Source organism: Lucilia sericata, unplaced genomic scaffold (genome assembly GCF_015586225.1).
Source record: "Lucilia sericata isolate MDLA Ls3-8-SP2 unplaced genomic scaffold, ASM1558622v1 Contig000685F_arrow, whole genome shotgun sequence".
Lineage (NCBI taxonomy): Eukaryota > Metazoa > Arthropoda > Insecta > Diptera > Calliphoridae > Lucilia > Lucilia sericata.
The window spans coordinates 43,924-116,012 of record NW_023994688.1 but is presented as its reverse complement, the minus strand read 5'-3'; the positions used below and the strand labels follow the sequence as shown (position 1 = coordinate 116,012).

The following is a 72,089-nucleotide window of genomic DNA, read 5'->3' as shown; positions in this document are numbered from 1 at the left end:
TTGTAGAACCTAAATTCCTATGATGACCATCATCAAAAAAGATAAAGTATCAATCAATCCTTTGGTAGTACATCGAAATAGTGGTTATAGAACCTAAATTGTATACATATGTACATATGTATATGAGTCCTATGACGATCTAGTCATGTCCGTCCATCAGTTTAATCATGATAGTGAAAGTGATTGGTCCATTATATGACCGTTGTCAGAAAAAGCATTACTGACAATATGTAAGTAGACACGGTTGTTAGACATTTTACTGCCAACGTTGTAAGATCTGACAACCGTGTATACTTAGCTTAGGATTCGAATTTAACACACATTCTGTTAACTTAAAATAATAAAAAAGGATAATAGGAAAAGAAACATTAAATCGTTTACTGTTCATCTTGTTAGTACAAAAAATAGTTCATGAACGATTTTTAAATTTAGCAACTCGATTCTTGTGCAAAAATACATAATTTGTAAATTTGCTAAATCTCATAAATTCCATTAAAATTGTTATTTTAATAAACTACACATTTTTGTTTAAAAACTCCTCAAAGTCTTTTTCTAGATGTGGCAACGTTCCCTCTGAATATTTACAAATAAAATAAAGTTCAAATATCTCCATTCTTGTCAAACAAATAAAATTGAAACAACCTTCTATTTTTTAAATCATGGTTTTTATAGTTTTTTTGTAACGCATCTATCGCATAAAACGAGGTCTGAGTGTATTTGAAGCAGTTTTAAATTCTGTGAAAATTTAAAAATTTCACAATATAAAATATATAAAAATATCGAAAAACAAGTATGAAATTATAGTCGGGCGAGGCCGACCATATAATACCCTACACCTTTGACAAAAATATAATGTGATTTATTTGCCATAATAAAGCATTTAAACTGAATTGTACCTTGCCTCAGATATACATACTTAAGCCGTTTATTGTTGAATAAAATTGTGGACATTTAATTGAAATTTTGATGGGGGCTTTTCATAGGGGCTAGGGTCATATGAGGACCTATTGTTATGGAATTCGTGAGGGTCATCAAATCTTATATAGAACTTGGTTTTTGGAGCTTTTTGTCGAGATATGAGTATATTAAACATAATTATGAACTTAAAAGCCCTATTCGGCGGGTTCAGTTGTATGGGGGCTAGGTGAAATAATGGACCGATATAAACCATTTTCAACAGGCTTCGTTTACGGTACCATAAAAGATCATGTGCCAAATTTCATTGAATTATCTCCAAAATTGCGACCTGTAGTTTGATTACAAGGTTTACATGGACGGACATATGTAGCTAAATCGACTCAGAAAATGATTCTGAGCCGATTGGTATACTTTAAGGTGGGTATAGGGCCAATATTATTGTGCGTTACAAACATCAGCACAAACCCAATATACCCTCCCACAGTGGGGCAGAATGGAAATTTTTTGGAAATAAATGTGGCATTTCTAAACGGCTGATCCGATCGGGATAAAATTTGGCGTGAGCGTATCCAAGGAGTATTCGAGTTTAAGTTTTGAAGATGAACCCTGCAGATGCCCCAGGGACGGCGCTGTGGCGGCTCAAAGTAGGGTACCTACGACATGTAAAATTTTTAAACTCGTGCCATTTTTTTGTTTTTCACCCAAATACAAAGATTTTTATGAAAGCGCTCGACGAGATCTTGAAAAAACATGCTTGGACATACTACTTATCTCTTATAATATCCGAGTTATAGGCATTTAAAAATTTAGTGATACAAAATTTACCATACCTTGGTCCGCCTTTTTTTGAATACCGGGGGTAATTTTGGACCAAATGGACTCAATTTTTCCTTGTTAGTTAGACAACAAAATTTCCAATAATATACAAAAAATTACAGATCAATATCATTTACAGATCCAAAAATATACGTTTTTTAATTTAAAAATTCAAAAAAAATTAGATTTTTGCCGTTTTTTTTGCAAAAAATGTGTCTTAACTCTTTTATTAATAAAATAAAATTTTCTTTAAGAACATATAACAATTTTATAGTTTTCTAAAAGGTATCTTTACGCAGAACGCTTTGGCGTAAAAAACTTGTCCTATTTTTTGAAAATGTTGCCACTGCGTCCTTCCGAATATGACCTATTTTTTATCAAAACTTCAACTTTGGGCGACATGTTCTAAAATCCCAAAGCTGGGATCAGAAAACTGAAAGCAGTTTTGGAAACCTCAATATGTTTTCTATTTACTCCAAAAGTATTTTCCCAGCCCTGAAAGAAATGTGGACCCTATGGGCAAAAATGTAAAAAATCCCATTTTTGGGATTTTCATTCCTATTTTTGGGAATTGCGGGATGCCCTTTGACCTTTTCATTTTTTTTTTTTTCATTTTCTTATTTGAAATGACAAATTTAACAAGCGTTGAAAATTTCATTGAGTTTTGTTCATAAATAAAGATTTTGTCATATATTACATATTTGTTTAATTTCTAAAACTATGATTTATATCAAAATTTTAATAGGGTCGCAGATAGCTACAACAATTTTGTCAATATTTATCCCTTAATATCATTTTTTAGTTAGATATGGAAATTCTCGACCCTTTACAAAAAATTTCAAGCCAATATCTCAATTACATTCAAAAATATGTTCATTTAAACCTGTGTCCTTTAATTTCATCTTTTTCATATTCTAGTATTAAGTATGACAGAACATACATTTGGTGTTGAATAAAATATTTGGACAATTTTTAAAAATTATTTAGTTAATTATTTTATTAAAGACTATAAAATTGTATATACAATAAAAAAATTATAATTTTATTATGAGCCACGCACAACAACACCTAAATCACCCCACACAAACCAACTTTCCCGCCCACCGAAACATAAAACACAATTTAATACAATATCATCAGTTAGTATAATAGCTATTTTTATTTGAACTGTTTATCTTAAACATAATACAATTAATTCTTACAACCTACTTATATAGTTAATTCCTAACACTACTTATTTTCTATAAAATAATCTGTCATATCGGTAAATCTTCCTTGTTTTGAGATGATAGAGTTTCATAACAAATCCATCTTTTTCACATAGTTGAAAGAACAGGATCAAAAGATAGAAGTAAAATATTAAAAATATCTTCATTCTGTGATTGCCTGGAGCATTTTGTTGAGCTGAATAGTTGAACATGCTTAAAATCTCGCTTAAAACCTCGCTTCCTGGGCTATTCGATTCAATTATTATTTGAACATGACACAATACTTTGTGTACTGTTGGTGTTAGTTCCCTCCATGGGTACAGAGATACAAGTAATTTAGAAATTTCAGATATATATTCCCCAAATCGATTTCCATTAATTTTATGTTTACTATTCAGTGCCATTAAAATAGTGTTAACTCTTCGAAGCAACTCCTTGTCGATTCCAGTTATTTTTGAAGTAATTTCAAAATCACGAAAAAACCTTCTCGCCGTATTACCATTTGTACTACCGCAACTTGGAAGTGGTTTGTCGATGTTAAATCCCATCTGAACTTTAAATTCTTCTTGGATTCTGCTTTTTTCCGCAGCTCTCAGTTCTTTCAATTCTTCATTATTTTTTGTTGATTTAGTAAGATTCTCTGGCACACTTCTATATTTGAGGTCGTATGCTATGTGTAAAAAGTAATCCAAAAATCGTATTCTGGCATGAAGTGGTGAAATTCCGAAAGACAGGACTTCTTCATTAATACTTCTGCTTTTGTTTATATTTGAGAATTGCGACTTTTTCTCATTACATATTGAGCATCTCCAGAAGGAAGAAGTTTCTGTTATGGCATTGCTGACCTTTCCATCAATCATTGTTAAGCTTAGCTGATATGATACGTTAATAGAGAATTCCTTTATTTTTATGCAAATGGGCTCCAGTGCATTTATTTCATCTTTTAAATATTCCACTAAATCTTTTGTTGTTTTCTTTGACTCCTTTATATGTTCAAATCCAATGGGTCTACAAAAATTTTTTGAACCCGGAGTTGTATTGATATATATATCTTCAAATGAATTTCCGATGCTTGACGATGATGGATTAAGTGAATATGAACGAATTCGTAATGGCACTAATGATGACATAAATACACTTTTGTAGTCTGCTAATGTCCGACTTCCACAAGCTTGTTTGTATTCTGGAAGTGCTGATAAACCATCACATCCCCACTTACATATTAAGACAACATCACAGTTATGAATTTTCCTTAGTCGGTCTTCTGAAAAGTCTGACACAATTCTTGATGCTGTGTTTTCGAGCAAAGATGATATATCAATACAAGCTTCCACATCATTAACTTTAATGTAATCTTCATTTTAGATTTATTAAATATGCTACTTAAAATAGTCTTTAATAAAATAATTAACTAAATAATTTTTAAAAATTGTCCAAATATTTTATTCAACACCAAATGTATGTTCTGTCATACTTAATATTAAAATATGAAAAAGATGAAATTAAAGGACACAGGTTTAAATGAACATATTTTTGAATGTAAATGAGATATTGGCTTGAAATTTTTTGTAAAGTGTCGAGAATTTCCATATCTAACTAAAAAATGATATTAAGGGATAAATATGGACTAAATTGTTGTAGCTATCTGCGACCCTATTAAAATTTTGATATAAATCATAGTTTTAGAAATTAAACAAATATGTAATATAAGACAAAATCTTTATTTATGAATAAAACTCAATGAATTTGAAATTTGTCATTTCAAATAAGAAAATGCAAAAAAAAAAATGAAAAGGTCAAAGGGCATCCCGCAATTCCCAATAGTAGGAATGAAAATCCCAAAAATGGGATTTTTTACATTTTTGCCCATAGCGTCCACATTTCTTTCAGGGCTGGGAAAATACTTTTGGAGTAAATAGAAAACATATTGAGGTTTCCAAAACTGCTTTCAGTTTTCTGATCCCAGCTTTGGGATTTTAGAACATGTCGCCCAAAGTTGAAGTTTTGATAAAAAATAGGTCATATTCGGAAGGACGCAGTGGCAACATTTTCAAAAAATAGGACAAGTTTTTTACGCCAAAGCGTTCTGCGTAAAGATACCTTTTAGAAAAATATAAAATTGTTATATGTTCTTAAAGAAAATTTTATTTTATTAATAAAAGAGTTAAGACACATTTTTTGCAAAAAAAACGGCAAAAATCTAAAATTTTTTGAATTTTTAAATTAAAAAACGTATATTTTTGAATCTGTAAACGATATTGATCTGTAATTTTTTGTATATTATTGGAAATTTTGTTGTCTAACTAACAAGAAAAAATTGAGTCCATTTGGTCCAAAATTAGGCCCGGTATTCAAAAAAAGGCGGACCAAGGAATGGTAAATTTTGTATCACTAAATTTTTAAATGTCTATAACTCGGATATTATAAGAGATAAGTAGTATGTCCAAGCATGAGTCCATTTGGTCCAAAATTACGCCCGGTATTCAAAAAAAGGCGGACCAAGGAATGGTAAATTTTGTATCACTAAATTTTTAAATGCCTATAACTCGGATATTATAAGAGATAAGTAGTATGTCCAAGCATGTTTTTTCAAGATCTCGTCGAGCGCTTTCACAAAATATAAAAATCTTTGTATTTGGGTGAAAAACAAAAAAATGGCACGAGTTTAAAAATTTTACATGTCGTAGGTACCCTACTTTGAGCCGCCACAGCGCCGTCCCTGGGGCATCTGCAGGGTTCATCTTCAAAACTTAAACTCGAATACTCCTTGGCTACGCTCACGCCAAATTTTATCCCGATCGGATCAGCCGTTTAGAAATGCCAGATTTATTTCCAAAAAATGTCCATTCTGCCCCACTGTGCCTCCCCACTGAAGTGGTGTAGGGTATAAATAGATGTAATGTACGTCACAAAAAATATTTTTATATGTTGCATAAAAGGCTTCAAATAATCGACTTTTGCACTTTTAAAACTTTTTAAACAGGTAGAACGATTTGAAAAAGTCATTAAAAAAGTGCATTGCTATAAAAAATCTTTAACTTTTTAACATAAAAATTATATTATAATAAAAGGGTACAGAACCTTCAAAGTTTTATACCTTTTTGATTTTTTTGTATTTTTTGCGTTTCTTGAAATTATTCAAAATAAAATACGGAGTTGTTTTATTTTCTACACAAGGAACATATATTGATAATATGACGGAAATTCAAAGACATGAGGTCAAAAATTGTCAGTTTTTCTGTGTTCTTTCCTGGAATTCAGGTATTATTAAAATAAAATATGAATGATTTCAAAAATGTCTTTGTTTCTATTATATAGTCCAGGAAAATATTAATTAGATATTAAAAGTTGCCATAAATATCGTGTATGCTAAGTAGGGATGCCAATCCCGATCCCGAAAATCCCGGGATTTTTCGGGATTAGAAAATCCTGAATCCCGGGATTTGCAAAATAAATCCCGGGATTTTTTCGGGATTAGGATATCCCGAATCCCGGGATTTTTCAAAATGAATCCCGGGATTAGTTACTAAAATTTTTTTTAAATTCTTTTTTGAGCCATATTTCATTCAATTCGCTTGAAAATTACGATCTTAGTTTATTTTTGACTTATGCAGAACAAAATTCCGCACAGCTAATCTTGTACATTTTGAACCATTTATTTTTATTGGTTCATTGGTTCAAACCATTTATTGGTATGGTGTCATATATAGTACATATAAATGTATTTTTTCATTTCGTCGTAGACCCAAAAAGTATACACATTCTTTGTCTATAGTAGACGCAAATTTGGACCAAAATTAACACAAGAAATCCTAAAAGCACCTCCTCTGAAAACCAATTTGATGCCAATATTAATATCAATACATTACAATCATCTATTTAACGAAATCCATTTTTAAAATATGTAGAATCGATTTGAATCTACAAAAATAATACAAAAATTGTGTAATCTATATATATAAAAATGAAAGTGTGTTTGTATGTATGTATGTATGTATGTATGTATGTATGTATGTATGTATGTATGTATGTATGTATGTATGTATGTATGTATGTATGTATGTATGTATGTATGTATGTATGTATGTATGTATGTATGTATGTATGTATGTATGTATGTATGTATGTATGTATGTATGTATGTATGTATGTATGTATGTATGTATGTATGTATGTATGTATGTATGTATGTATGTATGTATGTATGTATGTATGTATGTATGTATGTATGTATGTATGTATGTATGTATGTATGTATGTATGTATGTATGTATGTATGTATGTATGTATGTATGTATGTATGTATGTATGTATGTATGTATGTATGTATGTATGTATGTATGTATGTATGTATGTATGTATGTATGTATGTATGTATGTATGTATGTATGTATGTATGTATGTATGTATGTATGTATGTATGTATGTATGTATGTATGTATGTATGTATGTATGTATGTATGTATGTATGTATGTATGTATGTATGTATGTATGTATGTATGTATGTATGTATGTATGTATGTATGTATGTATGTATGTATGTATGTATGTATGTATGTATGTATGTTTGTTTGTGCTTTATAGACTGCTAAACGGCAAGACCGATTTTCCTGAAATTTTCACAGTTTCTTCCTGTATGTCTGGAAGGAACTATAGGCTACTTTTTATGTTGAAATTTCATGTGGGCGACGTACCACGCCCATATTAAGAAAATATTAAATTAGTATATCTGATATAATATAATAGTTAGTCTTCAAATTTTGTCGGAGCAACTTTAGTATCAATATAATTATTTAAGACAAAAAGTGGGCGGATTAGCATTAGGGGGCGTGGCACCTACCATATAAATTAAATACAAAAATTCGTTTATCTTGGAAACTATTATAGTTAGAATATTAAAAATTTGCACGAGTAACTTTAACATCCATGTAAACATTTTGGGAAATAAATTGGCGGACTACCCATGAGGGGAGCAGCACCTCCCATATTAATAAAATACAAAAATTCGTTTATCTGGGAAACTAATAGAACTAAATTCTTCAAATTTTGCACTAAGAACTTAAATATTCATCTGAACATTTTGGAGAAAAAAGAGCGGACTTTCGTCACGGGGGGCTTAGAGCCCCCATATAAATTAAATAGGAAAATATTATATCTGAGAAACTATTAGAGCTAGAATCTTCAAATTCTACATGAAGATCTTTGACATTAATGTGAACATTTAGAGAATAACGGGCGGACTTTCAATGGGGTCTTGGCACCCCCTATATGAATTAAATACAAAATTTCGTATATCTGGGAAAATATTAGATTTTTTTTTAATTTGTCATCAATTACATTAAAATCTTAATTAACGTTCCGAAAAAATGCATCTCTGGAAAACATTACAGTTAGAATCTTCAACATTATTAAGAAGATTTTTTATTTATATTGCTTTTAGGGTAGCAAAGCACACTGGGTATAGCTAGTATTATATAAAAAAAAAATATAAAAGTCATCATATTTTTTTAATTGATTCTCTTAAAGGGAAAGTATTTTGTTGTCTGCGTAGTATTTTGCAAGAAAATAATAAACCATTCCTCAAATCGTTCGAATTCCATCACATACCGGAATATTTATTTTATTTCGGCACAGTCAAATATAAAATTTATTATACCCTACACCACTTTAGTGGGGAGCGTATATTGGGTTTGTGCTAATGTTTGTAACTTACAAAAATATTCGTCCTATACCCATCTTAAAGTATACCAATCGGCTTAGAATCGTTTTCTGAGTCCGTCCGTCCGTCTGGCTGTCCATGTAAACCTTGTGCGCAAGGTACAGGTCGCAATTTTCAAGATAATTGGATGAAATTTGGCACACATATGGTTAAAATCGGTCCATTATTTCACCTCTCCCCCATACAACAGAACACCCGAAAAGGGCTACTGAGCTCATAATTATGTTAAATATACCTGTACATCGATAAAAAGCGGCACAACTAAGTTTTATACAAGCCTTGATGACCTTGCCAAATTTTATAAAGATCGGGCCTCATTTGACCCTAGCTCCCATACAAAGCCCCTATATAAAGTCCCCTTCAGAAAATTACTTGAATGTCCAAAATTAAGTTATTAACACAAATATCGCGATGAAATTCGGCACAAATAAATATTATATAAATATACAAATATTCACAAAATTTTATGGGGCTTGGTCCATAATTGCCTCTAGCTCCCATATAAAGCCTCTTTCAGAAAATTGGTTTTTCATCCATAAATTGTTTAAATGTATCGGAACAAGGTAATATTGAAGATAAATGCTTAATTATGAAAAATAAATCACATTTAATATTCATAGCTGGTGTAGGGTATCATATAGTCGGTCACGCCGACTATACTTTCTTACTTGTTTTTTAAATGATATCTAGAAGATTTTGCATTACAAGCTTTCTACAAATCTGAGTGATAACGGTAAAGGTAAAATAAATTGTTCTGAATGTAGATAACACACAGTGGGGCAGAATGGAAATTTTTTGGAAATAAATCTGGCATTTCTAAACGGCTGATCCGATCGGGATAAAATTTGGCGTGAGCGTAGCCAAGGAGTATTCGAGTTTAAGTTTTGAAGATGAACCCTGCAGATGCCCCAGGGACGGCGCTGTGGCGGCTCAAAGTAGGGTACCTACGACATGTAAAATTTTTAAACTCGTGCCATTTTTTTGTTTTTCACCCAAATACAAAGATTTTTATATTTTGTGAAAGCGCTCGACGAGATCTTGAAAAAACATGCTTGGACATACTACTTATCTCTTATAATATCGAAGTTATAGGCATTTAAAAATTTAGTGATACAAAATTTACCATACCTTGGTCCGCCTTTTTTTGAATACCGGGCGTAATTTTGGACCAAATGGACTCAATTTTTTCTTGTTAGTTAGACAACAAAATTTCCAATAATATACAAAAAATTTCAGATCAATATCGTTTACAGATCCAAAAATATACGTTTTTTAATTTAAAAATTCAAAAATTTTTAGATTTTTGCCGTTTTTTTGCAAAAAATGTGTCTTAACTCTTTTATTAATAAAATAAATTTTTTATTAAGAACATATAACAATTTTATATTTTTCTAAAAGACATGAAGACTTAAGATTTTCATGTATAAAATAATTAAATTTATGTAATCCCGTAAAATCCCAAAATCCCGGGATCCCGAAAAACACTGTAGTTTGTAACGCGTTTGCCAGTAACTTTGTTCAGAAACTTTCCACTTTTGACGCGTCGGCAGCTGATTAGGATTGTATTTTGTTTTGTGTAGAATAAGAATAAACTAAAATGAAATAAATTTCACCAACAACAAACTTAAAATTTTGATTTTTATACCCTTCACCTTCGTGAGAAGGGTATATATAAGTTTGTCATTCCGTTTGTAATTTCTATAATATAATTTTCCGACCCCATAAAGTATATATATTCTGGACCCTTATACGTAGCGAGTTGATTAAGCTATGTCCGTCTGTGTGTTTGTTGAAATCAATTTTTAGAGGACTCCAGATGTCGGCGAGATCCGAATCTTCAATAACTCTGTTAGACATGCTTTCGAGAAGATCGCTATTTAAAATCAGCAAAATCGGTCCTCTGAAAATTTCATAAAAAAGAAATTTTTTTTCATGCTTTGATATAAGCAACAACAACAACACTGCTTATTCATTGAGTATTTCCCCAGTAAACAATTTTTTCAGACATGTCTGATGTCAGAAATTTTCTGAAATAATTCTTATATTTTATCAGAATTTTTAACGAATTTCTAAATTTCCTTTAGACATTTTACAGAATAATCGGCAAACTGTTTGTTAGACTTTTCTGCACATTTTCTGAAGTATTAAACGATTAACATCAGAATTGTCTGCACATTGTCGAAAGGGAATTTCAGTGTTACGACAATTATGAGACTAATCTGCACTTTGGCGGAGGACAATTTTTTTTATTTCTATTTTTCTTTTTAGACATAAATGAGAATAGTCTGTACATTTTCTGAAGTAAAATATAAAATGGCTTAAGAATTATATCCGATAAATCTGCACATAATCTGAAGAGATTTGTTTTTGTAACTTCGTCAGACAATTAAGCGAATAATATAAATTTCCTTTAGATATTTAACAGAATAGTCTGCAGATTTTCTGATATTTTTACTCGGTCATTTTGTTCCCATTTTCAGTACTTTTGTAAGAAAACTTTGCGATAACTCTGCACATTATCTGAAGGAATTTTTTTTAATAAATATCATGCACAAACCTGTTTCTATTTTGAAATTCGTCAACTGTACTTTAAAAGGGAATTTAATTTTTATTTTCTTAGTTGGTCTTTGGAAAGCAAGTAAACAACATCTGCATATGAGATGATTATTGTTTAAATTTCTTTAAACTTTGTTAATACACAAAAAATAGAAAAAAAAATGACATCAGTTTTTTATGGTTTAATTTTATAATTTTAAATAGATGTACATAATGAACTCTATTTTCGTATATAATATGTAAGTAGTATGGTTTAATTTTATTAATTTAAAAAATATTCTATAAGTTTCTATTATTTATTTATGTACCCTTAAGAAGTCCTGAATAATGGAAGCTTATAAATTATTATTAAAATTAAACCATAATAAATTATATATATATGAATAGTTTTCATCAGACATTGATCAGAATAGTCAGGCCATTTTCTTATACTTGATCAGACTTTTGTACGAACTGTCGGACATTTTATCAGACATTTATCCGACATCTATCAGACTTTCTTATATTTGATCAGACTTTCATACGAAATGTCAAAAGAATGTTAGATATGGTATCAGACATTTGTCCGACTTCAATCAGATTTGTCGAAAATTCCTTCAGAATTTACACCAGATTTCGTACCTAATTCTGACCGGAAATTCTGCACACATTTCCGAATTCCGAGCAACCTTTCATACGATTTTCGCAACGAATTCTGACGGAATTCGGATACGAAATTGGCAACTTGTGCAGACTGTCGGTACGAATTCGGCAAAAATTGTTTAGTGGGTCGTTTCATATGTTTGGATGGCTGTGTGTTTCATTGCCTTGTGTATATTGTTTTTGTTTCTTGGTGTATTCAGTTTCGTATGTTTGGATGCCTGTTGGTTTCATTGCGTTGTGTATTTTGTTTTTTTTTTGAGAATTTCGTTTCGTATGTTTGGATGCCTGTGTGTTTCATTGCCTTCTGTATATTGTTTTTGTTTCTTGGTGCATTCAGTTTCGTATGTTTGGATGTCTGTTGGTTTCATTGCATTGCGTATTTTGTTTTTGTTTTTTATGTACTTCGTTTCCTATGTTTGGATGCTGTTGGTTTTACTGCCTTGTGTATTTTGTTTTTGTGTGGTTATTTCGTTTAGCACTGTTGTTGTTCATTTTGTATTGCTATAATAATGATATAGTCGGGAAAATGAAATAAATATAAATTTTATGAAATTGATATTAAATACCAACGTTTAATTTTACTAATATATTAGTAACCACTTGCAGTAAAATACACATATTTATCAATATAATACTAAAAATATTTTACCATCTTCACATTTTAATATTATTGCTAATAAAAATTGCAACATTACTTTGAAATTTCTAGCAGCCCACATTCACAGTATTCGTTTTCTGCGTTTGTACAACAATCGAAATATATTTTTTTGCTATAGTAGCGCACACACGCCATCGTTGTGCTGCTAATTTTTTCCTAGCAGCAGTATGTTGTTTTGGTTCTGCTACTGCCAGTAGCAAAATGAGCAACTGCCAGTTGCAATTTATTTATTTTTAAACACTTATTGGTAATACTTTTAGAAGGTATTTTCTATGCAATATATACAGTGTAAAAACTTGTTAGTAAATAGTATTATATAATACATACATACCAACATACATACATACATACATACATACATACATACATACATACATACATACATACATACATACATACATACATACATACATACATACATACATACATACATACATACATACATACATACATACATACATACATACATACATACATACATACATACATACATACATACATACATACATACATACATACATACATACATACATACATACATACATACATACATACATACATACATACATACATACATACATACATACATACATACATACATACATACATACATACATACATACATACATCAAATCATGTTACAAAAACACTAAAACGGTTATTTCCCTAAAAACAATTTGTTTATCAAAAATAGACAGCAAACACGATAACGGAAAATGTTTCATCATTCTAGAATAACGAATACAAGCGTGAAAAAATTCTGTTAATTTCTGGTTATTATAAAAACAAACAAAGTAAAAAAGCACAGCAAATCACTAAGAAAACCTAAAACATCTATTGAATATTGTAAAAAGTACGATAAATTGCAGCTGACAGTTGCTCATTTTGCTACTGGCAGTAGTAGAACCAACACAATTTATTGCACAATTTTTCTACGGCAATAGTAGTTCGACTGTTGTGTGCGTGCGCTGCTAAAAGAGAAAAATATATTTTGATTGTTTTGAAATATTTTGCGCCTGCTAACAAAAATTGCAAACAGAACAAATATTTCTAGTAGTAAACTGATGGAAAAATTTTAAAGTTTTATATTTATTACATAGTCGTACAAAAGAAATCTTGTGCTATTGCTGCATATTTAAACGCTGTTAAATACACTATGGTGAAGGGTATATAAGATTCGGCACAGCCGAATATAGCACTCTTACTTGTTAAATCAGCAACAATCTTAAAAAACATTAAAAGAAAGATCAAAATGACGCGTGGTGTATAACTTGCAGCTTGAAAAGCGTGGAAAGTGTTGTTTCCAAGTAACGTGCGAGTACTTTTAGTCAAATATTATTTGTAATTTTTTTAACAATTTTAGACATGTTATAAAGAAGTCAATTTATTAACATACTATTTGAACGCGGCCCGCGTTGTCGACCCTAAACTTGGCCTATATTTCTCTCTTATTGTAAATCGTTATAACTCTATAGTTTAAAAGTTTTCGCTTCAGTGATAATTGATACCCCAAGACAAACAATGTCAACTTGCATTAAGCTATCTAAAATTCCCCAGTTTGCTAATTATTTTGACTAATTTTCCTGGGCTATATAATATTACTCTCACATCTGATAAGTTAACAAAGTTTTTGTGGAGCCCCACTCGAATTTTTATAATCAACAATGTATAATCTTAAATGAAGATAATCTTAATTTAACAATTAAAAAAAATAATCGATTTATGACATAAAATGTTTATGTCATCTAAACGATACACAGACAGGCATTTTGGTTGAAACCCCGACCAAAATTATTAGAAGTGTTTTTTGAGTAAATGATTGGACATTTTTTGATTGCTTTAGTGTTAATAGGGCTCAAGGATGAATAGTTATTTTGCCTAGCCCTCATACAGATTCCACTCGAAATTGCACTTATTTGCACATAATTATGGTAATTATGCAGCAATCATAATCAGGATTGGTGAAAATCTGACCACAGTTGACCCTAGTCCCCATATGAAGTCCCCTTTAAAAATTCACTTTAATGCCCATAAATGGCCTAAAAACATTGATTTCTTGATAAAATTCGGCATGAACGTGCGTGTATTTGCGCAAACTTTTTTCTTGTTCCTGAAAATACAGATTTCACATTTTATTGCAGTGTAGAACAATATCTGAACATTATAAATGAAAATGGTTTGAGAAAAAATTCATGTTCGATTCATACAATTTATTACAAAATTTATTCCAGTTATGTATAATTTTTTTCTGTGTATAACAATTTTTGAATACACAGAAAAAATTAATACATAACTGGAATCAATTTTGTAATAAATTGTATGAATCGAACATGACTTTTTTTCCCAAACCATTTTCATTCAATATATTAAAAGTCCATAAAATTTATTAATTTGTACATGACGCATTTTTTTATTTGAATTTTTACTTTTTTCTGCAATATTCATGAAAAAATTAATAACAAAATCTTTTATATACTAATCTGTTTCCATATTTAGTAATCCTTTATTAGCGAATTTTGTAAAATAAAAAAATATAAATGGAAATGCGGAAAAACAATATCTTAAACAAGAAAACATCAGCAAACATAGTTAAATATTTATTTTTCATAAAATCCCGCCAATTACGCGCAGATTTCATGGAATTTAATCTAATAATCATAAAGAAATACAAAATTTTCCTAAGAAAATTTTAACCATTTTTTTAACAAATAGAAAATAAAAATATATTTGAAATATTTTAGGTGAAGGCTTCTAGATTATTTTTGAAAAAATAAAAGTTAAAAAATTCATACAATTCTTAAATATTATTAACTTTTATCAATGAAATCAGTTCATAATATTTATGCTGATACTCTTTTCTGTGTACTTGCTACTTTCCGTTATCTTATTTCTTTTTGATTAAGAAAGGGGTAATTTTTTTAATTTTCTGAAAATAGAGATTCCATATTTTATTGCGGTGTTTAAACATGTTTGTATTGTTGCTACTTTTCTTTGCAATAATCTTATAACCGATCCTCATAAAATTCGGTAGACAGATTTTTGCTCGTAAGAAACTTATTTATATTGAATTTCAGCGCTAGACTCGTATATTTAAGCCAGTAATGGGCGTTAAAGTATTGTTTTGGAAGTTACCATATACATATGAAGGGTAGAGTCAATTAGGGACCGATCCTTATAAAATTTGGTAGAGAGAATTTGTATCATATACAACTTATTTATGTCGATTTTCATCGCTATACTCGCATTTTTAAAACAGTTATGACTGTTAAAGCTATTTTTGGGGGGCCATTTGTATGGGGGCTATGCGAAAACGTGGACCGATTTTGCACATTTTCAATGCCAAAACGTTATTTGTTATATCAACTCTCTAGCTCTTTCCGTTTGGACTCTATCGTGTTTTCAACAGACAGACTACAGATAGACGCACGGACAGACATGGCTAGATCGTCTTAGAATTTAATGCTTTTGTGGGTCTATGATCAATATTTTGGAACGAAATAATAAAATCAATATACCCCCCATCTTTTTTAATGGTGGATATAAAAAAGTGAAAAAATTAAACCAAAATCGAAAAATGTTTAAATTGAACGATTAAAATAAAATTTTGGGTTTGAATAGCCTATAGTCTCCTAATTTTATTCCAATAAATAGGTTTTTGATATTTCATGTAGTTTTGTAGGAAATGGCTTCATAGCTTAAACGAACAAAATTGATTTTGCACGAGACTTTTATAGCTGCCAAATTCCGCTTAGATAAGATATTCTAAATTTGACACTAAATTTTAGCACACAAGAACAAATTGCTAGCAAACGAATAGAGCACATTCATTTTTATCATATCTGTGCAAAATAAGTAAAATATAAGTAAATAAGTAAAATCTAATATTGCACAATTTGAATGGAAGAAATGTGACCCCGTTGGTAAGAAACGGTTCCGCCTGTTTAATACTTGGGTAATTTCAAAAAATTTCGAACAAAAAAGTAGGATTTTGAACATGACCCTCTCCGATTTCTATGAAATTCGGTACACACACTCTTTATGTAAATACGGAATTTAAAGTTCTTCAAAATGTTTAAATTTCCATTCAAATTTCAAAATTTATAGCTTTATTTGTTGAAGAACACAAAAATAAATTAAAAAATTTTAAACAAAAATTAAATTCCCACTAAACAATTTTTGCCGAATTCGTACCGACAGTCTGCACAAGATGCCGATTTCGTATCCGAATTCCGTCAGAATTCGTTACGAAAATCGTATGAAAGGTTGCTCGGAATTCGGAAATGTGTGCAGAATTTTCGGTCAGAATTAGGTACGAAATCTGGTGTAAATTCTGAAGGAATTTTCGACAAATCTGATTGAAGTCGGACAAATGTCTGATACCATATCTAACATTCTTTTGACATTTCGTACGAAAGTCTGATCAAATATAAGAAAGTCTGATAGATGTCGGATAAGTGTCTGCTAAAACGTCCGACAGTTCGTACAAAAGTCTGATCAAGTATAAGAAAATGGCCTGACTATTCTGATCAACGTCTGATGAAAACTATTTTCATATATATAATTTATTATGGTTTAATTTTATTAGTTTTAATAATAATTTATAAGCTTCCATTATTTCATGACTTCTTAAGGGTGCATAAATAAATAATAGAAACTTATATATTATTTTCAAAATTAATAAAATTAAACCATACCACTTACATATTATATACGAAAATAGAGTTCATTACAACGTTTAATTTTACTAATATATTAGTAACCACTTGGAGTAAAATACACATATTTATCAATATAATACTAAAAATATTTTAACATCTTCACATTTTAATATTATTGCTAATAAAAATTGCAACATTACTTTGAAATTTCTAGCAGCTCGCATTCACAGTATTCGTTTTCTGCATTTGTACAACAATCGAAATACATTTTTTTGCTATAGTAACGCACACACGCCATCGTTGTGCTGCTAATTTTTTCCTAGCAGCGGTATGTTGTTTTGGTCCTGCTACTGCCAGCAGCAAAATGAGCAACTGCCAATTTGCAATTTATTTATTTTTTAAACACTTATTGGTAATACTTTTTGAAGGTATTTTCTATGCAATGTATACAGTGTAAAAACTTGTTAGTAATCAGTATTATTACATACATACATACATACATACATACATACATACATACATACATACATACATACATACATACATACATACATACATACATACATACATACATACATACATACATACATACATACATACATACATACATACATACATACATACATACATACATACATACATACATACATACATTCATACATACATACATTCTAGAATAACAAATACAAGCACAGAAAAAACTGAAAATGTGTTTTAATTATCAAATTTATTGTATCAAGCAAGTTTTGCACCTATCAACAAAATGATGATATCAATTATGAAATTTGTAAAAAGATATTTTTTTTCCAATTAAAGAAATAATCAAAACAATTAACATCAGTAATTAAATTCAAATTTAAAAATTAGTCAATTCATTAATTGGATTAATTAAATATTTAATGAAAGAAAACTTATATTTTAATTAGTTTATTAATCAAATGAATTGAACAGTTTGGTTAAAAATGTATTAAAAATCAATTAAGTCGATGATTGAAACAATCAAAGCATTAATTGAATGCTTACAACATTAAGGGATTACTTTACCTTTAACAATGCGTTAAGCACTATCAAAAATATCTCTTTATTGTCACATTTGAGCAAATAAAGTGATTTATAAATTTTAAAATATTTATGAAACTTTAACTTCTTATGCCTAAAATATTATTGACTATTCGAGAATTATAAACATTCTTTCCATTATAAATAATGAAATTATTTAAATAAAATATCAAAACAAAAAACCAAAATAAAAAAGTAGGCTGGAAAAACTTTTTCAGCCAATTAAAAAATTTATTGATTCAATTAAAAGTTTAATCAAATTTGTATACTTAGGATCAAAACAATGAGATAATTATGACAATTAAAAAATTGTTTAAATAAAAGTTAAATAAAGAGAAAAACATGTTAATTGAAAATAAACTACCGATAATTTTTTCTGTGAGCGTGAAAACATTGGGTTAATTTCTGGTTATTATAAAAACAAACAAAATAAAATAGCACAGCAAATCACAAAGAAAACCTGAAACATGTATTGAATATAAAATATAAGGATCCGCCATATTGTAAAAAGTACGATAAATTGCAACTGACAGTTGCTCATTTTGCTACTAGCAGTAGTAAAACCAACACAATATATTGCACAATTTTTCTACGGCAATAGTAGTTCGACTGTTGTGTGCGTGCGCTGCTAAAACAGAAAAATAGATTTTGATTGTTTTGAAATATTTTGCGCCTGCTAACAAAAATTGCAAACAGAACAAATATTTCTAGTAGTAAAGTGATGGAAAAATTTTACAGTTTTATATTTATTGCATATTTAAACGCTGGTTCATTATATACATCTATTTAAAATTATAAAATTAAACCATAAAAAATTATGTAATTTTTTGCTAATTTTTGTGTTTTAACAAAGTTTAAAGAAATTTAAATAATAATCATCACATATGCAGATGTTGTTTACTTGATTTCCAGAGACCAACTGAGAAAATAAAAGAAAATAAAAATTAAATTCCCTTTTAAAGTTGACTAATTTCAAAATATAAACAGGTTTGTGCATGATTTTTATTTAAAAAAAAAAAAAAAAATCCTTCAGATAATGTGCAGAGTTGTCGCAAAAATTTCTTACAAAAGTACTGAAAATGGGATCAAAATGACAGAGCAAAAAATATCAGAAAATGTGCAGACTATTCTGTTAAATATCTAAAGAAAATTTATATTATTCGCTTAATTGTCTGACGAAGTTACAAAAACAATTCTCTTCAGATTATGTGCGGATTAATCGGATATTTCTTCAGAAAATGTACAGACTATTCTTCTTTATGTCTAAAAAAATAATATAGGAATAAAAAAAAACAAATTGTCCTCCCCCAATGTACAGATTAGTCTCATAATTGTCGTAACACTGAAATTTCCTTGTGTAGACAAGTCTGATGTTAATCGTTTGATACTTGAGAAAATGTGCAGAAAAGTCTAATAAACAGTTTGCCGATTATTCTGTAAAATGTCTAAAGGAAATTTATAATTTCGTTAAAAATTCTGATAAAATATAAAAATTATTTCAGAAAATTTCTGACATCAGACATGTCTGAAAAAATTGTTTACTGAACAAAAAATTAAAATTTTTGAAATTTGTATGGAAATGATATGGATTATTTTACTAAACGTTTATTTACTTGAGATTCCCTCATTGTTTCATTCTGAATTTTTTATATATTGTTATATTTTATATACTGTTAAGCAATCTTATGTAAAGAATTAAATAAAATTGAAGGTACCTTTTTGAGATATAAAATATTGTCAAACTATAAGGCATAGACTTTAATTAATTTATCTAATTTTACACTTCAATTACAATTACAAGATTCTTCAATTACAATTATAAGTAATTGTAGAACTTCATTAAAAGTAATTGCAGAACTTCAATTACAATTACAAGTAATTATAATTGGTAAATCTTCAATTACAATTACTTCAAATGAAAATGTAGTCATTACCCCCCATGCCTGATTATTATCATACATAATATATTAGATAATCAATGGATTTGGACCTAGAAAAAATGTTTAGTGGGGTATAAATCTATATATTATAACAAAATAATCTGGGTTTTTGGTCATTTTGTATTGATACACAAAAACTACATTACGGAAACCCCATCTATTTGGAGAGTACTGTGTGAATTTTATTTAGAATTGTAGAATATTGATTCTTATTCAATAACTCTAACACTAAGTACCATCCTAGCCACTAAGTAAAATCTTGATTTTCTACCTCATATTTAAAATGCTTTATTTTATGAATAAGATACAGTAGGCGTATTTGGTTATTCTTGATTTGGGTTCTAAATATATATAAGTGTATGTATTAGCTGATTGCTTTTGTTGACCTTAGGTGATGATAACCACCTCTATTTGAAAATATCTAAATTAGGTATTTTTCCTGTACCACACGACAGTTCACTTTACTTTGTTTCCAAGCAACCTAAGGTCTGTTTAGAGGTCTAAATTTAAACATAGTGTTCTTTTCAGTTCGTATATGGATTTTGGAGAAGATACATTAGAAGTTCAATGGTTTTCCTTGGATACATGTCACCCCCTTTGGCAGTTAAAGATTTTAAAATACCACTCAGTGCGATTTTTCAAATAACTTTTTGAGTCATTTCATCAGTATTTTCATTTTATATTTTTTAATAATATTGATTAAACAACTCATAGTTGAATTTCACAGATTTACACTTGTTCTAGAAATCAAAACTAATTTTTCATATCGAAATTGCCTCAATATTTTCCTTTAAACATTTTTAACGCAAATAACTTCACAGTTTTACACAATGAGGATATGATTTTTGCAAATTACAATTGCAAAATACTTAACACGTGTCCCTTTAACAATAAAACAATAAATTCCAAAAAATAATTTGAAAACCCCAACGAAATTAACTCGAATTCTAAAAGTGCAAAATACTTTATTGACCTGCAAATACTGATGAAAAATTATAAAATGCAACAACAAATGCACCAAAATTTTTATTTTCATATTTTTTCATGGTTTTCCCATTTTACACAATCTCTATTTTTAATTGGAAAACATAAATTTACTTTTTACCTGTTTTATTTATGAACAAAAAACAAAATTCTCTTAAAATTAGGTAGGCAAAAAACTTAGTTGATTCACTGTATTTATTTTTCTTAAAAGTTCTTTTTTATTGCCAAAAATCTTTTTTGGGAAACTTTTGATTTTGTGTGTGGAAGAAAGAGATGGTTGATATTCCCTGTGTGTACCGACAATTAATGTAGGTTCATTATTTGTTTATGAATATCATGATTTTATTAATGTAAAAAGTTGTGATTTTCAAAAAACTTACCGTTTGATTCACGCAATTTGATGTGTCGCCAAGGCGCTTTAAGGCTAAAGAGTACTTTAAATATTGTGTGCATTAAAACCAAAATAAGAATTTTTTATGAATACAAGCGTACGTGTTTGTTAAATAAAGAGCTGTTATCATAATTTAAACTAATTGGCGCTTTTATTAGCAATAAAATGAATCCGGTTCATTTCAAACGAAACTAAACCAACGTTTTAAAAGATAAAATGTACCCAGTAAAAACTTTCATTACTATGTAAGGGGTTAAAATGCTAAAATTTACTTACACAATAGCATTTTAAGTCATTATTTTAACACGGTGATGTCATTGGAGGCAAGTACTTACCACAAACGATTAGAAGTAATTAGAAAAAGTAGTCATTCTAAATCGCATGAAAAAACGTATACAGCTACTATATCTTCTTTGGCAAGATGACTAATGAATTAGAAAGTATTTATGTAACACATTATTAGTAAGACATTATTAAACTACTTCTATGTTATCCCGACGATATGTAGTAGTCATTGAAAAGTATGTTGTTAGGTAAGTAATTGCAATTGATAGCAATTACCCAGTTTTTGCCGGTTATGTTTCCACATCAAAAAAAATTAAGAAATTTTAAGTTTTTTTCAGTTTACTTTGAAATTTTGTATCTGGCAATTTGTTTTTGCTTCTCAAATTTACAGGCCAACACAGGGTGTTTACATTTTCAAAATTTGGCAACATTTCAAGCAAAAACTCAATAATGGGTTGTACTTCCATAACTACTTACTTTTCAATGACTACTACTTACCGTCTGCATTACTTTGAAGTACTCTTCTTATAATCTGATATAGAAGTACTTTATTTTCGGCTTCGTCATTTTGTTTGCACATTTTATTTAATTGCGTGTTAAGAATTGTGTTTTACAAAAAAGGAAACAAAATTAAATTGGTATATGAAAACCATTATTTGAGGCGCAATAAAATAGCTAAGTAGTGGTACAGTGAGTAGAACATTTGACCCAGAAACCGAAGTCCCTGGTTCGTATTCTAGCTGGCACTTTTTACTATTTAAAAATAAAACAACTTCTTTGTAAGAGAAATTGCAAGTGGAAGTATTTGCCTCCAATGACATCACCATGTTAAAATAATGACTTAAAATGCTAATGAAGAAGTAGTGAAAAGAGGTTTTATTAGTTTTTTAACTCATTACTTTTCAATGTAAGTTTGTTACTTAATTTTTAAGTAGGTATATCTATCGCTACTTATAAAATGTATACCTACTTAAATTTGTTCTGAAAATTTATATAAACTTCGAAAAAAACACAACTATTATTAAAGATATTTTCAGACTACAATATTGAGTATAAACACACTTCAAATTAAAAATATTATGAAAATAATTCGGATTTTAAAAAAATCAATCCCAAAAATACATTTTATGTTTGGACTTTAATGATGAAACAGAACACGACTGTAACTTCAAGCAAAAATGGTGCCAAAACGACATAAACCCACAATTAAAGCTTCGGCAGTAACTAAAAATTCTCTCATATTTCTATTTTTTATCTCCTGTTTTTATTTTTCGTTGCCTATTTACATGGTTTTGTTTATAAAATATATGAAAATATTTTGAAAGGAAGGTAACGCTGTTGAGAGAATGCATACCTAAAAACGCTCTCAAAATAAAATAAAATCTATTTTTACAAGCGCCTTCTCCGACTTCAAAAAATGGCAATTTGTATGCAAAAAAGCGCTATGCCAAATTTTTCAATTGTCTATGCACTTTTCGTTCTTATCTTTAATATTTGTTAGTTTTTTATTGTATTTATAAAATACATACCGAATACGATTGAAAATAAAAAGTTTTTGAGTTCTTTTAAAAAATTTATGAATACCAAAAAAATCAGTAATATTTTTTAAAATCAAACTACAAATTATGTTTAGACTAGAAAATTGTATTATGATACAAACAATTTTGCATATTTGCAAAAAATTTCAATAGTTATATATATTCCTAATGTAAATACATATGTATGTGCATATATACTGAAATAGTTCCACGACATTCAATTTAAAAATAATAAAAACAATTAATTTTTTGAGTAAAAATATATCCGATAACCGTTCAGCAATAAAAATGTATTGTTACCCCAAGTTATAGCAATAAAGCATATAGATAAGCGCTCAAAGCCCATAAATATAAAGGATATCTTAACAACAATGTAGAGTATATGTGATAACAATGGGTCTGAATGTGAGTATATAAGAAGTGCTGGGAATTCTAAGACAGTTAGTTTTTTTTTTAAAAAGAGAAAAAAGTGTGGAGAAATGAAAAAGTTAATAATATTGAGTTTGTTTATTTTGGAAATTACAGCCAATCCTACACCGAGGAGATTCGTATCTACAGTAGGTTTAATACAATTTTTTGTAAAACGAATAAAATTCTGAAAAAAGTCTTTAATTATATTACACTTCAGACCATTCGTTTTATAAAAACATCGTATAAAATGCATTTTTGTTAATTTATTCAGATGGTATATATATGTACATGCATATACATATATGAATATTTTTTAGGCTGAAAGAGTTACTGGCCATGGTTATCCTTTGGAAGAACATAAAGTTCAAACAAGTGACGGTTACGTATTAACTATGTTTAGAATTCCGTATTCTCCGACATTGAACAACAAATATGAGACTAATAAGAAAGTAGTATTTTTAATGCATGGGTTACTTAGTTCATCAGATTCTTGGGTTCTAAATGGACCTAATGATGCAATGGCGTTTATGATGGCAGATGCTGGATATGATGTGTGGATGGGAAATGCTCGTGGTAATGTATACTCTAAGAAACATGCCTCAATATCTCCTTTGCTACCTTCATTTTGGGACTTCGATTGGCATGAAATTGCATTATATGACTTGCCTGCAATGATCGATTATACACTTTATCAAACCGGGCAAGATGGAATTCACTACATTGGTCATTCCCAAGGCACCACCGTTTTCATGGTCTTGCTTTCAACTATTCCTAGATACAATGAAAAAATAAAAACATCTCACCTTCTGGCCCCTGTAGGGTTTATGAATAATATGCAGTCCCCACTTGCAAAAATTGCTGCCCCATTTTTAGGCCATCCCAGTTTGTTGGCTGAACTTATAGGGAGCTCCGAATTTATGCCTAGCAACAAGTTGATTACTATGTTAGGCCCAGAAATATGCCAGGAAAAATCTCCTTTCATTCCAATGTGTAGTAATATTTTATTTTTAATTGGTGGGTGGGACTCTTCCCATTTTAACTATGTAAGTATACATACATAGATCGTTATTTTATTTAAATAGGCTTTATTATTTTTATTTGGTTTTTAAATTGCATAAAAAAGACTTTAATGGAGGACACAATGGAAACACATCCCGCTGGTTCATCTACTGGTCAACTAATCCACTACCTACAGGAGTATGAGTCCGGCTTTTTTAGAAACTATGACCATGGAAGAATAAGAAACAAGAAAATATACGGCACCAAAGTAGCACCAGATTATTTCGTTCAAAACATTCACCCATCAACCCCAATAAATTTTTTCTATAGCGACAACGATTATTTTTCAGCCGTAGAAGATGTACATCGTATGGCTGATATCTTAGGAAAACATGTTAAGCTATTTCGCGTCAGTTATACTGATTATAATCATTTAGACTTTTTATGGGCCATCGATATTAAAGACGTTATTAATGCTTGTGTTGTAGATTTAGTTAATGAATATGAAAATAGACCATTTAAGGGTAACTTATGTAAATATTTCATATAGATAATGTAAACTTTAAAAATTTTAAATTAAAAAACACTAGTTTTTAGTCGACTTTATCGATTTCGACGTTTAGGTAGGTTAAAATTTGCATCCTTAATTAGGTATAAAAAGCTTTTTCTTAATGTTTGAGAAAACAATTATTTGAAGAGTTTAAAGTTGCTTGAATTTTTGTAATTTTTTTTATATTCACTTTTTGATGAATATTATGGGACATAGTTTTGTGGAGTACATACTATTTTTATACCAACCATCAGATTGATTTGGTCATTCCGTTTGAAACACTTCGAATATTTTAGATCCTTATTAAATTTTATTACGATCTAGCCATGTCCGTCCATCTGTCTATTATAGACAGACGGACGGACAAGTATAGCCAGGAAATTCAAAACAAACTAGATTTATAGGAACCAAAATCGCCTTCCCACAATTAGTTCATAATTGACCCTATAATCATTCAATAATGATAAAATTAGACAAAAATTACTTTTTGGAAGATATTGTTCACTGCATCAAACTCTGTAAAGCCCCCTCCATAATTTAATCAAGCACACATTAAACTCCTAAGACATTATTTTTTACTTTCCATATATAGGACCAACTTCCGAAATTTGGCTTAGCCGAATATAAAACACTCTTACTTGTTTTTACTAATTTTACTATTTCGTAAATTTTTTTAAGTTTTCAGTTTTTGCACACAAAACATTTTAAAAGAAGGTAAGCTTTTCAAATGAAATTATTCTTCTCTTTTCCTATTTTTGGCCTGAATATTTGTTTACTTTTGTAAATTTGTTCTATATTACATACCTGTGGGTGCGAATGCGTTTTCTGATTCCAAGAGAAAATGTAAATTAAATAGAATGCGGTAGGTAAACTGAATAACTATTCGTAAAATTTTTGGTTTGTAATAGAGAAAATTTATTATTATATAAAACTTGAATTTTGTATGAAAATCTTTTTCAGGAAAATTTTCCCATAAAAGTTAATTTTGAACATGACATGGTCAAGAGCTGCCGGACTTAGAGGGGGTCAAAGTTGGACATTTTGGTCATACAGGGTTTTATTGAAATGAGCGTAATTTTTCACCTATTGGCCCTAGCAAAAATTGTCCAAAGAAGTTCAGATAGCTTTTTCTTCCAAAAAAAATTTTGTAATTTTTAAAATTTTTTTTATTTTTTTTTTTAAATGGGCCCTTTTTATTTATTTTTTTTTTGTTTTTTGCTTAAAAGATTTACTTAAAGGGCTTTATAGTACCATAATGGGATGCGAGTGGGATATCTATCATATATGTATAATAATATATTTATCCAATTTTATTCATTTTAGAAATTAATCCCTATGTGTAGTAGTTTGACAATATTTTATTTAAAATATTATGGTTTCAAAATAAGGATAATTATAACAAAAAATGTCCTTGCATCAAGGTTATCTTAAAAACGGTATCTCCCATTTTCATTATTCCTTCACTGAAAATAGTTTATATTATCAACAACAACATATAAAAAAAATCCGAATTAGACCATGAACCAATAAACCAAACGATATTATAACAGAGGAACTCAATATTGTCATTTTATAGCACGCGTTATAGAGTAAGAAAATTCTGCTGACGCTAAATTGATACACATACAGTATAGATTTAATTCTTCTTCTTTTTATAATGAGCAATATCAGTTGGTTTTTAAAATACACACAGAAATACAACAACAAAATCTTGAGAAAGCCGAATTAATGTAGAACATGAGAGAACAGTTGATAGTTTTTTATATATAGACTTTGATATACGCTGGCTGTCAAAATCCATAATAAGTATTTGACAGTTAGCATATACTTCATAGTTTCTTCATTTTATTAGTATACTTTTATTTTGAATTGAATTCTGTTCTTTGCCCAGCAGTTCGGGCGGACAGTCCCGAACTCCCTATTTAGCCTACCACATAGGGTTACCCCTAGCCACCGACTGTCCAGGTGACTAGCTATTTTAACATGTGCTTGTCCTACGAGGAAGTCAATCGTCACCCCATAGGTTACAAAGAGACAGACAAGTGTTTTTTAAGTGTCCCCTCTCTCGCTTACAAAAGGGCACTAAAGTGACGATTACCTTCACCCTCGTTTACAAAGAGTACATCCGTGACGAAAGACGAATTAGAGCCCACCAGGTGGTTTAATATAAGTGGAAATCACTGTCTTTTTCCTATGCATTGACTCTTTGTCGAACTGCAGGGTGCTGCTTTACCAACACAAATAAAACAATGGTAGTAACAATGGTTATAAAAATATCGAAACGATATCACTTAGATTATAAAAAATAAGTGATAGTCGTTCTCGTATCTAGAACGATAGTATTTACGTACTTAATGGTACCTTTTCTTATGATATCGTTTTCCCCAGAAATTATGTATCCTTTTTGATATCATAACTTCTAAAATTAACGATAGTAAAATCGCCTTTCCTCAGCTTTTTTTCTGAATGCCATTTGGTACATAAAATTATATTATTTCTGTTTTTATTAAATATTCGCATTCATATTGTATTGCAAAAACGTATTTCATTGTATTTCAAACGTTTGTATTTTCTTTATTTTTTATTTTTTTGGTAACAAAATAATAAAAAATGATATTGTAACAATATCGTTTTCAGTAATAAAATATGATATCATAATCGCCCTTATAGGGCAATATCGTTTTCGCTATCATATCGTTTTTTGGTTTATTGGGAAGGGCTATCTAGAAATCTAATTTTAGTAAAATAATTCATTTTACTTCCGTACAAATTTTAAAATTTTTTATTTTCCTTTTTGATAAATCAAGAAAATTTTAAAATTTCTGGTAGAGTACTACTAACAACTATTAAAATTGAAAGTAAATTAAAATCCACAAAATATAAACATTAATAAATTTAAATATCTTAAACCTTAAGTGTAATTGACATAAATATTTCATTGGATTACATACATATAAAATATTTACGTGAACATTTTTTCTCTAAATTGCTAAACTTTAAATGCCTATAAATTAAAAACGCGAGCTAACTTTTTTAAACCCTTTACTTAATTGATTAAAACAAAAGTGTGATTTCAAAATTATGTGATTATTTATTATTTAAAAATTTCGATGTTAGCAATTCAAACGTCACTTAAATTCTAAATTCTTATTACAATATTTGGCTCTTTTATATGATTTAAAAATAACGGTAAGACTAGTTTAAAATAATGAAAAATAACGATGATATAATTTAAAAGAAAATATTTGATAATTTTGGATGATAGAAATATAAATTAAAATTAAAGCAAAATAAGAATTAAAGTAAGTAACAATGAATTAAGTAATGAGAAGAATTAAAGTTAAATTAAGGAATGTAAATATAAAGAGATAAAGAAAGTATTAGGGTAGCTCGTAAACATGTAACTCTTTGGGGATTTCAGTCTACTGATGGTCTACTTTAATTTCCCATTGGTCTCATTCGGGAAAGATTTTCTTGTTGCACAATGTAATTTAATTTAAACAAATTATAAGATTTATTTTACATTTAGTTTAGTGATCTGTCAAAATTTTGTGTAGAACTGAAGAGATGGAATCTACATGCAATAAATAAATTTATAACAAACAAAATCTGAAATTCCAATTTCTGATACAGTTATTTTGATGCGGTAGAGTTTTGCGATTCGATTTGTATGGTACCCGATTCCCCTGTTTTTTGATGAATTCTGCGGCTCGCCATTTCCGAACCATACAAACCATCTCTCGCACGCTAAACCCGATGACTACTACTTACCGTCTGCATTACTTTAAATACTGATTATTAATACACATACGTATGTGGGTAATTTATCACATCTGCTTTATTGTAACGAATAAATACTATATATAAACACCTGAAATGCAAAAGGACATAACAACCAAAAAATTTTAAATTTACGATTTGCTTAAAAGTTATGAAATGTGTTACCTGTAAAATTTTGAAGTGTTGTTACGCCCTTTTGCATTTTAGGTGATGATTATAACAAAATAATATTGTAAGTTAGTAAATAATAAATAAAATAAATTATATAAAATAAATTATTTGCTGTAAGAATGTATGTATGTATGTAGGTAGGTATATATGTATGTATGTATATATGTATTTATGTACATATGTATGTTTGTATCTATGTTTGAAAATGGACGATTTCACACTTGCTTGCCGGCTATGCGGAATCTTACATATTCATCGCCAACGCATTTCCTGTGCATTTAAAATTATTAAATTATTAAAATTAATTTAAAACAAGTAAGAAATTATAGTCGGGCGAGGCCGACCATATAATACCCTACACCTGTTACAAAAATGAAATGTGATTTTGTTTTCATAATAAAGCACTTAAGTTGAATTGCACCTTGCCTTGAATTATACTTAAGCCATTTATTGTTGAATAAAATTGTGGACATTTAAGTCAAATTTTGAAGGGGGATTTGTATAGGGGCTATGGTCAAATGAGACCCTATGATTATAAAATTCATGAGAGTCATCAAGGCTAGTACAGAACTTGGTTTTGCAGCTTTTTGTCGAGATGCGAGTATATTAAACATAATTATAAATTTAAAATCCCTATTTGCCGGGTTCAGTTGTATCGGGTCTAGATGAAATAATGGACCGATGTTAACCATTTTCAGTAGGCTTTGTCTCCGGTACCATAGAAGATCATCTAGTTTGATTAAAATGTTTACAAGCCCTATTCGGGGGTTCAGTTGTATGGGGGCTAGATGAGAAAATGGACCGATATTAACCATTTTCAGTAGGCTTCGTCTCCGGTACCATAGAAGATCATCTGCCAAATTTCATTGAATTATCTTCAAAATTGCGACCTGTAGTTTGATTACAAGGTTTACAAGCCCTATTCGGGGGTTCAGTTGTATGGGGCCTAGGTGAAATAATGGACCGATATTAACCATTTTCAATAGGCTTCGTCCCTGGAACAATAGAAGATCATGTGCCAAATTTCATTGGATTATCATCAAAATTGCGACCTATAGTTTGATTACAAGGTTTACATGGACGGACAAACGGACGGACAGACGGACGGACATAGCTAAATCGACTCAGAAATTGATTCTAAGCCGATTGGTATACTTTAAGGTGGGTATAGGACCAATATTATTGTGCGTTACAAACATCAGCACAAATCCAATATACCCTCCCCACTAAAGTGGTGTAGGGTATAATCAATATGAGTATTGGAATAATACCTTCATTGGGGGCTTGTATGAATTTTTCACCAAGAACTTCCGAATTTTAAAGAGTAATGCAGTTATTAAAACAAATCATAAAATTAGGTAGGTGGTTTTTGGTTCCTATAAAACAAGTTTTTTTGTTGATTCGACTGAAAGAAAAATTGTGTGCACTGAAAGAAACTAAAGTAAAATGTACTGTCGAATTTTCTTAAAGATGAAATTTATAATATTTTGAAAAATTTTTAGATAATGAATTAAACATTTGGATGGATATTCTATATACTATAAAATGTAAATGTAAAAAATATTTTTTGTGTGCATAAATTCTTTTGAAAATTACAATAAAAGAAGAAAAAATTTTAAAAAAGATACATATCGTCACCTGAAATGCAAAAAGGCGTAACACCCAAAAATTTTAAAATCGTCTTTTTGATTGATAATCGAAATACATGTTGTTGCAAATTTTTAGAACCCAATTGTCAAAGAGTTTATTTAAAATTAAGAATAAATTTTAATGGAGAAAGTGAAGTGAAAACCGGAATTCCACATTTGTAATAACGTGTGAATTTTGATTTCTTTTGAATTTAAAATGTCGTGAAACTTAGAATACAAACAAATAAATCTGTCTACATGAAAATATTCAGATTTTGTGAAAACCATACATACAATCAAATATTTACATAAACAAAATTAAGAAATTAGAAAATTTAATATAGTTCATATAAACTTAAATTATTTACTATTTTATCAAAAATAAATGCTCTTACGCCTAATCCACATATAAAATCAAAATGATTCCATCTTTTTGGTGGTAACTTGTATATCGAACTGATATTTTTTAATCGTGTAATTAATTTCCAAATATCTTCAACCGACACAATATAATCATTTTCTGCATAGAATATGCTAATTGGCACCATGACATTTTCCAAAGTATATTCTGGTGGTACTAGCTGACGGTAGTTTAAATAATTTTGTTCTGGTCCATAATCATATTGACGGAATTTTTTTGACATATAGCCTTGAAAATAGTGCATAATTTGTTTAAATGATCCTCCAACCGGAAAGTTTGCCATAATATCAGGAATAAGAGTCTGTGACAGAAAAAACAACAAAAAAAAATGATTAATATTATATCCATACATAAATAATTGTACTAATTAATAATGTACCAATAGAGTTTGTATCAAGCTACAGGGTATTAGGTATTTTGGATAAATTTAAATTCGATATACTATGTATATTAGAGTGACCGCAAAAAGTAGATGTTGGAATCATCTTCGTCTTAACCCCACAAAATGATTCCCCTTTCCAGATATTGAGATAGCCGAAATCCAAATTTTTGGCCAAAAAGCTAACATATGACGCTATAACTCCAGAACGGTAAATAATAGAAACACACTTAGTACCTCAAAACAAAGCTAATATTGTACTTCAAAATTTATATCATTTACATAATTCTTGTTACTTTAAGTCAAACAGAGTTACAACAGATTTTGTATGCGGTAGGAGCATACTTCGTATATTTTGATATTATGTGATAAATGTTGCTATTTAACATTAACAATAATATTTTACATATTATTGTTAATGAATCGGAATGTACATAGTATTTCAAAAAGATATAAAACACAAAACTTCGTTCAAAAATGTAAAAGTTATTAAAAATTCCCCATTATAAGCCATTAACATGTCTCAGAGCACTTGATTAGGAAAATTTAACTTTGGAAAATATTCTAATAGAACTATTTCATTACATAAATGACCTGTTCTCAGCTATGATCAAAAAAAATATTTTTTTACACGGCAGTTTCAAAACTCCATTTTCAGTTTTTTTAAATGTTTGTTAAACAAATTTTTTTGGAAATATCACCGAGGGATTTATGGCCAATAGATTTGAGAATAAAACAGTGAAAAAATTAGGTCAATACCTCTTATAGTTAAGCTGTACCTGCGATTTGAACTCTGCGAATTTCGCGAAAAACTTATTTTTTGAAATATTTTACAAAATATGTCCTAATTCTTTACTGTTATACATTTTAAACAAAATGTTTACAGAATATTATTTCTTAGATAATATAAAATATGTCGCTGGAGTTATATATTAATCGAGAAATCCTAAGGCGTAATTTTTGGAGGTCAAAGGTCAAATTTTGCAATATTTGGAAATTCTCATTGAAACATATCGAAATATTATTTATTTGTTGGCCATATTTACTAAAATTACAAGAATTTATAGCATATGGTCTGATATTTAAAATAAGAACAAAAAAATTAAAATTAACCCTTTAAAACACTTGGTTCCAATATATTCCCAAAGTTCAATAATGCTCTATATAATTTTAAAAAATAAAGAGTTCATTTTATTTATTTTTTTTTGTAGTTATTTTAAATATCGGACCATATATTAAAATTCCTGTAATTTTAGAAAATATAGCTAACAAATAAATAATATTTCGACATGTTTTAATGAGAATTTCTAAATACTGCTAAATTTAACCTTTGACCTCCAAAGTTTACGCCTTAGGATTTTTCGATTTTTATTAAATATTCAGGGACATATTTTATATTATCTGAGAAATAATATTCTGTAAATATTTTGTTTAAAATGTATAACAGTAAGGAATTAGGGCATATTTTGTAAAATATTACAAACAAATAAGTTTTTCGCGAAATTCGCAGAGTACAAATTGCAAGTATAGCTTTTATTCCCTAATCTATTGACCATAAATCCCCCAGTGATATTTCAAAAATTTTAAAATTTGTTTAAAAAAGATTTAAGAAAACTAAAAATGGAGTTTTAAAACTGTAAAAAATGATTACTATATTTTATGTAAAAAAATAATTTTATTAGAATATTTTCGAAAATAAGTTAAATTTTTTCCGCATTTCCTAATCAAGTGCTCTGAGACACGTTAATGGCCTGGGGAATTTTTAATAACTTTTACATTTTTGAACCAAGTCTTGTGTTTTACATCCTTTTGAAATACTAAATCCATGTACATTATGATTCTTTAACAATAATATGTAAAATATTTACCTAATAGCAACATTTATCACATAATATCAAAATATACGAAGTATGCTCCTACCGCGACCAGGTCTCGTTTTTGGAGACAAAATCTATTGTAACTCTGTTTGACTTTAAGTAACAAGAATTATGTATATAACATAAATTATGAATTACAATATTAGCTCTGTTAGCTTTTTGACCAAAAATTTGGATTTTTTCAAACTTTAATCGAGCTAAAATGTCGGCTATCTCAATATCTGGAAAGGGAACCATTTTGTGGGGTTAAGACAAACAAGATTTCGAGTTGTCGATTAACCCCCTCATTTTATAAAACGAAACTTTTGTTGAAGTATAAAATTTTTGTGAAGAATTATAAAACGAGACCCTAATTATTCAGTTTTTATTTATGAAGGTGACCATATAGGGGGGTAAGGTCAAAAACTTCCACCGATATTATTGATTTTCAATACCAAACAAATTGCAGCAATAAAGAATATTTTTGTTCCCTAACTCATTCCGTTCGGACTCTATCGTGTTTTCAACAGACGGACGGACAAGACTAGATCGTCTTATAATTTAATAAGGACCCAGAATATTTTACTTTTACTTTTGTGGGTCTGTAACCAAAAATTCGATGTGTTATAAACGGAATGACAAAATCAATATACCCCCATCTTTAATGATGGTGGGTATAAAAACTAACAAATATGTTTAAACCAATAAATTAAAATTTCGAAATATTTTCGTAAAGGGATCAAAATTCGAAAACAAGCTCTTGCAACAGGTTTAACAAAAATTTTTTAATTAAAATCAATCAACAATTAAATACATTTCTTTGCGGGAAACTGTAATATGGATAAAAATATTAAACTATTTATGAATGTACCGGGAACAGTGATATGAAAATATGGTGTTTAGATTATTTTATGTTTACCTTTTAACTGTATCAAGAATAACGATATTTTTAATAAGTTTTCTAATAATAATTACTTTGTCCAAGAACTCTTTTAAAGAGTTCTGAGTGTAATATTAAAAAAATTACGATTTTTAAAATATTTCATAGCTTCCTAGAAAAAATAATAAAAGTTACTGTTTAGATGTTAAATTTAGTGCCACCAAAGTTCTTGAAAAAGCACTAAAAAAGCTCTAGGCACTAACACGAAATGTCTTCGCGTCGAAAATTTTTAAAAGCACTAAAAAAAGTGCTAAAAGCACTAAGCTGACAACGCTTTTTATAATACACAGAAATTAGAAAGAAAGTACATAATTTATTATTCATAGTTTAATTTTTTAATAATATTATTAATTAAATAATATTATTATTAATAATTTGTAATAATATTATATATTTTAGTAATAATATTATGGTTTAATTTTATTAATTTTAAAAATAATCTTAAGATTCTATCATTTATTTATGTATACAACCTTAAGAAGTCACAAATAAACACATAAATAATAGAATTATTAAAACCATAATAAATTATATATATCAAAATAGTTTTCATCAGACTATGATCGGAATAGTCAGGTCAATTTCTTATACTCTTTCAGACTTTTTTTCTCGAAAATTCCTTCAGAAATTCACATCAGATTTCGTATCGTATTCTGACCGACAACTCTGCACATTTTTCTGAATTTCCTAAGACAAAGAGTTCCGAATTCTGAGCAACCTTCCATACGATTTTCGTACCGATTTCGGACGGAATTCGGATACGAAATCGGCAACTTGTGCAGACTGTCGGTACGAATTCGGCAAAAATTGTTTAGTGGGTACATACATTTGGAGTTGTAGTTATTAAAAAAAAAAAAACACTAAAAATTAAATTGAAAATTACGTTGAAATAATCTTAAATCTTGGTGAATAGTTATCAAAAAAATGACTAAAAATCGGGCAAAAAGAAGAAAAAATCATTTAAAAAGTGGGTTAAGGAAGTCCTAAATTTTATATTATTGAATTATTTTTCTGAGTTGATTGTTAGGTTCTCAAAACATGTGCAAGCACCCAAAAAACAATACTCACTTTCAACTATTTTCCAGCACTACTGAAAGAAGATGCTAAATGAAAACCACTTTATCTCAAAATTTCGACGTATGAGTAAAAATATAAAAAATGTTAAATAACCACATAAAAAACATATGTTTCATTACATGAGCAAACAAAAAGTATTAATTTGTAAACTTGTCAGAATTATCAAGTATTTTTTCATTAAAAATTATATAAATAATTATTCTAATTGCTTCAAATTTACAGAATAGGAAAAATATGTACATACATTTCAATTCTATGAACTCCTATTAGATTGCAACAAAAAATATGTTAACATTAATTTTAACATGGACAACAAAAGGGGTGTATATCAATAATTATAGTAATATAATAACAAGGCAATTTGTAATACTAATAACTATAGTTAACATTGTCTAGCCCTATAACTCAAAAATATGGGAAATTTTATGTATAAAAATTGCATAAAGGTGATTTAAAAGGACGTCCTTAGAACATTGGCAAATTATACTCTGGTCTCTTATGTTGATCCTGTCCAAGATTTATCCAATTTAGTTAATAACACATGTTTACAACGATTTTGCTCATTATATAAAACCTATATGGATTTCTTAAGTTTGGCCGTCTAAGTCCAGAAAAAATATTTTAAAAAATCTAGGAACGAAAATTTTTGAATTATTCATAAAGAACGAAAATGCTAAAAAGGGTTAAATTAGGAGAAACAAATTTAATATTTAGAGTTGTTGTTATTTTTTATATTAAAAAATTTTACTGGTCTTCCTCACAACTCTCTAACAATGGATTTCTATAACAAAAATATTAAAAATTACGTTGCAATAATCTTAAAACTTGGTGAATAGATGCCATTTTTGTCAATCACACTTCCAAGAGTTTTTCGGAAAAAGTATAAATGGGAATGTAAGAAATGAACTATGAGAGATAAATTCATTTCCGTAAATGTGTAATTGACGAATAAAATGTCAATAATATTATTGATTTTTTAATTTAATAAAAAAATATATAAAAAAACTGACTAAAAATTGAGTCAAAAATTAAGAATTCTGGGTTAAAGAAGACCTGAATTTTATATTATTAACTTTATTTTCTGAGTTGATTGTTAGGGTCTCAAAACAAAACCCAAAAATAAATTCTTATTTTCGAATATTTTTTTATCACTATTCAAGAAGGATGTTTAAGAACAATCTCTTTATCTCAAAAATTTGACGTATAGGAAAAAAATAAAAATTGGCTATTAAAAATTGGCCCTAGAAGCACTTTGTGTTTTCATCGTCCACGCCCCCAGAAAATTTATTAAAATACGAAAGCATTGACAAAAAATATCAGAAAAAGGAATTAACAAAGTTATAAATCAACTGTAGTATCATAGTCCTAAACATTACACCGAATTTCTTGATAAAGATCCTGCAACATCAACTACCAGTAGGGGTAAAGGATGGTAAACAACTTGAAAGTTGTGAACGACATGGCAGAGCGAGGAGTCAAGCTAGCTCATAAGAGATTACAGCCAATTACTTACATAGGACGAAGAGCAAAAACCACATTATGTCAGTCACTTGAAGAAATATAAATAAGAATAAAATGAAAAAGACATTTATTATACTTGATTTTTTAAATACATAATTGTTTTCATTCCAAAAATTTATAATATAGAAAGGAAAATGCTTTTTTTCACAATAGGTTCCATCTTCGCTCTAAGGGGTATATATATACTTTTTATTGTATATTAAATATTATAAATATTATCGGCATCAATTTGATGTATTACACGGGCAAATATGAATGTCAAACCGTTCCAGAGATATGGGTAGGCAAAGTCGCCAAACTGCCAAAAAATTTAGATTTTCAAAACTTTGAGGCCCCAGTGGCACTTGTTAATATCTTTTAATCGTGCTCAAACTTTGGCAATCTTAAAATCTACCAAAATGAAATATTTTAGGGAGGTGCCCCCTAAAGAAATCCGACATCGATTTTTTAAAACCACCCTAATGTAAATAATGTAATGTACATAATTAAAATTAGATTTTATCATAGATGATTTGGTCGCATTTCTTTTAAAATCTAAAGATGAAAGATCGTTATATATTTCGTATACGCTAATAGTGAAGACCGATGACATAGCTGCCTACACACTATAAGTCATTCGATTTTTGTTTTCTACTTCCAAAGTAAAATTAAAATTTGTTTGATTACACTAATTTATCACTTATACTTGCAAGAGAGAATATAACAAATGAATTCAAATCGAGTCGAATTCACACGGCACTCGTAGATGTGAGAGATTAATTTCCTAAATGTGAGAGTCGGACTACTTGTTATACTTTGTTCAAATCCATACAAGGGATTTATTCAATCCATTTTTTTATACCCTCCATCAAAAAAGATGGGGGGTTTATTGATTTTCTTATTCCGTGTGTAACACATCGAAATAATGTTCATATACCCCATAAAGTATATATATTCTGGGTAATCGTAAGATTCTAAGACGATCTATAGAGCCCGACCGAACTCAAAATTTCGTTCGGTACCGAACACGAACTACGGTAAATTTGAAAGTTCGGCCGAACCCGAACTTTGTTCGGTTTTCAAAGTTCGGTGAACACGAACTTTTTTCCTAAATGAAAAACGCATTTATGATTAAAAAGTAATAAATTTATAACATTTAAAACCAAAATATGAACATCCGGAAGATTTTTGAAGAGGGTCTTTAATTGGCAATTGGGTCAATTATCAACTAATTCCGAATTCCAGAGAGTGATAAATTTCCAATAACAAACCATTTTTGTGAAATACATATATCTTAGCACTGTTATTTTTGGGTTTTAAACGATTTATTGACAATGATATAATTCTCTGTAAGAGCACGCAGAGAAAAAACATTAATATCCATACATGGTAGTACAATTCACCATATATCGAATAAATAAGTAAATTCTGGTACTATTGATTCATTAAGAGTCTATATACAGGTCCGCCTTCCGAAATCCATAAATTTACAACCAAGATTTGGTTAAATAGTAGTAATATAAATGCAATGTAATTAGTAATTAGAATGAACTAAATTCATTAAAAGGGCTCGATATTATGATTAAATACCGTCAAAATATTTCATCATGATATTTATGTATTTATCATAATATTATTATACATGATCATATTATGATCCAATTTGATCAAAATTTCATTTTAAATGTGTATCGAAATCAAAATGAATTACAGTTTCTAAATTACAGTTTCTAAAAAAATAAAAAATATTTATAATATAAAGATAATATACTTGCAATACTTAACGCAATTCGCAAATTTCAATTTGCCGATTTATATGAAATTTTAATGAAACAGACAGACTTGTCTAGATCGTTTGAGAATAAGGACCTAGAAAATTTCGATGTTACAAATGAGATCAAAGATTTATAATCGAAACTAGATAATTCAAATTAAATGTTTCACTTTTCTTAGCTTTTTTATCAGTTTCTGGTTAACAGTTTTTCAAATCAGCCGAAAAAACGAACAGTTAAAAAGGCGTTTTGTACCTATGTATGTATATCGGAAATTTATTGTACAGCCAGGATGTATGATAACTTCTGTAAACAAATTTTCAGCATTTTTAAAATTTTTTCATGATGTAAAAAAATGATAAATAAATATTTTATAAAAAGTTCAACGTTCGGCGTTCGGTCAAAATTTCGCCGAACACCGAACATTGGCCGAACCCCACTTTTTACCGAACTCCAAACCCGTACCCGAACGTTCTGTCGGACACTAACGATCTAGCTATGTACGTCCGTTTATCTGTTGTTGGCACGATAGCGTCCACAAAAAAGAGATAAGGAGATGAAATTTTCCCAAAATATTCTTTATTGATCAGAAATGTTTGGCATTAAAAATGGGCATCGATTTCACATAGCCCCTATACAAATGTACCCCCCGGAATATTGTGTAAAAAGCTTCAAACATTCACAAATTCGTTGATTATGAAGCAAAAGCCACAAAATTTTGCATAAGTCAGTTTTTTGTCTCCTAAAATTAAATCCTCCCTTCAAAAAAAATTATTATAATGATCATTTTTAGCTAAAAAATAGCTCTACAGAAATATAATTCTACATAAACAGTTTTAATAAGTACCAAATTTCTTTGTACCGAATTTTAAGAGTGATTCATGATTGAAAATGATCCTACCCCATGTAAGGTTCCCTTTAATGCTCATTACTGTCTTAACAAGTAAGAGTGCTATATTCGGCTGTGCCGAATCTTATATACCCTTCACCATAGTGTATTTAAAAATTCATTTTCCCGACTATATCATTATTATAGCAATAGCAAAACATAATAAACAACAACAACGCCAAACGAAATAAACACACAAAAAACAAAATACACAAGGCAGTAAAACCAACAGCATACAAACATACGAAACGAAATACACAATATACACAAGGCAATGAAAATGAAACACACAGCCATCCAAACATACGAAACGAAATACTCGAAAAAAAAAAAACAAAATACACAAGGCAATCAAACCAACAGACATCCAAACATACGAAACTGAATACACCAAGAAACAAAAACAATATACACATGCCAATGAAACACACAGCCATCCAAACATGTGAAACGAAATACTCAATGAATAAGCAGTGTTGTTGTTGTTGCTTATTAATCAAAGCATGAAAAAATTGTCTTTTTTAATGAAATTTTCAGAGGTTGTCTCGGATTTTTGCTTATATCTCCGTCATTTATGGACCGATTTTGCTGAGTTTAAATAGCGATCTTCTCGAAAGCATGTCTAACAGAATTATTGAAGATTCGGATCTCGGCGATATCTGGGGTCCTCTAAAAACTGATTTCAACAGACAGACAGACAGACGGACATGGCTTAATCGACTCCGCTATCTATAAGGATCCAGAATATATATACTTTATAGGGTCGGAAAATTATATTATAGAAATTACAAACGGAATGACAAACTTATATATACCCTTCTCACGAAGGTGAAGGGTATAAAAATTAAGGTTTAAGGGTTAATTTTATTTATTTATTTTTTTTTGGTGTCAACATAAATACGGGTCTTTATCATTTAATTTATTTAATTTAAATCGGTTGAAAACAAAATAATATTTCACTATGGTTTCAAGAGGATTTCCCAATATTGCACAGCTTGAATTTGACCTTCACAGTTTATGGGTTAACATTATTCTATATATATAATTTAGGTATAATTTGGTAGTTTAAATCGATTTTTGGTAGGTTTGTCAAAACACATACTTTTAAAGAGTATTAACAATTAAATTATACATTTGTTTACTGAATTAAAATATTAAAATCTTATTACATTTTTGAATCATTAAATGGAGTTCGGAATAACGCCTTATTGTTATAAGACATTATAGGACTTGAGGATTGAAAACAACAGATTTTTCTAGAGCCATTAATTTCTTAAAACAATTTATGTTAATTTTATCACAAATTTCATGGTAATTTTTTGAGAACGACCTAATGTGGGAGCTAGGTCAAAATTTTGTCTGAAATTCTGAAACAAAGAAATATGTAGTTTATGACTAATTGTATCTAAGTAGTCACCTGAAATGCAAAACGCACAATAACAATAACTGAATCAAAAGGTATATTGTCGCAGTTAGGGAACCGATATTATGATTTTTAGGTACTTCAAACTGAGTGGGGGTTAATTTGTTTACAATTGATACATAACCAACATATTTTTGAACATTAAAATGATTTTCCAGATATTTTCCGATTTGTATTGGGTCTGGATGCAATTATATGTAGCAAATTTAGTCGAAACATTTTAATCTTTGTAATTAGATACAAAATATAAAAATTTCCTGTTGCTAAGTTTTACAAAATTCATATCTTCCAGGACGTTTTCCTACATAAATTAAAAAAGAATCTCAAGAAATTTATGTATCATAAAAGCTGTGATACATGGTTTATAGATCTTACAAAGATGCCTAAAAAATGTTCAGAAAATGTCTAAAAATTGTAAGTTGACACGAACGATAGACACTTTCTGAAATTTTTTCTGCCAATATTGTTAGATCTAATAACTGTTTATAGATAGTTTAACACCCTTTTGCATTTTAGGCGACGAAATACCTTAAAAATATGTCACCCTTTTCTCAACAAATAATTTTATATGATTTTCAAAATTTCGTAGGTTTTAAACGATTTTGGTAGTTTTTTTTTGACAAAAATTTGGGAGGTTTAAAATTTGGTCAGTGACAACGCTGATAGTAGCAAATGTATATCGAGGGACTATATTCAATAGTCTCTATCTAAAATAACACAAGTTTTCAGGAGAGCAAAAAAACTGTTTATTTCGCTAGTTCGTGAAGACTTTTAAATTTTTTCTTCTACAATATATTTTTACGACCATGGTCTACATCGTTATATAAAAAGAATTTAAAATTTTGCATTATTTGCAAAATTATTCACAAAATTTTTATCAAATAGGGCTTTTTTCTATGAAAATTTTTTTACAACCTTCAGATAGAGAGTTTTTCATAGAAATATTTTTTATTTGATTTAATATCAATAAATATTATTTCTTAAGCAATTTAATGAAGTAAAATAACATGAATTCCAGGAAAGAACATAGAAAAACTGACAATTTTTGACCTCATGTCTTTCAATTTCCTTCATATTATAATGCAGTCAAACTCGCTTATAACGAACTCGGTTTTAACGAATTCTCGCTTATTACGAACAAGTTTTCAAGTCCCGCTATTTTGGTAACTATTTTCATACAAAAAACATCTCTTATAACGAACTCGGTTATTACGAATCCTCGTATAAAACGCACTACTTTTTCAGTCCCTCAAGTACAATTTCTTACAATTTTCCTTTTTTATAAAGAACTTCAAAATTATGTGTTGAAATCATAAGAATATATCTTGCTGTGTTGAAAAAAAAACTTAAATTTGTTAAGAAAAATATGAACAAATAAAATCAATGGTGTTTTTTTGTAAAGAATATTAAATAAATTTATAAATCATATTCTCAAAATTTTGTAAAATGCCACTTTATTTTTAGAACTACAAAAACTTCACCTATGTTATTACGAACTTCGCTTATAACGAACAAATTTGACTGGTCCCGCAGAGTTCGTTATAAACGAGTTTGACTGTATATGTTCTTTATGTAGAAAATAAAACAACTCAGTTTTTTATTTTGAAAAATTTTAAGAAACGCGATTTTTGCGGCGGTTTTAATTTGTTCGAAAACTACAAAAAAATAAAAAGGTATAAAACTTTGAATGTTCATATCTTTGAGAGGTTATGTCGGATTTTGTGTTGAAAAAAAAACTTAAATTTGTTAAGAAAAATATGAACAAATAAAATCAATGGTGTTTTTTTGTAAAGAATATTAAATAAATTTATAAATCATATTCTCAAAATTTTGTAAAATGCCACTTTATTTTTAGAACTACAAAAACTTCACCTATGTTATTACGAACTTCGCTTATAACGAACAAATTTGACTGGTCCCGCAGAGTTCGTTATAAACGAGTTTGACTGTATATGTTCTTTATGTAGAAAATAAAACAACTCAGTTTTTTATTTTGAAAAATTTTAAGAAACGCGATTTTTGCGGCGGTTTTAATTTGTTCGAAAACTACAAAAAAATAAAAAGGTATAAAACTTTGAATGTTCATATCTTTGAGAGGTTATGTCGGATTTTGTTGATTTAAAACACAATTTAATACTATGGCTGTGCTTTTTCATTCTAATATAATTTTTATATTAAAAAGTTTAAGATTATGCATTTTTTATGGAAATGCACTTTTTTAATGTATTTTTGAAATCGTTCTGTTTAAATTTTTTTAAAAGTGCATTAATCGATTATTTGAATATTTTTATGCAAAATATAAAAATATTTTTTGTGACGTGCACTACATCTGTTTTTTCGATTTTTTAAAATGTTCTATATTAGGAAATTTTTAAATTTTATTGATATTTTATCGGTTATTACGAACAAGTTTTCAAGTCCCTTGAATTTTATATTATTTAAAAGTTTTATATAAAATGCATACAATAAACAATAAAGCCCGTTTCTTTTCTCCGAAATCCTCAAAATTCAAATCGCAGGTACCGCTAATATTTGAGATATGTCGACCAATTTTTTTTACTATTTTATTCCCTTCTTTATAGTCCATAAGTCACATAAGGTTTTCTTAAAATTTTAAGATTTGCTTAATATAAATTAAGTGGCAAATTTTTTGCAAAAACAATAAAAATTAATCGTTTTTAAATTTTTTAAACAATTTTAAAATATTTCATGACTTCCAATTTTCGATCCGTATTTTACGTAAGCATAAACATATTTTATATCTAACTAGTACTACCTGTTCCTCAAATGCGAACGAACATTTCATTCTTATTTTATATTAAAAACAATAACAATTTTATCGAATTTAAAATTAACATGTATAATATTACACGTTCACTCCTAAGGTTTATAAATTTAAAATTTATATGATATTGCCCACGATGTATAAGTACTTAGTGCATCCTGAAATTGCCTTGGAACGGTAGAATCAAAACACAATTCATTTAAAAAATCTACATGATTGTAAAACTCCCAAAGAATATATTAAATAAATACATTTTGATATTTCCTAAATTATAATAATTAAGTAAATAAATAAACATTAAAGTCAGCTTACCTTATTTAACAGTTGAGTATCATAACCTGCTGCTGGCCACAATCGGCTCACGCAAACCAAAGGTTTTTCATTTTCTAAACAAGCCATCGAAAGCAATTTTTTGACATACTTATTTGTGGAAACCATTTCTACATTCTCCAACACCTTTGACACATAGTTTCGTGTCCCCAATAAAGGACCAAATACTTTGGCCAAACTACCTTTAGTATTACTTACGTAAGCCACTGGTGCAAGCAATGTTGCGGTTTTAAAAGCATTATTATATTGAGGTAACATAGAATTGAGCACCAAAAAAATTGTGCCACCTTGTGATATACCAATGAAATGCATTTTTTGTTCACCTGTATACATTCGAATGTAATCAACTATTGCTGGCATGTCATAAACACTCATCTCATGCCAACTGAAGTTCCAAAATTCCGGGTCCGTGGTGTTGTAAAAGACATTCTGTCTAGAATATATGTTGCCGCGATTGTTACCAAGCCAAACATCAAAACCACTACGTGAAAGCAAATATGGCAATGAATTCTCGTGTCCATTTAACAACCATGCATCTGAGGAGGCATAGATTCCAGCCAATAAAAGTGCAACAGGTCTGCGTAAAACGTGAGTTTTATCATTAGGTAACTTCTGTACAAATGGTATTCGATGCAATGTTAATACGTAACCATCTTTTGTTTGAACTGTGTGATGTTCAGACGGAAACCCATCATTATGTATTCGCTTCACCTGTAAGTATAAAAGCTCCATTAACACTATGTACATAGTATGTACATTAAGATGTCCCAGGGACCACAAAATCTAAAAATAACGACAATTTTGACACCTATTTCGAAAAAAGCGAAAGAACACTTAAAATAATTTTTTGTACCAAAAATACTCCACAAAATTGTTTAAATTATTTTTCCCGTAATCAGCTCAAAATTGTGAAATTTTTCATACAAACAATTTTTAAGAAGGCCGTTTCTCGGGACATTCTAATGAACATGTGTACATTAGTGTGCCCCAAAATTGAATTTGCTGATGTTTCCACCGAAAATAAAAATTTAATTTATTCTAAGATATCATTTCTCATTTGTCCTGACGTCAGTATTTGGTAATCTGGATCAAAAGATATAAAGATCCTTTTTTAAGGTTTTTATGATTTTTATCATATTTCTGGCAAATAAACCATATGTAAATTTAGAATCATATGAATGGTCTTTGGGAGACGATTTCAATAATATAACACAATTTTGTATACAACTGCAAAAATATTAAAAATGTTGCAATTTTCCGGAAATTTTTTAAGTTTTTCAAATTTTTGCATAGAATTATTCAATGTATTAATTGAAGTTATCACATTATAAACCTCATATAATTTCAACGAAATAGTTTTTTCTGTTTTTCGAAATTCGATATGTTTTGTATTTGATTTAAATATTTTAAATCATATTTTCTCCCCAATATTGTGCTAGCTATATTTATCTAATGTACATAATATGTACATCAGTATATGCGCAATTAGCAATACATTAGTATATAACACTTTATTGTTTCATTCTATTATAATTAAATTTTTTCAGTTTTACTAAATTTATCCTAATGCAACTACTTATTTGTTATGCTTGCTTTGTTAATAACGGGTTGTATGTTGTTGTTTACATTATTTTTCAATGTTTTGGCTTCGATAAATTCAATTAAAATTCAATTACTTTTGGTTGTGCACAACAATTTCTGAAATGCCATTGAAAGCGTCTCGCGAGGATCTTTCTTATGATACCAACATTTTATATCTTTTCTTTGGGAGAAATATAAAAAAAAATCATAAAAACCTCACCAAATATTGACGTCAGGGCAAAAATTTTGAGAAACGGTATCTTAGAATCAATTAAAATTTAATATTAGTTGGGAACACCTTATTTTTCCTCCATACAAATGAGGCCACCCTAATGTGCATACATATGTACATGAATGGGTCTTATTTTATTCATTAGTGTTTAAAACTAACTAGTGTTAAATTTTATTTTCTTTTATACCTTGTTGGAAAGATAATTTTCTATAGAAGATAAGATTTCGTCGAAATGTCAAGGAAATATAATTTTAATGGCACAATTTTTGAATAATTGAAAAAAATCCTATTATTTGAATCATTTAGTTTTAAACACTAATGATCAAAATAAGACCCATCCAAACAAAATCTATATTTTTGGGCACCTCGAATGTAATTAAAAAAATAAACTGGTCTTTTTTTAGTACTTATAAAAAGTATTAGTAAGAATTATTTTTTTGTTCAAAAATAAAACTTATTCCTTGATTTTTATTTTTTGTTCAATAAATAATTATTATTTTTGTTTTATTTTTTCATTGAAAAATAAAAATCATTTTTAAGTTTTATAATTTTGCTTGAAAAATAAATATTATTCTTGAGTTTTATATTATTTTCTTCAAAAATAAAACTACTTTAAATCTTGTGTATTATTTGATCGCAATTGCTATTTAACCGTTATGTTAATACCCACATACCCGGGTATGTTTTTCATTTTTGAAGTGATATATCTTGAGATCTATATATCGTATCGGCTTGAAATTTGGACTATGCTTTCAGAGTAATGTTTTCTATATATTTCTATATATATTTTCCAAAAATTAGTTATATATATATATATATATATATATATATATATATATATATATATATATATATATATATATATATATATATATATATATATATATATATATAAATTAAACCGATTTATGACCGATTTTCTATTTTTACCTCGTGTATCAATACCCAACATACCCCGGTATGTATACAAATTATATATATATAAATTAAACCGATTTATGACCGATTTTCTATTTTTACCTCGTGTATCAATACCCAACATACCCCGGTATGTATACAAATTATATGTCAGTTGTCGGACAAAAATTAAGTTCCATTATAAATTTTGTGTTTTATTATTAGAATTATATATATTCTTGTATCATATGAAAAAAATTGAATTAAACAACAAATTTAGTTTCAAATACAGAGTCATGTGTATTTATTCATAAATATATATTTGTGGACCCTGTAACATTAACAAATATGGGCCGATTTTGATGAAATAATTTTTTTTTTTTTTTTTGTTGTATATGACTTAGTAAAGTAAAATTATGCTCATTATAATAATTTTATTCTCATATAAACAAAAATATTTAAGTTTAAATTTTAAAATTTTAATTTTTGACCATGACTTAGCAATCTTTTTTTGTAAAAAAGTTCCCTACTTACGAAAGCAAAAACAATTTCTTTAATGCTAATCGATTTTATACACCTTAATAAATAAAATATAAAAAAAAAGCGCTTTTTCGCGAAGCACACTAACAGCGTAAATCTTCAATATACCCAAAATATCGCGTGATCGAAATACTTTTAAATTTTACATGTTGAAATCATAAAGCCGCGATAAAATATTAGCATGCAAAGATGTTAGAGCGAATACAAAAAAATTGCGAATTTTTCATTTTTTACTTTAGCCAATTTTCACATTATAAACAAATTTTAAATTCTGATTTTTTTAGTAATCTTATCTTATCTTATCCTTATATAGAAATATTTGGTTTGCATCAACAAAATTTAAGCCTTTAAGGCCTTACGTGGACTGAATACGCAGGGTTTCTTTCACAACAAAAATCGATGAAGCACACGTAAGCCGCTAATTTAAATTGGGGACATAATACATAAACCGGTGGCTGACAATGATGCTTATAGGAAAATCGATAAGCCGTTCGAAAAAAGTACGTTTTTGCATTAAATGCATTAAAAAAAGTTCGGTCATGTATATGAAATTTATTTCCAAACTTTATATAGATTTTCATTTTAACGGTTTTTATATTATTTACTCATTTAAATTCAGAAACGGAAGCAGAAGATAATTATAAACAAGCAGTTATTGGCTAACCACAAAAATATTTTCATCAAAGTTTCTCGTGTGCAGAAAACGCAGTGTTTTTCTTTCAATTAAAATTAATAAAATTATACGGTTGTATTCATAAAAAGTTAATATAGGTTTATTAAACATTATTAAGCAAAATCCACGAAAATGGTATTCATAAACGTCAAATAGCTAAAAATACCTTCAATAAACCAATGACAAATAGAAAAAATTTATTGTACGCTCGACCCTACTTTAAGCCAACAATAAGTTGAATTCTTACAAATTTTGTCTCTGATTAAGCTTTTTTCATTAATTTTAGGTTGAAGACGAAAACTAATCATGTTTTATTCTGAAATGAAATCTAAAAATTGTAATTTTAACGTTTACAAATTTGTAAATAAAATTCCAGATAAATTTTAAAAATTTCTATTTTGATGAAAAAACTAAAATCTAGGCATTATTGGATTAATAGATGAATATTTGACAGTATTCCAGTTGGTCAATACTATTTTTGGCAATTTGGAAATGCCCGCCTGTCAATCAAATCATGGCCACAATCATTTTATTTGTCTTTTTCATAGTTTATTCGCTAAATATAAAGCCATGAAGTAATTAAGAGTGTAAATTATATTGATTAGTGTTCTATCAATGCAAAATATCTTCTCCGGCAATAAAATGTAGTCTTTTATCAAAGAAATTTATCAGTATTTACAAAAATTTATTAAAAATTGCTATAAAAATAAGTAAAAATAACAAAATGTGCATAGTGATGTTTATTTTGTCACAAAATATTCGTTATTAGAATACTTTTAATTATAATTAAAAATATATATGTTATATTCATTCATCTGAACTAAATATATATTTATTGTAGCCATGTATACATTTATTTTTCTTAAAAGTTCGTTCTTATTTTCAAAAATGTGTTATAACCAAAAATATAAAATTAAGAAAACCGACTCAACGAATATTTTATCTTAATTGTTCGCAACACTAACACAGAAAATGACAGCCAAATTGTACAGTGCTGCCAAGTTAAACAATAAACAGCACAATAGTTAATGTAGATTTATTATTTGTTTATGAATACCACAATTTTATTAATGGCTTTTAAGTCTAAAGTGTACTTTAACTATTGTGTGATTTAAATCTAAAATAAGCATTTTTTATGAATACAACTGATATTCTTTTATGTTGCTATTAATGAGGTCTATAGCAAAATCTATAAGCCGTTCGAAAAAATATAACCATTTAATGCAATTTTAAAAAAATGCATTTGAATATATGCATAAATAAATTAAAACCTCATCATTTTTAATTTATCAAACATAAATGCATAATTTTTTTAGTTAATGAACGTAAACTTATGTATTAATTCATCATATTAAATAGTCTATAAAACAATGTGTACTTAGTTTTATAAAAAAATATTTTTTGAAGAGGTTGAAAAAAACTCTTAATAAGCGAATTTATCCACGAATATTTAAAATATTTGGGTTAAATTAATTTGTATTTTAGGTAAAAACGTAATTTTTCTAAACTTTTAACTTTAAACCGCTATAACTTTGGTGGCTTTTGCTAAATTAAAAAGAGAATTTACCATATAAATAACTGACTGTTTATGTAATTCGAAAAACTTAGACATAGACACAAAAATCCGAATTGGAAACTAAACCTTGTATTGGATGCACATATTCCATATTGAAAATTTTTTAAACATCAATATTATCATAGGTAGGCATTTTAGATATTGAAGAGTTAAAGTGAATACTTGCACTTTTTTAAAAAAATGCTTTTATTTACTTAAGAAAAACTTAAAAATTGCATACCTTTTATATGTCATCTAAACAACATAACTTAATAATTGCATTAATATTGCATTTAATATTATAAAAACATTTTATCACTTTTGAAAAACAGGCTTTATTCGTCACCTTCGTGAGAAGGATATATATGAGTTTGTCATTCCGTTTGTAACTTCTATAATCAAATTTTCCGACCTTATAAAGTATATATATTCCAATTCCTTATAGAAGCGGAGTCGATTAAGCTATGTCCGTCTGTCTGCCTGTATGTTTGTTGAAATCAATTTTCTGAAGACTCCAAATATCTTCGGGATCCAAATCTTCAACAATTCTGTCAGACATTCTTTCGGGAAGTTTAATATTTAAAATCAGCAAAATCGGTTCATAAACAACGGAGATGTGAGCAAAAATCCGAGACAACCTCTGAAAATTTCATCCAAAATTGAGATTTTTCGTGCATGCTGATGCAGAAATTATAAACTAACAAACAATAACAACAACACACATAACCATACGTTAAATTTTGTTATTGTATTATTTGTTTATAAAAAAAAACAAAGCAATAACATCACGTTACGAATGTTATTGGCTAGAAACATGAAATTAAGTATGTACTAGAGCCCGGATTAAGCGAGAACCTACGAAAGGGGACTTTTTGGTACTTTTTCGTTCTACAAAAAGTACTTTTTGAATTTTCTATATTATTTAAGCTAGAAACATGAAATGCTATTATGCTATTATGTGCATTTATTTTTGAGGTTATGAAATCTTTATTTAGGACATAAAAATGTACCTATATCCTTAAAATATTTTAATGCACACCGGATAATGCAAAAAGAAACAATTTATTTGAAACAATTCTTTTGGCGCTATAGTTGTCTGAAATCAAAATGTTTTTTCAGATAAACGCTGCTAGGACCGCTATAAATGAAGAAATTTTAGAAATTTTCTTTCGCAATATCTATTTAATCCATCAATATAATTTACTGCAAAAAAATTACAACATTTTTGGATTGCGTCTCAGTGTTGCCAGAATTCCCTCAGAAAAAGTGCAAAATGACAGTCAAAAAAGGTCAAATTCGTTGAAAAAAGTGCTAAATGCAAATCAAGTTTTTAAAAATCGATTAAGCCATGTAAGCCACTTAGGCGTAATGTACAGATCACAATTTTTCACATAATTCAATGAGCCTATTTAAAATTGGTCAATGATTTGACCTTGCGTTATTTTGTTTAAAATTTGGTGTCACTACATGCTAAAAAGGTTAATATCTTACAAAAACATTTTTTTTAAAAAAACGGACCATGAAAATTTTATAGAGACTTGTATAATGCTATACAACTTATTAAGGTTAAATTTTATTCCTATACTGGTATAGCTAGTTATGAGTGTTAAAGTCAAATATGATTCGATCCTCACAACATTTTGTAGGGAAATTTACTATATTAATATTTTTATGCTTTTTATGATCGTTAAAGTTTTTTGCTGAAGGGGACCTTTTATGTGGGTAGATCAAAGTCCAGGTACATAAAGCTAACTTATACCAAATTTCAGCATATTTTCTGCCTAATTAACATTTTTATACCCAACATGAAAAAAGATGAGGGGTATATTGATTTTGTCATTCCGTTTGTAACAAATCGAAATAATGTTCATATACCATATCATATAGATCATATAGACACCCAAAAGTATATATATATGTATATTCTAGGTTCTTATTAAATTCTAAGACAATCTAGCCATGTCCGTCCGTCTGTCTGTTCGAACGATAGGGTTCGAACGAAAAGAGTTAGAGGGTTGAAATTGTACACAAATATTCCTTATAGGTAAGGTTTGTTTGGTATTGAAAATAGGCAATATCGTTCCACGTTTTAGTATAGCCCCGATACAAGTGCCCCCCGAAAAACAGTTCTTGCAGTCATAAGTCTTTTAGAAATTCAAGTATAGCGATTAAATTCGACATAGACAAGTTTTATACGTACCAAAATCTTTTTACAAAAAGACCCCTTATTACTGGCTTAAAACTATAGGTACAGCGATAAAATTCGACATAAACGATTTTAATAGAAACCAAAATCCCTTTAGAAAATTTATGAAGATCGGTCGATAATTGGCCCTAACCCCTCATATAAGGCATTCTAAAGAAGATGACTTTAATGCTCATTACCGCCTTAAAAATACAAGTACATAGATGAAATTCTATACGGACATGTTTTATACGAATCGAAATATCGTAACCAAATTTTGTGAGGATCGGTCCATAATTGCCCCTTCCATATATGAAATTCAACATAAACAAGTTTAATGCAAACGAAAATCCCCTAAGGAAGTTTTTAATTTACGGCATACGGTTTGATGGTGGGTATATCAGATTCAGCATAGCCGAATATAACACTCTTACTTGTTATGGTTTAAAATGTATTGCATGGGTTCACTAGTTTGGGGGCTATGTGTAAACGTGATCCAATATTGCCCATTTGCATTACCAAAGAAACCTTATCTGTAGGAAATATTTGTGGAAAGTTCTAGCCTTCTGGCTCTTTCCGTTCGGACCTTATCATGCTTTCAAGGCAGGTGGACGGACATTGCAAGATCATCATAGAATTTAATAAGGATAAAGTTTATATACTTAACAAGTAAATTTTTAAAACTGCTTTGGAGTGTTTTTTGTCTAAATATCAATGTCTAGGAAAAAAGAAGGTGCTAAACTATAATAAGAATTTATGTTTACGGTTAATTTTGAAGCGTTTTTAACGATTTGTGGAAATGTATAAATATTTTTGAAAAGAAAATAATTTGTATAAATAATTTTGAAAACTGAGATTGTTGACTTCTTTTCAAAAAAGTTTTAACTAGCTCAATCTATACACTTTAAGGGATAGTATAGGAATGATTTTTTGTTGCAAAATTACAAATAAATGATCAAAATTTGCTTTTAATTCGAAGCATACTTAAATTTTCAGTATGTCTAAATAAATATCACTATGTCTGTATTTTTAAAACAATTCACTTCTTAGTTTAATTTATATTTATTTTAAATATAAGTTACAATAAACATATTCAAAAAGTTTTCGTGAGAATTCCTTAAAATTTCAAAAAACATCTCGAATCTAAATTTTTGCTGTTCTTTAGAGAAATAAAATCACTGTTATAGTCACATTAGTGACATTGTCAATTTTATTAGATTTAAATGTCTCTGTCGATCAATTTCATATAAAATGATTACTTTATAGTCCATTTTTTGATATAAGCACTTTTCACATATATGCCATCTATCCGTGGCTATTAAAAGTCATGTTATATGAAAAAACTTCACGATATTGTCACATACGAAATTTTTTTTTTAAATTATCGTGAATTAAATGAAGAAGTTTTTGTTGAAAAATTTTCGACAAAGAAATTTTAAATGCAGTAGATATTTTGCGACATTTTTGCTTAGCAAGATATAATTCAAATTTTTTGTTTGAAAAAAATAGAAGATAAAACTGTAACCAACATCCTCAACCTAAAACAGACTAAAATTGGTGATCTTTTTAAATAATATAAACAATATTTCTTTAATGTAATGAATTTATGAAAATAATATTTATTTCTTTAATAAACATGAATTTTTATACCCACCATCAAAAAAGATTGGAGGTATATTTATTTTGTCATTCCGTTTGTAACACACCGGCCCTATCTAACATTTTTAAAATTTTACAGAAGAAGCAAAAAACTATTTAAATTGAAAAGTTTGTTTCTATCGACGCGATTTATTTGTAGTAAATAAACAAATTATTTTATAGTGAAACGTATCAGTTTTTTTGATAGCTACCAATGGCTAAAAATGGATAAATTGGACTTTTTACCTTTAATATTTAAATGTTTTTGTAGATAGCCTTTTTTGGTCAATAAAATCGCTAATTTTGGTCGGAGGAGTCAATTTTATGTGGACATTTGTTTTGATGCAATACATCAGAATCAACAATAAAATCGATTTTGAATTTTTGGTTAGTTAGGGCCGTTTGCTTTTCAGGTGACGATATATTCTGTGTCCTTATTAAATTCTAACACGATCTAGCCATGTGTGTCCGTCCATCTGTCTGTCGGTTGAAAGCACGATAGAGGCCGAACGGCAAGAGGTAGATGATTGGTCGATAACTGACCCTACCCCTCATATAGGGTGCCCTTCAAAAAATGAATTTTATGCTCATTATTGGCTAAAAATATGAGTAAAGCGATGAAATTTGACATAAGTAAGTTTCTTGCGAGCCAAAATCTCTCTACCGAATTTTATATGGATCGATCCCTAATGGACCCTACCCATATAAAGTCCCCTTCAGAAAATGACATTAACGCTCATTACTGGCTCAAAAATGCGAGAAATTTTATAAGGATCGATCCATAACTGACCCTACCCCCCATATAAGGTCCCCTTCAGAAAATGATTTTAAAACTCATTACTGCCACAAAATAGCGAGTACCGCGATGAAATTCGACATGAACAAGTTTTATGAGAACTGAAAACTTTCTACCGATTTTGATGAAGGTGGATCGATAACTAATCCTATAATATATAAGATTCGGCATGGGCGAATATAACACTCTTACTTGTTATTTTTTTATATTCACAAAAAATGAATATATAAGATTTTCTTTATAAGCACATTGTGGCATATACAAACAATTTTGTTTATAATCACTTTAGCGATATAGTCCTCAATTTGTGTGCAATTAAAGGTTGTGACTATAAGCGAAAAGTACTGTAGCACCTTTTTCAAAAAAATATGTGCAGCCGACGAAAAAAAGAGCTAGATTTGCACTTTAAATGCCACACAGTTGCGTATTTAGTAAAAAATACAAAGAAAAAGAAATTTAAATTTTGCAAATATTTTAAAATGATCATAAAAAGTTCGTATTTGCAATTTTTTAATGCGCATTTGACTCGTAGGTGTTAATTATAATGAGATTAAATTTACGCGATATTACAACTGTATTCGCAAATAACTATGAATGTCGCATTTTTAAAAAATTTACGCATATTTTGGCAAGTTTGTAAAGGTCCTGCTATGTCCTTATATCTGTGACATCAACAAGATATACGTTAAATTGCGTGAAATTACTACAGCTATCAAATACCGTTACATAAATTTAATTTGATTAATGCGCGCACATGGACTAACTAACGAAATACAACCGTATATATATGTATTTGTACCCAAAGGTATTAATGAAATTATTACAGTGGACGTCCACTAGTACGAATTATATAGTGTCAGGCCCTTTCGTAATACCGAAAAATTCGTATTATTGAACAACACATTTTGTATGTTTAAATTCAAATAATACACATAAAATATTGGATTTTATTTATTTTTGTTTTATTTTTCATGAAAAATTACATAACGGAACAAAATATAATAAATGTGTATTATTTTAAATAAATTTCTTGTACATATTTACGTATATGAATTGTTAATTTTGAAAGTATCGTGAGTCCAATGGTTGAAATGAGATATATGTAGAAGGTTTTAAATTTTAATGTTTTTAAAAAGATGTGTGCCAAAGACAATTTGCAATTTACATATGTGTTCTAAAATGTATTAAAATGTTCAGATTACATAAAACTTTTATTAGAAACTTGAATGGAATATACCACAATTCTCTAATTTATAATTTTCTCTTAAAAATTAGAATAGTTATCCTTAAACCCATTGTTTGGAATGTGGAGTCACACTACTTTCAAAATTAACAGTTCATACATACATATGTATATAAATATCATTTTACTTATTAAAAAATCCATCATTTAACATCGATGTTTATTACATTGTAAAATGATTTTTACTGCTTTTTCAATAACAGCGCTTTTGAGGCTTCAATATTGTTCTCAGCAGAGTTATTGTCGGGAACTAATAAAATACTTTCCTCATTGGCGTTATCATCCAATTTAATTTCTTCTCTTGGGTCATCAAAATTCCAATAAAATAAATTAACACTAAATAATTGTTGATTTGTAAATATACATGCAGTAAATTGTATGTATAGGATTTTTAAAAATACAAAACACTTGTAACACAGAAAAAACTGAAAATATGTTTCAATTATCAAAATAATTGTATCAAGCAAGTTTTGCACCTATCACCAAAATGATGATATCAATTATCAAATTTGTAAAAAAATTAAAAAAACATACTTTTTTCAAATAACGAATTAATCAGAACAATTAATATCGATAATTGAGACAAAATTTAAAATTGATTAATTCATTAATTGTATAAATTAAATATTTAATAAAAATAATATCTATTTTTTTATTAATTTATTAATCAAATGAATTAGTTTGTTTGGTAGAAAATTTATGAAAAACCAATTAAGTTGATGATTAAAACAATCAAATTATTAATTGATTACTCACAATATTAAGGGAATACTTTACCCTTAAACAATGCGTTGAGCATTTACAAAAAATATCACTTTATTATCAAATTTGAACATATAAAGTGTTTTATAAATTGTCAAGAAACTTGAATATTATATGCCTAAAATCTTATTGACTATTTAAGAATTATAAACATTGTTAGCATAAGAAATCAAAATAAAATATTTAAAAAAAGCTAAAATAGAAAAGTTGGCCAGAAAATTTTTTTCAATCAATTAAAAAAGTAATTGAATCAATTAAAAATTTAATCAAATTTGTAAACTTAGGTTTTAAACAATGAGATAATCAAGACAAATAAAAAATTGTTTAAATTAAAATTAAAGAAAGAGAAAAACATGTTAATTGAAAATAAACTACCGATAATTTTTTCTGTGAATAAATACAAAAAAACTTCAAGATTACTGAGTTTAAGGTGAATGATACCGAAATAATAAAATAAAAACATAATAAAAACTTCATTCATACGTAAATAAAACCAAAATTCCCATAAAAAATGCGTTATTCGTACTATCGAACAGAAAAATTGTGACTTTATTCGTACTATAGAGTAGACAATGCAACAATTTTGCCATTCGTATTATGGGAATAAAGAGTATACGTACTATTGGACGTCCACTGTATAAGGATTTGTAAATGTCCAAAGTATGTATTGTGACTCTTGTTTATAAAGAATAGCTCTGTAAGTTATGAACTAAGAGTACAGTTTTGAATGTAAATCATACGAGGTATGTTTATTTGTACTTAAAATATCATCAAATGTGAGAAATTGACTCATCCACTTTTTTAAATGACTGATTCATTAGGTTACATTTTGTTAAGATACAACTGTTACTTTATGACGAGAAATGTGTGTTCTACTAAAGTAATGTGAACAAATACCTACACGCGACATAATGTAACACTACACGTACATAAACGTACATACATACATACATTTTAAATGCTGTATACAAATCGATTATACATTTTTTTTAATTATTATGGGTTTATTGAAGTGCAATGTGTTTGCAAATATACAAATATTATACAGCTGGTCGTATAAAATAATGTTTATACTATGTGCCTCGTTAGTATTCTAGATTTCATTTTAATTTATGATTAGTATTCCAACAAGTTTCCGAGATATGAGCAAAAAATTCCATGTCCATATATTTACAAAAAAGTATTAAAAATAACTATTTAAAATGTTTATTATATCCCAGCAAAAAAGTGAGGAAAAAGATGTCGAATTTTCACCATAAATAACATACTTGAAGTACTTAAACATTTTGGTTAAAAAACAATAAATTTTTCACAAGCTTATCATTGGAGCAGTAAAAATCTGATATTTGGATGTTAAAAATAAACCACATTCTTCCAATGACACACTTATTTAAATATTATTTGTTTTTCATTTTCGAAGTGATATACATACATATGTATCTCGAGGTCTATTGTCTAGGTTTATATTTAAATGAATTATTATTGGATTATAAATGCAAAAAATATCTAATCGCATTTACTGCTGTGTTTAATATGTCGTTTGTAAAGTATGACTTCCATTATTTTTTTGCTGGGATAGATTATTTTTTAATTTTTCAACTCAACAAAACTTATAAAAATTAAAATTTGAAATTATATTATATAAATTTTCAACATTTTGGTAAATATGTACTTATGCAATGAAATTATTTCACATATCTCGGGAACTCTTAAGCACTAAAAAAGCAGTTTTTTAAAGAAAAAAAAAAAAAAAAATAGTAATAACAAACACACATTGGAGGTACAAATAAATTTAGGCAACAAATGTGCCATCTGGGGAATTTTATATAGCTAAAAGGAAATTGGCATATACATAGCTTCTCAGCATAATTAGTAAGAAATTAAAAGTCTGCAAAAATATCGTGTTCGCTAAGCGAGATATTGGGGGTCAAAGGTTATTAAAATCTGTTTTTGGTTGAAGAATATTTTTGTATATCATTAGTTGTTTTTGAGCTATAGTACGTTATTTTTCTTATACACGATTATGCGTTTTATCTCAGAATTGCCCCACGACCCATAGATCAAAGTCTGTCTATCCATAATTTAAGATAGTATCACAGGTCCTATTTATGATTAGAATTAGAAAAAACTTGGTGGTCACAATCCACATATTTAGAGTAATATTCCCAACAAATTTTATTAAAATCAGACTTTATCTTTAAATATGTTTGTACATAGAAATTAATATGTATGTACATACATATGTATATTAGGGTATAACTTTTTGGGGCGGCAAAATACCACAGCACTATCTTATATCCAATACTATCCAAATAATAAAAGGCTATCTTTTAAGTCTATTTGGTGAAAAACTTCCCACACCGAAAACAATTTCTAAAATTCTTTTGTTCGTTATTTTTACTAAAAAACTATTTTTTTTTTTCGTATTTAAAAAATGTAATATTTATACAAAATTTCACGCCTTTGGTGCGGGATCTTTTTTCACGATCGCGAAAAAATAATATCATATTCCTTAGCATCTGTCCTACAAGGTTCTGCTATGTTGTTTTTGATATTCGCAAGAATTACAAAAAGTCATACCCTAATATACATACATATGTATGTATATTTAAAAAATGAGCTTGACAAAATTTTAAAATATGTAAAACATACCGCATCAGTTATAATAATTTCTCGATTATTTCGAAAAGAAATAAACACTGCTTGTGCCGGGCCGAAGCTATTTAAGAAAATTAATATGATAATATTTAATACAATATTAGCAAATTTTACAATCACCACAAATAAATCTGTTTGATTCATTATAGCTTTCTTGTGCCAAGTAAATGAATGTTTGCATTTTTTAATTTGACTTTTACTTCGCTTAAAACACATTCTTGATTAATATATGTAAATATTTTTTTACTTCATATTTTAATAAAGCAATTCAATTTTTAATTTTCCACTTGTTATTAGAATGCATATTATCCTAATATTGCATTTCTGCGTTGATATGTAAAATATTTTAAGCGAATATACCACCGTAGGTATTTGTGTACGCGTATGACAATCAACGATCGAATGCCTGTTAACGACTGGAAGCAATCGCCTTAACAAATTTAGCTTGCAATCCGATTTCTTCAATAATAAATACAAGGGCTTGTATCGTGTGTACAACACAAGCCCATGATCGGTACTGTAAACCTGTTGCCAACAAAAAAGTCCAACGTAGAGTACATAGCAACGTAAATGTATACACGTACATTTATGTTGTATGTACGTAAACATTACAACATATCCAACTATATTTTGTTTATTTAGGATGCCGGCGTAAGGCTAGCTACTGACTTGTGCGTCAGCATTAGCAAACAGTTAAAACGATATCACGTACAAGCAGCATTTTATTATATATGTATATGTATGTACCTATTGAGCTACGGTTTGTTTAAACTTTATCAATGGATATATTGGTTTCCATATTTAAAAGAAAATAAAACTAAGATGTACGTACATATGTATGTACAAACATACATACAAGTCGATGTTTTTTCAAACATTTCAACAAATGTTTCAATATACTAATATATATATGTATGTACATATCGCCACCTAAAACGCAAACGGCCCTATTTAACATTTTTAAAATTTTACAGAAGAAGACAAAAACTATTTAAATTGAAAAGTTTTTTAATAGTGAAAGCTATCATTTGTATGTATGTATGTACATATGTATGTATGTATGTATGTTTGTATGTATGTATGTATGTATGTATGTATGTATGTATGTATGTATGTATGTATGTATGTATGTATGTATGTATGTATGTATGTATGTATGTATTGTATGTATGTATGTATGTATGTATGTATGTATGTATGTATGTATGTATGTATGTATGTATGTATGATGTATGTATGTATGTATGTATGTATGTATGTATGTATGTATGTAGGTATGTATGTATGTATGTATGTATGTATGTATGTATGTATGTATGTATGTATGTATGTATGTATGTATGTATGTATGTATGTATGTATGTATGTATGTATGATATGTATGTATGTATGTATGTATGAGAGATGTTGTATGTATGTATGTAGTATGTATGTATGTATGTATGTGTATGTTGTTGTATGTATGTATGTATGTATGGTCTGTCTGTATCTGTCTGTCTGTAGTCTGTCTGTGTATGTATGTCTGTCTGTTGTTGTATGTCTGATGTATGTCGTGTATGTCTGGATGTGTCTGGTCTGTATCTGTTGTCTGTCTGGTATGTCTGTCTGTATGTCTGTATGTATTGTGGTTGTATGTCTGTCTGTCTGTTGTATGTTGTATGTATGTATGATGTGTCTGTCTGTCTGTTGCTGTATGTAGGTGTCTGTTGTAGTGTCTTATGTGTGTACGTATGTATATAAAACTGGAAAAATTGCACTTTTATACCTTTAAATATTTAATGTTTTGTAGATAGTTCCGAAAACGTCAGGGCTTGAAATATAGTTCGGGCAATACCGAAAATTAGTTATACCGAGTTCGTTATAAATGAGTTTGACTGTAGGTTAGGTTGACAGGAAGATGTATATTAAATTAAATACGAAGAAATACTCCTAGGGCACTACATATCGCCCAGCGATATGCCTTGTTGATGCTATCCTCTATGTGGTGTCTCCATTTTAATTTCCGGTCAAGGATTACACCTATGTACTTAACTTTGTCTGTCACCGGTATCTTCTTGCCCAGTAAGCAAGGTTCAGTATACGTACAAATTTTGTACTTTCTTGTGAAAAGATAGATTTCTGTCTTCGCCGGGATGAGCCCAGCTCAAGACCGTATTCAGTGCCTCCTTAGCTCTTCTACACAAGTAATTTGGATCTTTTACCTTTAAAAGTATTACGACACCGACTGCATAGCAGTCTAAGGTCTAAGTGATTTCTCGGTTAGGGTCCTTAGGAGGCTATTAATCGTGGTAACCAAGAGTAAAGGTGAAAAAATGCCACCCAGTGGTATACCACGAAATACCTTTTTCGTGATAATTAAATCGTACATCTCGCAGCTTATCGATCTGTTCCTTAGCATGTAGTTGATGCAGTTACGGAGCACCCGGTCAACATAAAACTGATCTAGAGATTGGATAAGATTATCAGTTTGCACGTAATTGAAGGCGCCTTCGATGTCAATGCATACCGCCAGTGTATACAGTTTGCTATGGAATGATTCACCTATGTAGTGGACTACTTTGTTGTCCACCGATCGGTTTTCACCGATCGTCCCTATACTGCTTTTAATCATATTATCGACTATCCGTTCCAAGGCTTTAAGTAGGAAGGACGTAAGACTTATCAGTCTTAGGTGTCGCATAGCTAGGTTTCCCTGGTTTGGGTATAAATATTACCCTTGCATCCTGCCATTTAACTAGTGTACGGAAACCAGTCCCGCCTCTATCTGCAAAAGTGCCGGGAAAATTCTATAAAGCCCTGCAGCTTTATAGGGAGCAAAGCTCTTGATTGCTCCTTTAACCATATCAATATCGTTTCATCTATGTTATTCGATATACTGGGTGGGAAATGAGAGTCCATTAGGAGTTTCATTGTCTCCAGCCTCTTTTCCGTGTCATCGACCATTTTTTTATCTTCAATACGTCATTTACGCTGTCTACTTGTTCACAGAAAAGTTTCCAGGAATCTCGTTTGGATTTTTGGAACAATTTTATATTTTTTTCACCATGTTTTCTACGATACTCATCCCAGTATACTGCGGTTAAATAGTTTGCGAAGACTCTTCCCAAGATTCCGGGCCTCCCCTGTTGCCCAGGGTTTTTCTCCTGGGCTCTCGAAGAGGGCAACTGTCCTCGAACAATTCAACCAGGGCACTTGTGAGCATTTCTACTTTGGCATCTATGTCCTTTATTACGACATTGAAAAGTGTCCTAACATAAGCGGACCTTTAGTAAGGTCCCAAACATTATCTTATACTTCTTCTCTGATTCTATTGACGATGCTAGCTTTATTACCTATGAAGCGGCAGAATCAATACTTGATTTAATGTCCATATTTTTATACCCGATATTTTCTTCATATTTTATATTATTATATGATTCTTTCTTCTCCTCTATATTTGTATCCTCGATTTTTTCTTCATATTTTATATTATTATATGATTCTCCCTCCGGAGTCTTTGTTAAAATCTTGCCAAAATTATTTAATAACTTCTTTGTAATAACTCTTTTGTGTTGTTGCGAATTCAGTCATTGACTTATTTTCATATTGTTTATTTAAATTTTCCATTGTTGGTGAAGAGTTCGAATGTTTACTAGTTGAACTCTGAATTGTTTCAGTAAATGAGCCAGCAGGAAAATGAATACTTGATTTAATATCTGTAACATCTTTTACCCGCGATTTTTTCTTCAAATTTTATATTTTTATATAACTCTCCCTCTGGTGTCGGTGTTGAAATGTTTAATTTATTTATTTGTTTTTCTTTGCCTTCGGAAATGTGTGTATACAGTAAAATTTGATTCACATATGTTGTTGTAAATTCAGAATATATTTTAGTCTTAAACTCATTTGAATCAATCAGCATACCTTGGACGAAAATATTATTATGATCTGTAAAAAATCCATTAAATACATTTTGAATTTATATTAAATTAACCGATAAAGTTAAATTGCTTAATGTGCGTTATTTTTGTATAGATATACATTTTTACAAAATGTTTATTATTGAGAAAATATATTCAATATATTGAATATATGTAAATATACACTTCCGCTCACATAAATAGGTTCACTGCTTTGTTTATATTCAAATTAATTTTTTGCAAAAAATAACCGACTTACTGTCGATTATTTCCAGTAAGACAAAAATTGGCACAATACCTAAGAGCTGATTATTAATATTTTTTTCTAACATACTACGTTTTTGAGCTATATTTTTGGGTTCACTTGATTATGTTCATTCATAATAAAATCAGTTTACTGCTGGCATTGGGTAAAAACCATTCATATTCTAACGTCTGTGAATATATATATACTGCCTATATATAGGCAGTATATTTTAAAATTTTAATATTACTAATTAGTCCATTACTGTTTTGCAAAAAATTAATTTTAATGAAAACAAAACAGTGAATCTATTAGATACCTTTGCTTTGCATAGCATATATATTCTGAATCCTTATAGATAGCGGAGTCGATTAAGTCATGTCCGTCTGTGTGTCTGTTGAAAGCAGTTTTCTGAAGACCCCAGATATTTTCGTGATCCAAATCTTCAATAATTCTGTCAGACTTGATTTCGAGAAGTTTTCTATTTAAAATCAGCAAAAGACGTGCATAAATAACGGAGATATAAGCAGAAATCCGAGACAACCTTAGATGTATGTGGGTTACATTGCATTGTGTATTTGTATGTTTTTTTTTTTTGTGTGTTTTATTTCGTTTAAGGCTCAATGCTCAGTTAGTCTCTACTAGAGCCCTGCATGAGTGACATAAATAGTACTTTAAAACATTTTATTTTTTTAACATTTTATTTTTTTAAGTACTGTTTTCGATTCACGTGTCGTTTTTTAAATGAATATGATAATGTATTCAAAACAATAATGTATTTGACAAAATCTCAAATAAAGTAAAATATGTACATGAAATTGAAGAGTATAGCATAATATGAGTAATGAGAGTGTTTTTGTGTTTCAAATCGAGTTCAAAACAGTGAGTGAATCGAATCATAGAAGGATTTATTACGTGTTTCAATTGGAATGCAATTCTTTGAATGAATAATCGCATGAAATATAAGAACTTTTATAATTATATATTAGCATTAAGAGCTCCTACTTTTTGTGGAACTGGAACATATATCTCCGTTTTTTCAGCGATTTTTTGGGGCTTTTTACCTAAATGTAGACCAAATGAATTGTTGGATATTTCTCTCCCTCTAGCCACATCGAGGCTTCAAAGGAACAAAATTATGTCCAACATAGCAGTTATATCTTTTAATTCAATAATCTGTATTCGTCCCTTTTCAAATTGATTTTCGATATCATGTATTTTTATTTATATTAAAAAAAATGTTTCTTTTGGCATTTAAAACTCGATTTACTCGATTCAAAACATTTATTTTGTGTTCTTTTAACATACGTAAGTTGTTTACTTACTCGATTTGAATGTAGACGTACACATACATACATAATAACACCTCAATGATTGAGTAAAACAAAAATCTGAATTATTAAAATAAAAAGTACGCACACTTTGTAAATAATATTCGAAATATAAAATGAGTTGAGTACAAAGCAGTGGATTACTCATTGTGGGTGACAAATAGAGTTACTCATGCAGGGCTCTAGTCTCTACGTTCCGTGAAGAATCAACTGATTCGTTTTTGGCTTACGAAAACCTGTGTAAGTCGTTAGTTTAGCCGTAACCTTGATGTTGCGTTGCGGATGAACCTCCTCTCTTTTAGGATTTGACTCCTCAACATTACCAGTACTTGCTAATGGTGCTTCGGGTACCATCTGAGGTGTTTTAGTATTCTTGTCGGGGCCGGTTTCGACAGCCCTTTCAATCGGCCAATTTTGGAAAGGGCAGCTGGCAGTAGTGGCTACTGATGCTGTGGTCTTAGGTCTTTATTGTCCTATTCGAGGCTTGTTGTAACAGCCCTTCCAATCGGTACCTTCCCAATTTATTCTTGGCAAGACTAGACAAAGAGTTCTGGTCGATATCTATTACAAATAAAGCTCCCTCAGGTTCTTCTTTCCTTTAAAAGACATCCCATTTCTCTCGCCGTCCCAGGGAGGAGAGATAGTTTCAACCAAGTTCTTTAGGGTGCTAACACATTGGGGAGATGCCAGCCTCATCAATATCGCGCCCATTCTGAACTCGCAAGACACGCTCTCTATTGGGTGCTTGCCCTTTGAAGCGATTGCGTGGTCCACTATCTTATTGTTGACCAAGCCTTCTATTTTACTCCGTTAGTCTTTTGGAATTTTGCTTGTCCGATTACCGGCATCGTAAACTGCATACCAGAGATCGTCCCGGTCTTCTTCTGGCAACTTTGGCGTAAGATGGCGGCTCTTTTCCTTTTCCACTGTCCAGCTTCTCCTTCCTCGTTTTCGGGGCTTCATTTGAGATACCATCGCAGGATTCTGACTTGAGGTTCCTTTGAGTGAAGTATGGCTTGGTTTCGACTGTGTATTAGAAGACGGGGAGATCTTTTTCTTCTTAGGTTTATTCTCAGTTGTCACCTCCAGTTTTTTGGTGGGCATGGAATATAATATTCCCAGGTGGTGGACAATCTGTCCTCCCTTAGCTTAAGTGAAACTAAAAAACTAAAACTGGGAGAGTACAAATAATCCATCACCACCCCCTATCCGCCACCCGGGGACGCGCTCGTGTGGCAAATAAAGATAATTAAAGCTAATTTTCAAAAAAATTTACAAAAAAATTTGTCTCCGAAATTCTCAAAATTCAAATTTTACAATTTTTTTTCCTTATTCATTGTCCATGAATCACATGGAGATTATTGAAAATCGTTTAAATTTGTTTAACAAAATATTAAAAAGTTTTGAAATTGCCGTCTAAAGGATTTCTTCATACTGACTGTACCCTAAAATAAGTTTTATGTTAATAATGAAGATATTTATGAAAACACGAATATATTTAATGTAATTAAATGATTTCATTGAATAATTTCCAAAAACTGTTTTTAAATATTTATGTACATAAGTATTTTGTGACACTGAATGATTGGTGGAATTTGTAATAACTTTTACAATTTTTAACCGACTCTTGTGTTTTATATCTTTTCGGAACGATAATTGCACACATATTCCAATTATATGCTAAATTCAAAAAATATAAATTTAATCTTAAACTTTTTGAAAAAATCATTTACTTTCAGGGCCGTGGCGACACCAATTAACGTGGTTCTATCGCCCTAAATTTTTCGAGAATGCATTTCTTTTATATTTTCAAGGCCTCTATGATACTTTCTCTATGGTACAAAAAGGAACTTTTTGTTACTTTTTCTTTCTTCAAATTGAATTTTCTATAACATTTAACGTAGAAACATAACATTTTTGATTGAATGGTGATTTATAAGTCTTCTATTGTACTTTTCCTTTCAAAGCTTTCAAGTTTTCTATATTGTGGAACCAAAATACATGGAATTAATAATACAAACTCCAATGTTATTTATGTGGTTCTTTTTGAAACGAAATATACTGTTAGAATGAGAATTCAAATGAAGACAGTTTTTGGTATTGTTTCGCTTTTCAAATTGGATCTTTAATTTTTTTCATAAAATAATTCTCTAAAAGGCTCAAATTGTAAAGTTTCTAATCGGCTATTAACTGAAACATTAGGAAGCATCTCACAAATTTAAATTTTCTACAAAAGAACATAATCTAAATTTTGTATGTATGTACTTATTATGTATTAAATAGAATAATACTTGGATTATCCTTTTACATTATTGAAGGACAAATAATTAACATTGTCATTCTGCAGTTCGATTCGAAGCTCCGTCACTAAAATAACAACTTACAAAAACGTAGTTTCGATCTTAATGCAGAATACTCACAATCGTATAGCATAGATATTAAATGAATTGCTTCTTTTTCTTACGATTTTGTTTTTTATTGGAATACCAATTTCCGATCGTAGCGTAACTAAATGCGGAAACGTAAACGAAATGCAGAATAGGGGTGATTGAAAACCTCAACAAAATTTTAATATATGTTTTTTTGTTGTCTATCCGTAAATTAGTCTTAAAATAAGATGTATTTTTCTGTAATATAATGAAAGAATTCATACATTTAAAAAGTATTCCTCCTATTCTGTAAGTTTGGTGGAAATAGAACAAATATTTTCACGATTTTTAACGAAAAATATTTGAAAATTATAATATTCTTTACTAAAGTAAAAATTCAAATAAAATGAAAAAGAAAATACGGATGAAAAATTCAAACTATATTTTAATTTTTTTTTTTTTAGAAATTTTCAGAACGATTAGAATTTTTGATTTTATCCGAGTTTTATTTTTTTTATTTAAACACACAAATATAAAAACAGACACAAAGTACAATTTAAAATGAAAATTTATATTTTTCTTTGAATTTTTTGAATTGGCCCGTGTAATTAATCCAATTCAATCAAAATAAACCAAGTTATCCCATTACAGTACTTTTCGCTTATAGTCACAACCCTTAATTGCACACAAATTCAGGACTATATCGCTAAAGTGATTATAAACAAAAATTTTTGTAGATGCCAGAATGAGCTTATAAAGAAAATCGTATATATTCATTTTTCGTGAATATAAAAAAAAGTTTAAATTCATGTTTATTAAAGAAATAAATATTATTTTTATAAATACATTACATTTAAAAAATCAATAATTTTAGTCTGTGTTAGCTTGGAGATGTTAGTTGTAGTATCTATTTTTTTTTTTTTCAAATTAAAAATTTGAATTTATATCTTGCTCTAAGCAAAAATGTTGCAAAATATCTACTGCATTAAATAATTTTTTAATCTTCTTCAACAAAAACTTCTTCATTTGGATCGTTACCAGTTAATTTACGATACATTTTTTTTGTAGTAGTGGTTTGCGATTTTGAAAACTAATTTTTTAGAAAAAAATTTCGTGTGTGACAATATCGTGAAGTTTTTTCATATAACATGGACTATAAAGTAATCTTTTTATATGAAGTTGATCGACAGAGACATTAAAAATCTAATAAAATTGACAATATAACTAGTGTTTACAAAAACCCGACTTTTGGAAAAACCGGTTTTTCGGTTAACCGAAAATTTACCATTTCTATAAAACCGGTTTGTCGGTTAACCGAGTATAAAAACCGGTTAAACCGGTTAACCGAAATGTTTGGAAATCTTTAAAATATTATAATATTTAGTTGAAAAATGTCATTTTACGAAATATTATGAATTACTTAATAAGATATTCGCACTTTTTAGTATAGATATGTAAATTAATATATCATAAGAAAACAAACTTATATAGATCTGAAGATATTATTGATTCGTTAGGTATATGGAAGTTGCCATAGGAGGGATAAATTGACCTTTGAATATATAATCCATCTATATCAATAGCAAAAATTATGTCCAGAATTATCAAGTATAAAGAGTGTTCAGGCTCGCGACAATTCATCGAGAACGGAAGTAGACGACGACTGTCTCGACATAGACAGTGACTTCCCTCCGCACGCTACGCATGTGGTTGTTCAAATTACTGTGAATGACACTTAGGAATATTGACAGGTGTCATTCTGACTTCCTGTCAATCAACCTAAGCGCCATTACAGTTTGTGAAAAACCCCAACAGCATAAGTTCTCGGACGGCAACAACAATCCTTATGTTTCGATAAATAAAGTCCGTTTTGAGAACGTTTGAGAAACTTCTCGATTTTTATTATACTCACGCAGTAAACAAGTAAGAACATCCTGAATTTTATCATCAAAGTTATTTATCCGTCTTAATAAATAACAAATTTCTTCATATAATGGTTGGAATTTGTTTAAATATTTAATTTTTTATTGGTTTAAATGCCAACTTTTTACTAATTTCCTGTTTGTCTGAAATTGTAAATCTCCATTTTATATATATGCACAGACGGAAAATTATGTTTAGAATTATCTATCCAAAATTTTTTAAAGATCACAATAAAAAATCAAAGAAATCATACAATTTTGTACTAAAAATTAGATTTTTTTGAAACCGGTTAACCGAGACTTAAAAACCGGATAACCCGGTTAACCGAAAACCAATGTTTTAAAAAAACCGGTTTGCGAAACCCGAAATATGCAATAAAATCCGGTTTTTCGGTTAACCGGTTTATAAACACTAAATATAACTAATATGACTATAACAGTGATGACTATAAACGAAAACAAGTATGAAATTATAGTCGGGCGAGGCCGACCATATAATACCCTACACCTTTGACAAAAATATAATGTGATTTATTTGCCATAATAAAGCATTTAAATTGAATTGTACCTTGCCTCAGATATATGTACATACTTAAGCCGTTTATTGTTGAATAAAATTGTGGACATTTAATTGAAATTTTGATGGGGGCTTTTCATAGGAGCTAGGGTCATATGAGGACCTATTATTATGAAATTCGTGAGGGTCATCAAATCTTGTATAGAACTTGGTTTTTGCAGCTTTTTGTCGAGATATGAGTATATTAAACATAATTATGAACTTAAAAGCCCTATTCGGCGGGTTCAGTTGTATGGGGGCTAGGTGAAATAATGGACCGATGTAAACCATTTTCAACAGGCTTCGTTTACGGTACCATAAAAGATCATGTGCCAAATTTCATTGAATTATCTCCAAAATTGCGACCTGTAGTTTGATTACAAAGTTTAAAAGCCCTATTCGGGGGGTTCAGTCGTATGGGGGCTAGGTGAAATAAAGGACCGATGTTAACCATTTTCAACAGACTTTGTCTACGGTACCATAAAAGAGCATGTGCCAAATTTCATTGAATTATCTCCAAAATTGCGACCTGTAGTTTGATTACAAAGCTTAAAAGCCCTATTGTGCCAAATTTCATTGAATTATCTCCAAAATTGCGACTTGTAGTTTGATTACAAAGTTTACAAGCCCTATTGGGGGGTTCAGTTGTATGGGGGCTAGGTGAAATAATGGAACGATCTTAACCATTTTCAATAGGCTTCGTCCCTGGGACAATAGAAGATCATGTACCAAATTTCGTTGAATTACCTTCAAAATTGCGACCTGTAGTTTGATTACAAGGTTTACATGGACGGACGGACATAGCTAAATCGACTCAGAAAATGATTCTGAGCCGATTGGTATACTTTAATATACCCTCCCCACTGAAGTGGTGTAGGGTATAACTACTGTATCTGGTTATTTTTTATCCTAACGTTAAATTGACAGTTTTCAACAAAAATTATTTAATGAACTTGGAATAATAAAAACTACAAAAAAAGTACTTACAAAAAAGAGAAAAAGAAGTAGAATTTACTCCATAGAAGAACTGGAAAAGACATAGGCTTGCACTGGAGCGATGTTCTTTTTTAAACCCTTCATATTCGTGGGAAAGGTATACATATACATCGTTAGCTTCCTAGCAAACAAATTTTGAAGTTGTTCAAGAAGGGATATTTTCATAATTTCTTTAGTATGTAATCAATTGAATGCGTTTTAAATGCATGCCTAAATTCTAATATATTTTTCATAAGTGAACGCATGAAAAATTGCATCTAATTCACTCATGTAACTCTACAATAGGAATTGTAATATTTCACTGTAATTTGGAATTCTCGTAGGATTTAAAGGAAACGTAAATTTAATACTACTTAATAAATATTAAAAATAATATTAATTTTATTAGGTTTTTGTATTTAATATTTGTTAAAATTCGTAATACACAGTTGTCATTCAACATCGTAAGTGTACGGTTGCAAGTACTTTTGAGGTTAAAATTGCGGAAAATTTTGTTGAGAGTTGAATTTAAAGTGGAAAAAAAAAAAAAAATTTTTTTTGGTTTCTGGATTAACTTTTTGTTTCTTTTTTTTTTGATAAATATAATTTTTTAATTTAACTTTATTAATTGGAAGTATTTAAACGGAAAATTGCCAGCATTTGGCAAAAGTAAGGGTGGCGCCATGGCGTCACAATCATTGACGGTGTCTCAGAGGAGCTTTAATGATTTTGAGAATTCATTTCCCAACGTTAAGGAGAAGATATCTAAATCCGAGAAGAAGGAGCGTGAAAAACTTGATAAGATGAGGAAGACCTTGGCGAACTTTAATCCTGAATTATTAAAATCTTCAGTATCACGAAAACATGCTGATAAAATTTCGACGAAAGATTCTAAGTCTAATAAGAAAATCAAAATGTCGGACACAAAGAAACCTGAAATTGACAATATGGCGGCGGCAACTTGTAATGATGATTATAATGAGGCTGTAACGCAAATTTTTATGCAAACTGACTGTGACATCAATGATCTGAATTCAACTATGAACACTACACCAGGTAATACTGCTGCTGGCGCTACTGGAAATGCTGCTGTGCAGCCAATTTTGGAAAGTGATAATAATGGGGAAAATAGAAGTGTGGGAGTTAATAATGACTATGCCATTTTCTATCCCCAAGAATATGTTGGTGATATTTTTGTATTTGTTGACACCTCCAAATTGGAGATAAATGGAAATAGAAGATTGAGAAATGGTCTCTTTCTTTGGGAGCAAATACGTGATCTAAATATTCCTGGTATTAAAATGATTAAGGCAATTGGTGTTACTCTTTATAAAATTTTATTTGACAATATTGAAAATGCGAATAATTGTTTGAAAAATGATGACATTAAATGTAAAAAACTGCGCGCTTTTGTACCTAATAGTTTTTTGGAGACCTATGGTGTTATCCGGGATGTTCCAACATTCCTGACTGAAGAAGAAATTAAGAATAATATTCAATCTCCGTTCAAAATTAATTCTGTATGGCGCTTCAAGAAACGTTCTATAAATGAGGACAATAAGGAAATTTTAACACCCACATACTCAGTAAAAATAGGTTTTGCTGGGAATGATTTACCGAATGAAGTAATACTGAATTATACAGTCTTAAAGGTGGATCAATATTATCCTCCAATCCGACAATGCAGAAATTGTGGAAGAATAGGACACACCCAAAATGGCTGTAGATCAGCTAAGAGATGTTTGATGT

At 29.1% G+C, this 72,089-nt stretch overlaps 2 protein-coding genes across 2 annotated transcripts; one reads left to right on the top strand and one right to left on the bottom strand.

Annotated features, from left to right (window-relative positions):
- Positions 1 to 23,821: 23,821 nt before the first annotated feature.
- Positions 23,822 to 25,367, top strand: LOC119607301 (lipase 3-like). Its single transcript, XM_037961174.1, has 3 exons — positions 23,822 to 23,930; positions 24,102 to 24,827; positions 24,908 to 25,367. Exons 1-3 carry the CDS (start codon positions 23,853 to 23,855, stop codon positions 25,331 to 25,333), a joined length of 1,230 nt encoding a protein of 409 aa, XP_037817102.1. The 5' UTR covers positions 23,822 to 23,852; the 3' UTR covers positions 25,334 to 25,367.
- Positions 25,368 to 29,281: 3,914 nt separating this feature from the next.
- Positions 29,282 to 59,472, bottom strand: LOC119607298 (lipase 3). Its single transcript, XM_037961171.1, has 3 exons — positions 59,039 to 59,472; positions 44,267 to 44,995; positions 29,282 to 31,634 (listed from the first exon to the last, which is right to left on the bottom strand). Exons 1-3 carry the CDS (start codon positions 59,258 to 59,260, stop codon positions 31,248 to 31,250), a joined length of 1,338 nt encoding a protein of 445 aa, XP_037817099.1. The 5' UTR covers positions 59,261 to 59,472; the 3' UTR covers positions 29,282 to 31,247.
- Positions 59,473 to 72,089: the final 12,617 nt, after the last annotated feature.

Excerpts from the sequence above, each read along its gene's own strand:
- LOC119607301 (XM_037961174.1), top strand. The coding sequence starts at position 23,853 with ATGAAAAAGTTAATAATATTGAGTTTGTTTATTTTGGAAATTACAGCC. Across the intron at positions 23,931-24,101 it reads CGAGGAGATTCGTATCTACA|GCTGAAAGAGTTACTGGCCA; the intron begins GTAGGTTTAATA and ends AATATTTTTTAG. Across the intron at positions 24,828-24,907 it reads ACTCTTCCCATTTTAACTAT|ACTTTAATGGAGGACACAAT; the intron begins GTAAGTATACAT and ends TGCATAAAAAAG.
- LOC119607298 (XM_037961171.1), bottom strand. The coding sequence starts at position 59,260 with ATGTGTTTTAAGCGAAGTAAAAGTCAAATTAAAAAATGCAAACATTCA. Across the intron at positions 44,996-59,038 it reads AAATTATTATAACTGATGCG|GTGAAGCGAATACATAATGA; the intron begins GTATGTTTTACA and ends TTATACTTACAG. Across the intron at positions 31,635-44,266 it reads ATACTCAACTGTTAAATAAG|ACTCTTATTCCTGATATTAT; the intron begins GTAAGCTGACTT and ends TTTCTGTCACAG.